Below are 70,543 nucleotides of genomic sequence, written 5' to 3'. Positions count from 1 at the left end.
CAGAAAGTGCTCATAAGGATGTAGTTTAGTGGCAACACAGTTTTGAAGGAGCAATATGATTTATGCAAACTCATCCAAATGAACCAGTTAGTGATGACCTTGGTGATTTTCAATGAGTGCCAAATGGGAATGTATTTTCTTTTGCTTCTTTCAATTTGTGCCCTTCTCTGAGTTAAAGATGCTGACAGAACTGCAGACCATGCTAAGCTGCAATCAGGGATAGGAACTCTGTGGAGAAGGGCTGTGGTTTGATGATGATGCAGAACATGGTCCTACCCCAGTTCACGACCAACAGCAGAGCAGTTTTTGTCTAAGCACTGGCACAAGGAGGCCCAGCCAAGCATTGTGAGGGAGTTTCCTTGGTTCCCATGGTATTTGCTGGCTGTGTTTGAAACACCCATACGTGCTCCTGATAAGCCACTTTCGTAACCCAGTGAAGTAAATATGTGCCTGGACTATACCTTGCGCTTGATGTTTTCCAGTAAATGTGCCTTCCCTTGCTTGAAGAAAGGGTGCTGGAACTCAATGACTGAACTTTTCTCTGCTGTGATGATACCATTCTCCAGAGCAATCACCTTCCTGAAACCATCTGTGGAGAGGAATCAACAAAGGAATTTCTTCCAGTTGAGAGCTGCTTCTGAATAAATACAATTAAAGAAAAGTCCAATGCTACCAAAACGCCCACTGCACTACAGTTACTGGGAGCAGAAACTATGAAAAACAGCCAAAGTAGCCTTTCTTGGTGCTCAACGATTTCACTTCTCTGATCTTCACAGCTAGAGAATATGTCCAGAGTACCACTGCCTGCAGGCTGCACATGCAGCTGCACAGCAGAGGCCACTGTGCGTCCATGGGCAAGACAGCCATGGCCAAACCATCCCAGCCACGTACAAACCTTCACAACAGTTAGTTAGAAATGAGATTTACTAAGACATCTTGAATAGAATCATGTCCCAGTGGATGCAGAGGAATGCTAAAGTTTCCCTTTTACCCCTGACAACTACACATCAAAACAAATGCTGTCATGTACTACCATGGTCTACAGAATAAAGCAAGGCAGAGAAGTTAGCTCCCTGCTTGCCTATGCAAACACTTGAAGCAGAGCACCTTCTTCATACTAGTCTGCACAAAGTAAGATATTGCCAGTTCTATTTCCATCACTGCTCAAAGGCCACAGGGTGGATGCATGATTCAGCTGACAGGCCAATCCACCTCTCCTCAGTCAAGGTTTTAACACAATTAATGCACTCCAACTATTATTAGAAAGCCAGAATAGGTCCAGCAGTAAAAGGAGGCTGCCACTACATTGTACACCTTCATAGGAATATTCATATTTTTTCCATTTATCCTGGCTACAAGGGAAGAGACAATTGTTTCTTTGGATTATCCTCTGTCACTCAAGTGATGGGTCTCATAAACACAAGCACATGACACAAACAGCAGCACCTACCCTCTGTCTAGGGACTAAACAGATGTGCTTTCTCTCATGTCTACATAAATCCTATACAGGCATCAGCTACAGAGATCAGGCAAACCTACTGGGCAAGGACAGAAAGCTCCTCCCAGTCAGTCTGAATGAAATTCTAATTAAGGCAGCACCTCCTGTGCTGTTGATCCCTCCACTGGTCCCAGAAGCTTCAGCAGTTATTCCTGCTGGTTGCTGCACCGCTGCATGCAGCACTGTGCCCCTGAGCCACCCTCACTGCACCCCTCTGCCTGGCCACGCTGTACACATGCTACGCAATGCTGCCTACATGATGCTCACAAGTTGAGCAGAGAAAACATAATGAGAAACATAGTCCAGCTCGGCCCATCAGTGGGATTGATCTAGTTCCAACACAGCAAAACAGGCAAGAGCAGTGGCAGCCCCAAAATCCAGGCAATTTTTTTTCAGATTCTAGGTGTATGGGTATACACACAGCCTCTACTCCCCTGGGTACACATATGTTTGCTGCAAGAGCAACACTGGAGCTCAGGCAACCTTACACTACCTTTAGGCACCAGCACATATTCTTACAGCTGTTACTCAAAAGGACTTGGAGCTAAAACACAAAAACCACACACTAAACCAAGTTCTTCCATCAGTCTTTTCTTTTGCAAAGCAAACTCAAGGGCAGAGCTCAGGTTTTCAGGGATGAAAGACTTGCCAAGTCCATTTGCTTGTTTAAAGAAATCCAAACTGAAGCCAAGTAGCTATGAACTTGGCAGACAGAATGTGTAGGAACCACTGATGCTTACACATGTTGAGCTGCCGTATGAAGCTGGAGATATTGTTGTGTTTGAAGTACTTGGGGAGCAGCTCCTTGGCAAACCTCTGCTCATCCAGAATGCAGAAATTCTCGCCATTCTAGGAAATAAGCAGGAGTAACAGTTAGTTAATAAGCACAGCTTTTCTAAGATGTTGCTCTTAAGTGAAGACCATAAATCAGCAGAGACTGTTCTGATAGCAGAAAAGGGCGAAAGACATTGCCAAGTCAACTGTCTGTGGGGACACTTCTGAGTACTTGGGACTGGTCTAAAAAGTTTGAATTCAAAGACACAATTACATGGAACACTTCCATTGAACAGGGAATTTTCTTAAAGCCCTGACACATTTATCTTAACCCAAAGCAAAATTGTTCTAAAAAACCTGCTCTCTTTGCTCCCAGGAAACATAAGCATTGCACAAGCCCAGTGGAATTCATGCCACTAAAGAGATTTCATCTCCCTTCATCAGTCTGCCCAGCTCCTGACAAGATTCTTCCATTGTATGTGCTATGTCATCACTAAAAATAACCACATAACGTTGCTGAGTTACCGAAAGTTCAGACAACACAACCCAGCGGTGACCAGGGGGAAGTGTGACACCAGCAGTGCCAGATTTATTACATGTTCAAGATCAAACTTCCTGGAAACCAGCGAGCTTTCTGCATCACTTTTATGTTGTTCATGAGCAGAACAAAAATACTTTCTTTTCGTCTTTACCTTTGTAAAGGGCAAACGGCTGGGAAAAGGTGGAGAAAAATCCTACGGTTTTAAAAATGACAGGGAACAAAAATAAACACAGTGCGTGTCTGGGGTGTCTGGTAGTTGTGTCCGTGCCCTGTGCCCGCGGGGTACATCTGTCTCCGCTCCGAAAGGTAAATGGACAGTTAATGGTTCCTGACAGCGTCCTTTCATCACCCGGAGCTGCTGACCGGGAACTCGCGACTGCCCCCCGGGGATGCCCCGCTGCACCAGCCCCGCCGCACGCGGGGGGTTGCGGGGGCAAAGCAGAAGCCCGGGCGCGGTCCCGCGCACGCCGGTCCGCGCCGCGGGGCTGTCCCGCCAGTACCACCGCAAGCGAGGCGGGGAGGCAGGGTCGGGGCGCCCCGGGCAGCCGGGGACCCTCCGCCGCCCCCTGCCCGCAGGGCTTCGCAGCCCCGGCCCAGCGCCCCCACCACCCTCCAGCCGTCCGCGCGGGCCTCCCCGGGCCAGGCCCGGGCGGCTACCTCACCCTGCTCCAGCAGATGACGTCGTCGCTGTCCGGGTCCTCCAGCAAGGCCCAGAGCTTGGCGAGGAAGCCGGGGACGGGCACGGGGCCGGGGGCGGGTGCGGCGGGTGCGGCGGGGCCGCGGGGCAGAGCGGGCGCCTCCCGCATCCTCGGACCGCGACGGGCCGCGCGAGCGGGGACGGGCCGCGCGGGGCCGCGCGACGCAGCGAGGGGCGGGGCCGGCGCGCGGAGCAGCCGCTGATTGGCAGGAACCGCCAAGCCCCGCCCCTCGCCCCGGCGGCCGCGAGCGTGACTCTTGTTGTGCTCCCGGGGGAGCGAGCGGCCGCGTGACGTCACCGAACGCATTTAAAGGGGCCGCAGCCGCCGCCGCAGGTCCCCGGGGAGTGCGCGCCCGGTGCCGTCGTCGGTCCCGCCCAGCAGGTGGGTGCCGCTGGCCACGTGCCGCAGCCCTGCGTGCGCCCCCTCCCGCCTTCCCGGGGCTCCCCGCACCGGGGGCTGAGCCCTGGGTGGGGCGGGCAGGTGCACGCCGCGGATTGGGCTCCGCGTGCGCGGCCGGGGCGCGGCCCGGATGAGGCGCGGCTGGGCCGGGGCGCTCCCGCAGGTGCGGGGCGGAGCAGCCCGGCCCACCCTGTGGGCGGGAGCGGGCGCGGTCGGCGCTGCGGGGCCGGACCGGGCTGGGCTCGGGCTTGGTTAGCCCTCGAAGGCAGCGCCCCTTTGTCCCAGCCGGGCTGGTTCCCGCCGGCGCTTCCCCGTCCCGCTCTGCAGCCCCGCCGCGCCGCCTCCCGCTCCGCACGTAAGGGATGAGCCGTCCGTTCTCCTGCCTTCCTTCGGTGCTTTCCTCTCGCTCTTGGGCTGCGGTTTCTCTGCAGTCGGGTGTCGGGGAACATCCCTGCATCGTCCGCTTGGATCAAATGGGAGTTGGATCCCACCAACCTGCCTGAAAACTGCTTTCCGTTCATTCGTGATTCCTGTGCTGTCGGGGACCCGGTAAAGGGCAGTCCTGGGGGAGGATTCTGCTGTAAAGTGCAAGGTTCAGGGATGGATGTAATATAAAATTCGGTTTGGTTTTGGTTTTCTTCCTTGTTTTGTCTTTTTTTTTTTTTTCCTTAATCAAGGCAATCGTTAATATCAAAGAAAAACTGAAAAAGCCCCAACTTTTGAAACGAATTTAAGTACCTTCACCTTGCACTAGTCGAGTAACTAAATGGTGATTAGTTACTGTGAAGGGAATGTGAGCACCGACTTTGTGTCATCTGCTACATCTGCATTCAGGGATATTTTTTTGCTGTTTCCTACAATTACCCCAGAGATGTGTGCGATGTTGTGGTCAAACTCAAGGCAGAGTCCAGGTGGGACTCTTGTAAAGCTTTAGTAAGGCTGTCCCAAAGGCTTGTCCTTGACTCTTCAATGGCAGAGCGAACCGCTGAGCAAACCACAGAGCGCTTGGAATGCCACGACTCGTGGCTGTGTGTCCCTCCCCTGAGGGGTGCGGGGACGCTGCCGTGCGGAGGTTCTGGGCGCTGAGCAGGGACCCTCACGCAGGCATAGTGGGCTGGCATGGGGGGGCTTGTCTCCACGGGCAGTTTTCAGAACCAGCTTTGAGAACTGCTGTTCTCCCGTGGTGTGGTACTGCTTGCACAAGCCATCGAGATATGAGAGCACACAAAGACCAGCCTGCTCTGGCTGCCGGGGCTCGGCGGCTCCCGGGCCTTGAGGAGGCCACCCTGTGCGCCGGAAGCTCCCGCGTACTTTGCCCTGAGTTGACACGAAGGCCATAGCTTGGGCTGAGTCAGGAGCATCCCGCTGCCCTTCCCTCGAGGTGTGTTGTTGGCAGGGTGGCAGGTTCAGGCTGAGGACTGGTACTTCTGTTTCTTTCTACATTGCTGTCACCACTGTCTTTTGCTGCTCTGCTGTGTGAAACAGCACAGGTGCGGCTTTCCAAACTCTTTCCTTTGAGTCCTTTTTGGCACAGAGTGAGTCAAAAGAGGTATTTTAGCTCCCTGTGGACAGGAGCAGGTCCTGGAGCAGCAGCATCAGGGAATAAGGTCGGTGACGGAGTGGTGTGTAGAGGTGGGCACGAGCCAGCGTGCTGCTGTTGTTCCCTCACTGCTGAAGCTGCAGGGAAGGGGCTGTTCTGTATCTCAGTTTCATCAGGTGTATGACCAGGAGCTTCTGAAGGGGACTGGCTGGTGGAGCCAGTGGGGCAGATCTATGCTGTGTCGATGGATCCAAAACATCTCAGTTTTAGAGATCCCTACAGCTCCCTTCTGAGAAAGGAGGGGAAGAAGGTGTCTCCAAGCTTTGTCCAATTTAATGACTACTTGGAAACAGCAATACTTGATTATCATTCGCTTCTGAGAATAGCACAGTGTGTTTGGAAATCAAGAAGTGAAGCTTTGGAAGGTGCCTAGTCCATTGCCATGTACCGGGGTTGAATCATGTCTGTTGGATATCAGACGCTATTAGAGGTTTCAAAGTAGCTCTGTGTGACACTGTGCTGATAGAAAGCTTACAGAATATCCAGCTTTGCTGCAGACAAACCTTATCCATTCATGTTGCTGTTATAAAGACAGTAAAAATAAATAATGACAGTCTCTTTATGGAAAACCTTTTCCATGGTGTTGTGTCACCACCCCTTTCTGTATGAAAAGGAAGACTGATTCTTTTGAGTTTTCTTGCTAGGTCGTGTTTCTCATTCTCTTGCTTTCTGTTTCTCTCTGCTATTCTGAGTTGCTGTTATATGTCTCAAGAGCTATATCTCAACATCTGGTTTAGGTGCAGTTTGTTTGTTGGCTACATTCAGCTTTGTTAAGGGTATCATTGGGTGAGACCTTTCGCAGTCATTTTCACGTGATTTTTCAATTCAGTTTAATCCTTCCTTATCTTTTGGTGTAATTCTACTGCCCCACATTGCATCAGCTTCTCCTTCATACAAGTGGTTCTTCGAGCCTGTGTTTACAGAACTGTATTTGATGATTTCGGACGGTTTTCCTAACTTTTTCCCAACTCTCTTTAGAGTATTTCTGATGCTTATTCCCAACAAGCTTGGTGTCAATTGGAAGTTTTATAAGTAAGCTACTTAGTGATCAAAATTATGGGGAAAATAATGGAACAGAAAGGAAAAACTTTGTGCAGCTCATTTGAGATGTACCCCTGGGTTACAGATAGCTGCTCCCTAAGAGCCATCTTTAAAGAAGTTACAATTTAGTATTTTTTAATGGTGACTAAATTGTACTTCCTCAGGTAACTTAGAATAGAGAGATCTTGGTGACAGTTTAAAATATACAGATCATTGCTCAGGACTACTTCCTTGAGCTTTGTATGTGGACCTGTAAGATGATTTGGAATTTGAGCGGTAGCAAAAAAATGGTTAATTAAACTATTATGAGAGCACCACATTTGGTGTTGGGGACTCATTACCAAGGCATGATCCCCATCCACCTTGTGTGTTAATTTTGTTACAGAGTGATTTCCTTCTTGAATATTTGAATAATGATCCCAATAGGACTTACACCTGATTTCTTCATACTTTCTCAAAATGTCCAGCACCTTCAAACCAAATGGTCATATTCTGTTTCATTGTTTTTGTTTTTCCCAAATAGGTGTAGCCTCCAAAAACACCTTGCCTTCAGGCTGCAATGGGATCAGTCTGGTGCTTGCTACTCTGCATCCCCATGCTGTCACCCACGTTTGCTGGGGGTGTCACCCGAGTCTATTACCTGGGGATCCATGAGGTGAACTGGAACTATGCTCCAATGGGGAGGAATGTGCTCGCTAACCAGAGTATTGCACATAACCGGTACGTTTGCTTCTAACAGAATTTAGTCTGGGAAGGGCTTTAAGCTGTCATTTGATGAGTAATTTCATGCAGGTATTTTGGGGCATCTGAGCAAGCAAGAGACACAGTCCCATAGATTCTGATCTTTATGAGCTTAATGTTTAACTTGTTTTATGCTCCTGTGATAAAACCTGTGTCAGTGGTAAAAGGGATGGTTAGTCTGGAGTGTCCAGAGCCCGTACACTGGAGAGAAGTGCATGGAAAACAAACATGGAACAGAAAATACAGCAGATACAGAACAGATTGTTCTAATATTGTCCAGATTTTGCAATGCTCTACCCCGGAGTTTCGTTTTGCTTAGTTCCAGCTGGTGATCAGCTTGTTTATCTTGAAGCATGATGACTTTTCATCTTTGTATAAATGGCCTCACAGAGCCAGCCTGTTTTTGTTTCAGTGGAATTTCAAGCCTTAGACTTAATGGGACCTTCCTGCATGGGATTTTAGGGGCTGTTTGAAAAACATTTTTGTTTTTCTTGCTAAAGTAAATCTGGAAACAGCAATAATTGGTTCGAGTCACTACACAAACAGTGTTTTGGGTTTAGCTTTCAAAACATCAAACCTTTTTTTTTTGGTCGGTGTTTTTTTCTGTGTGTGGTTTGTTTTGTTTTTCAGTAGCTTTCCATAGCATTTTAAAGGCATTTGTGCTTTTTGTCCCTGCCCTCATTTCCTGTGGCAAATAGCTGGTATTTCTTGACCTGCTCTCAGTCCTTTATCCCTCTGTAATAACTAACACTCAGGTTCAGACACCTCTTTCAGAAACAGCACAGTGGGAACAGGCAGGGTGTGCAGAAACATCAAGGTCTGCCATTTTAGCATGGAAAAGTCTCTGTTCTCCGGAGATGCTGTATAGATGTGAATTAGTTCACAGGAAACCCCCCAAAATTCAGTGGAATTTGTTTGGTTTCTCTCATAATATGTGAAGAGAAGGAAATGAAATTTAGGGCCATTGAACTTAAAAGCAATTTAAAAACTGTTGTCATGGCAAACAATTAGCTAATGGGACCTATTTGTACAATGATTGTAGAAATTAAATTGCTGGCAATTAGAAAGGGATGTGATGTTGGTTGATTGATAGTACCTCTATCAAAATATCTCAAGGAGTTTTTTTTGTTGGGAAGAAGTAGACTGTGTGGGGAAAAAGAGGCACATCTGTAAAACAAAGTGTGAATTGTCCTTAACACTTTGGTGATAATGGCTGCGGGGCTGACTTGGCAAAGGGCTGAACTCTGGATTGTATAACCAGAGCCAAACCCTGCCTGTTTTTGAATGATGAGGTCAATGCTTAATATGTGGGTCTCAACTGTTCATTCTCTGAGATGGGCATTAGAGTTTACCTCCCTTCCAGGGCTGCTCTATTGCTGCAGGTGTTTGATCCGAAGGGGGAAGTGAGGGGAGTGACCTTGGCTCTCGTTTAGGCTGGTTCCACTAATACCTGGACTGTGATTCATCTCTTATCTATTAAGGATTACCCATAAAGAGCAAATACGCTTGAGAGTTAAACTTTAGTACCTGTATGAGGTTTTAACTCTGGAAGCTGGTTACCTGCTAGGCATGTACCTGCCTGACCCATCTGCCACTCTGGAAGGAATTTGGAAACTCAAGTAGAAAATCATCTTTCAGACTTCAAATTTTGGCCAGAGAGCTTAAGAGACTTCCTCATCCCACTCCACCTGCCTTGTGACTTAGCTGGAAATGGCACAAAGGAATTGAAGTGAGTTTTGAAGAGCCCAGTGAAGGCTGAAGGAGGCATGAGACGTGTCCTTCCTGTGACACCCACATGGGATTGTCTGGGAAGTACTGTCCTTCCCATTTCTTGTTTGCAGGGCACAGTTCAGGGGTGAATTTTTTGTCTGCTGGTGAAGAGCTGGGGTTGAGGTCGTGCCCATGCATGGGTGACTTAGAACATCCCAGGGTTCTCTAATGCAAAGGCTTTTGGCTGTACCCGGGAGAGTGGAGTGCCACCATCACTCTGCTGCAGTATTGACCAGCTGCTGTATGTAATGATGACTCATAGTGCCTTTCCCTTTGAATTCAACAGCCAGGCCTCAGCATTCCTGCAGTCTGGGAAAGATAGGGTGGGAAGCATGTACAAGAAATCTGTCTATAAGCAATACACGGACTCCACGTACACCACTGAGATCCCCAAACCTGTCTGGCTGGGATTCCTTGGACCTCTCATCCGAGCAGAAGTGGGGGATACCATTAAAGTACACCTAAAAAATTTTGCTACTCGACCGTATACAATCCATCCTCACGGTGTTTTCTACGAAAAGGACTCTGAAGGTAAATGAGCTACTGCCATCATGGAGACAGATTTTTCTCACTGGGAACTTAGAAGTATGCATGGAGGAGAACTGTCCATAAAGCCCCAGCTGAAAAGCAACTGCATTTGGGTGTTGAGTTAGTAGGGTCATGGGGCTGGAGTCCTGACCTTGGCCCAGGTTTCTTGATTTTAGAACCTCCAAAACACTGATCAGCTAGAGGTTGTAGAGAGACTGTGGGGGCACAGTGCAGAATTGAAAGCAAAGCAGCACTAGGCAGAATGGAAATAATCCTGCTGACTCTGCGCTGACCTGTTTACTGGGCAAATTGCCTCAGTGCATCTTTGAGGAAGTGATGATTCAACACTATTTCAACGTTGGGATGGAGAGTCTCAGCTCAGTATAAGGTTACATGTGTGGGCATCTTGGCTCTTCTTGAATGGATGTTGTGATTGCTCAATTGTTCTAGGATCCCTGTATCCTGATATGTCCCCCCAGGATCAGAAGAAGGATGATGCTGTTTTCCCAGGAAGGAATTACACTTATACTTGGACTGTCCCTGAAGATCACAGTCCAACTGCTGATGACCCAAACTGCTTGACCTGGATCTACCACTCTCATATTGATGCACCAAGGGATATTGCATCGGGATTAATTGGGCCATTACTTACATGTAAAAAAGGTAAAAACACCAAGAGAAAGCAGCTGAGGACTGCAGTTCCATAATGTAAAGGTTTTGTGGTGACATGAATAAGGATAGGATGTGAAGATACTCTGGTGTGCAGCTCCCAGCTTCAGGGGGAAATGCAGCTTGGTTAGAGGGGACAGAGAGGACCTGGGTTCTAGCTGGATTCTGGTCACTGCATTGTCTTTATTCCTTAGTGGTTGGGCAGGTGTGCTTGCTGGCCTCTTGATCCGAGAGAGCTGCTTGAATCCATGTCAAAAGCAAGACTCTTGTCAAAGATCTAGTTTGTGTATGCAAAACATGGTGACTGGTTGGTTTCAGCTGGAGTGAGAAGACTGAAGGTGTTGCGATTGAGCCATGCAGTGGCAGAGCTGCTTGGGAGAGAACTGTATTGGCAGGGATATATTGGAAAAGGGTGAGCTTGCCCTCTGGAGTGAGCTGTGAGGATGGTGGGAAAGCATCTGTTTTCTCCAGCTCATGTGACAAGACTTACTCTGCTACTGCTGTTTTAATCTCTTGCCTGATTTATGATTTTCTGCATGAGTGATTTTCTTCATTCATTCCTTTCTCCTTTCACCTCAGGAATACTGACTGGCAGCTCTCAAAGACGCCAGGATGTGGATGTTGATTTCTTTCTGATGTTCAGTGTGGTGGATGAGAACCTAAGCTGGTACCTGGATGAGAACATAGCATCATTCTGCACAGATCCTGGCTCTGTAGACAAAGAAGATGAGGAATTTCAGGAGAGCAACAAAATGCATGGTCAGTGTCACCTCTGTGAGGCCACTGTCTCTCTGCTGAGATCTGAGATCACATGCTGAGCAAATGATATCTCAGGGACAGGGCAATGGGTCCAGGAAACAGAAGTATTGCTTTGATTTTATCTTTGCTTTGAATGAGCTTTTATACCCTTTGTTTCAGGAATGAGCTGTGGTACTGGGCTCTCCAAAGCAGAAGAGGAGGAGGAGGAGTTCTGGTTAGGTCCATCCTCCTATCGTGGCTGTGCTGTCACCTGCTGGCAGGAGCTCTGAAGGCCCCTTTTCTGCTCTCTAATTTTGCCTTGCTTGGTTTTGCAGCTATTAACGGTTATGTGTTTGGCAACCTCCCTGGACTGACGATGTGTGCTGGGGATGATGTTTCATGGCACCTCTTTGGGATGGGCAATGAAATTGATGTTCACACGGCCTACTTCCATGGAGAGGCACTCAATATCCGAGGCCACAGGACAGATGTGGCCAGCCTCTTCCCAGCCACTTTTGTTACAGCAGATATGATCCCCAGTAACCCTGGGAGATGGCTGCTGAGCTGCCAGGTCAATGATCACCTACAAGGTAAGGCAGAGGGTGGAATATATCCTGGACTCTATGTCCTCTGTTTTTGATGTACATGATGCCTTGGGCATGAAAAATGTCCCCAGATGAGTGGGTGATTCCTTTACTTGTAAAAATTGAAGTGGGCCGGTTACTAATGTGCAGGGCAGCTTTGGTGGGGGTGACTTGTACCACGGTGTGATGTTCCATGTTTGGTACAGCTGAAAGCTGAGATGAGGCAGTGCCTTAGGAGTTCTGGTCCCTGTAAGAGGCACTTGCATGATAGATCTGAAGACAGCAGAAGGCTCAAGTCACTCTCTATACTTCTGTAGCATCCAATATCTAAGGTTGAAAGTTCTGCTCCCTGACAAAAAACTCCTTGCTGTGGAATTACTCGCCTTCTCCCATCCATGTGCCTTTTGGGACAGCAGAGGGAAGGTGGGACTGCCCGTTAGGCTGGCTGGAGGGGCTAACGCGAGTGTCCGCCTTCATGTCTTGGACAGCTGGGATGGGGGCACTCTATGAAGTCCGGCCGTGTTCTCGGCAAGCTCCTGCACCCACCCTGAAAGGGAGAGTTCGGAAATACTACATAGCTGCTAAGGAAGTGCAGTGGGACTATGGACCCTCGGGGCTTGACCAGATCAGCGGGGAGCAGCTCAGCGATGCAGGCAGGTAAGTGAGAGGCTGGTGGGCTTGGGCAGTGTTTGGGGAGTCTGGCCTGGATCAGGAAGGCTGCTCAGGAAAATGTGGAATTTCTTGTCAAAATACATGCTTGCTACTCACATGGAGTCCATTTTCTGGGAAGGCTGACCACCCCATCTAGAAAGGGAGGCTGCTGTAGCTAGACTGCACTGAGAGCAGTATAGGTACCGTGGGGCCCTCCTGTGAGAGTGCTGTGTGGCACAGCTGTACCCACAGGCAGCAGGAGTCCCAGCAGATGTACAGCGTGAGCTGCTGTGTTTGTCTCTGGTCTTCATTTCTGCTTGCTGTGCCTGACCTAGGAACAGACTGATCTATTTGAGAAATGATTCAAAAAGCCCCTGGTGCAGCAGACACAGGGTGGCACAGCTGGCCTGCAGATGGGCCTCAGGCTGGTGTTGCTGCAGGAAGCAATTTCGAGGAAATCAGATGCGAGGACTTGGATGGCAGCCCTCCATCCCATGGTTAGATGACTGTGGTAGCAGTTGAGAGGCTTCCCATTCAGGCTTTGGCTAACTGAAAGAGAGATTATTCTCCTTCCACAGAGGTTACTTCCCTTCCCTAGTAATCTGTTGGAGAGGATATACCTTATTCAGATGGAGAAGAGGAAATGCAAAGTGGTTAATTATTTACCCAATGCCATGCAGCAAGTCTTGTAGACCTTAGACCTGTGAGCTGGCCTTGTAACTGCACTGTCTCTCCTGCAAGGCTTGTTACTTATATTTGGTGAGGGTGGTAGTGAAGGAAATAAATACTTTTACAGCTGTTTAGTTTAGTTGTGATTGTGGCTGTCCCCTGGGCTGTCCCCAGCTTCTGAAGAGGTTGGAGTTTTAGCTCTGTCTTCCCACTGACTGCACTGCAGTTTTGTTCAGTCCTTCGCACATCTTGTATAGTGATGCTGATCACAGCCTGGGAAAGGACTGTGTGCCACAGGTGCTCCCTGAACACCTGGGTAGATGAGTCTGTAAGGGCAAAAAAGCTTTGCAGAGTCCAAGTTGTACTTGTTCCAAACTAGAGGTGCTGTCCTTGTCTGAAATACTGCTTGATTTGGAGATGCTGATGGCCTTGCCAGAGGAAGCAGGGGAACAGGACTGATTTTTCTATGAAATGACTTGACATATGCTTTTTGCATTTAGTCCTGCTGAGCAGTATTTCAAGCGTAGCCTCTACCGAATTGGGGGTGTCTATTGGAAGGCAAAGTATGTGGAATATACTGATGAGAGCTTCCGTGAGGAAAAGCAGCAATCAGAAGAAGAGAAACACCTTGGAATACTTGGTGAGAATCATCCAGGAACACAAATCCTCTGTCAGTGTCTGTGAGAAGGATGCTGGGAGTGCCAGGTGGCTGTACCTGCCGGCTCATTTTGAGGGGCAGGGAGGGGCACAAGAGGTGCTTCACAACAGTCACATGTGAGAGCAAAGGGAACAGGCCGAGGTGCGGGGTGGTAGAATGGACAGAATGACTTCAGGAGTCATTCTGAAGGTGTTCTAGAAGTAAAGGCTGAGGTATAGTATATGTGACTAGAGCTAAAAAGGGCACAACGATAGCTTCTGGTTATGTGTTTTTGACTGAGTCCCTTCAAGGCATGCTGCAAACCCCATGTTCTCACAGAGAGCTTTCTCTCCTGAATGGGTGCTTGGGGACAGGCATGGTAAAGGCTCATAGGTCCTCTCTGGCTGGCTGGGTCATGGCCTTATAGACTCTGGTGGGCTTGGAACATTTCACACCTCTGAGGTACATGTTTTGGGAGGCTGAGGGGGCCTTGTGTTAAGTGGAGGAGAGACATGGGCCTTTCCTGAGGGCACTCCAGCACATCTGGCTGTTCTGTTACTTCCCCTTGTGAGGGCGTGATGCCTCTCTGAGTTCTCCTGTAGACCCAAGCTGCTTTCAGACAATCGTTGTCAGCCCCTGCTCCCACTGAGCTCCCTTCAGCAGCAACAAGGCCAGGCCACCTGCTGCCTCTCATCTTTGGCCCCGCAGCTTGGGGGAAGGTGCCCTGTCTGCCTTGGTTTGCCTGATGGCCTGCAGAGATGCTCTGTTGCTGATGTGCTCTCTCTGCTATATTCTAGGTCCAGTGATCAAAGCTGAAGTTGGAGACACCATCCTGGTGACATTTTTTAACAAAGCCTCCTGGCCCTTCAGCATCCAGCCACATGGAGTGTTCTATGGGAAGGCGTCAGAAGGGACGTGGTACCATGATGGTTGGTAGATCTCTTTTCTTGAGTACACCCCCATCACCCTTCAGAGGTGTAGCCGAGTTTGTGCAGGGACTCAGGAATAACCCTGTAATCCCTGTTTTAAAGGCCTGTCCCAGAGTGGGGTTTCTGTGGCGCCGCTGCACAACTTCACGTACCGCTGGACTGTGCCAAGGCATGTGGGGCCCACATCCAGCGACCCTCCCTGCCTCACCTGGATGTACAGCTCGGCTGTGAATCCTATCAAAGACTCCAGCTCGGGCTTAGTGGGGCCTCTGCTCATCTGCAAGTCAGGCACTTTGGATGACAACAACAAGCAGGTAAAGGGGTTTTCCTGCCCCGTTCCTACCAGATTTTTGCTTTCATGTAGAGAGAGGAAGCATCAGCAAAACATTAATGAGCATAATGAAAACAAATGTGCAGTAGTGTAAGTCCAGGAGAGTTAAATCAAAGCCTTGTTGTTGGGCAAGTTAATGCTGGGACAGCTGGTGCCCAGGTCTTGCCTGAGAAAGGCCAGTAGTATTCTGGGCTCTCAAGAGTTGCCCTCAAAACAGTTCCTGAGCTCTGCTTTTAATTCCTAGAGAAACTTAGCTGGACAACTGTACCTTGGAATAGGTGTATATATAGGAATATAGGTAACTCTTTTCCTGAGGCTTGTGTAGCAGGCTGCTTTCAGAGAGGCACGTGGAATAGTCATTGCAGTCCCAGAAACAGTGAAAAGACATTTTTGCTTACAGGTGTTCTGCTTGGCTGATACAATGCTTTGAGGTTTGGGTGAGCCTCATTTATTCTGCAAGAGAAGTTAATTTTCAAGCAGAGCTGACTACAAAAAACCATGTGAAAATCCATGTCAGTCTTACGCTTTTGCTGAAGAGATGAAACCTGAAGGGCAGCCAGAATTTACTCTTGGAATTTCACTCAGGGGTAGTCTATTCCTGGCAGTAAGTCTAGGGAAGACAGTATATTGATATCCCTGGGGAGGTACCAGACAGAGGAGCAGAGCCTTGCTGTGAAAGACAGCAGATGGCAAATCAAACCCCTGCTTCCATCCTGCAGCATGGCTTGTGGAGCAGTGACAGATCTGGGGACTGCTGTCCCCAGAGCCTTCTGGGGGGAGTTCACATTCTGTGGGGGCACCATGTGACTGAATTAGGAGTGCAGAAGAAATCAGCATGCTACCCAGGGTAGAAATGTGGATCTGCTCAGCAAAGAGGATTGGGAATACACACAGCCCTCAAGGTGAAGGAGCTGTGATAATGATAAACATGGGCAGGTATTGGAAGGGTGTAAGCAAAAGAGACAGACCTTTGTAAGTGTAGGATGGGGAAAAATCACCTGAGGTGGCAATTCTGGCTCCACAATCTTAGGCAAACCTTTAATGAATGCTTAACTGTGGAAGGTGCATGGCCACTCTCCTGTACCCCTGTGCTGCCGCCTGGAAATTGCTCTCCTGCTCAGCAGGCTGGCTGCTTGTGTGCTGCTGGGGACAATGACACCAGTGGGAGAGTCTGGTCACCATCACAGTGTTCTTTTAGCGGGGAAACACCATGCTTTGGAGTGCATTTCTTAGGAGAATTATCACTCTCGAGGATTTAGGGTAATTAAAAAATCCCCTATCTAGGCCTGTGATAGTGTCGTCATCAGCCTGCCTTATGTCTGGGCTCTGGTCTTGGGTCTGGTTTGGACAGACACCTACATGCAGGTGTGGGGGAGGAAGGGGGCACTGACTTCATGGCCTTGGCTGAGTTTTGTTCACTTTATTCACATGAAATACCATGGAAAATGCACAAGTGGTGCTTTTTATGAAATAAAAGAGGAATGTTCAACATGAGTAAAGGGACAGAGCCCTGTCCCTTGATGAGCCATGTTTTAAAATAAAGGGAAATATGAGAGCCAAGCAAAACAGTTCTAACTCTAAGGATAGTTAGTTGGTGCATTTTAGAAGTTAACAGCCATCATTGTAATTACAGAAAGGGATCGACAAAGAATTTTATCTTCTCTTCAACGTGTTTGACGAGAACCTCAGCTGGTATTTAAATGCTAACATAAAGTACTACTTGAGGATGGAAGAGACATCTGTGAAAAAGGATGATGCCTTTGAAGAATCCAACAGGATGCATGGTATGGTCGGATGCTGCTCTATGACAGCAGGGATGAACCTGCAAAGCACGGGCTGAAGTTCACCTAAAGGCTGAGCTGGGGGCTGGACAAAGGGCTGTGTGGTGTTGGCCTGGAATCAAGCCAGGCTGGAGGCACCGCGTGAGACATGGACAAGCAGCACAGCTGTCTGGAGAAGTGTGCTCTGAGTGTATTCGGGGGTCAATTACAAACAAGTTACCCTTCTTCTGACTGGCAGGCCTGTCCTATGAGGTGTACGCTCAAAATGAATCTCCTGGCTGACACCTGCTGCAGAGAGTTAACTCCTTTCTTCTTTCCAGCCATCAATGGACTTATGTTTGGTAACTTGCCTGGGCTGAACGTGTGTGAAGGAGACAAGGTGTCCTGGCACCTCCTGGGCTTGGGCAGTGAAGCAGACGTGCATGGAGCTATGTTTCAGGGCAACACCATGCAGATGAACGGGATGCGGAGAGATTCAGCCAATCTGTTCCCCCACACCTTTGCCACTGCTTTCATGCAGCCTGATAACAGTGGTGAGTGCCTGCACAGCTGACTGGGTAGGTGGAAGAGTCTCCCATTGTGGTATTTGCTCCTGTGGCAGATTCTCTAGCATGGTATGAACTCTTACAGGGTGTGCTGCGCTTCAGGTGCTTATTGTGTAAGAAAGCTTCCTGAGATGATCTGTGTATAGAACTTTGTTGTGCCATTCCTACTTGGTTTCTCCAATCACTCCTTTTAACTTTTGCCTGTGGCAGCCAAGCTCCCTAAACACCACAGAGATACACCCAGCACATACTGACACCAGCCAGGGAAGCAGCTGTTTCCTGGAATTTTCAAAAGCAACTGATTTCCTTGTTCATCCTGCCTCCCTCAGGGACTTTTGAGATCTACTGCCAGACGAGCAATCACTACCAGTCTGGGATGAGGGAACAGTACATCGTTTCCAAGTGTGGCAAGGCGGGCGCTGCCTCTGCCCATCGGTACACGGGAGTGCGGACGTTCTACATTGCGGCGGAGGAGGTGGTGTGGGACTACGCGCCTGACCGCACCTGGGAGAGGGAACGGCACAACCACTCTGCACAGAGGTAGAGCCCATCTTCTGGGGAAGCCCGTGGCAGTGTCCTAGCAGACCCTGGTGGAGCCTGTTGGGTGTCTTGGCCACCCCGTGACCTGGTGCACATGCTGGTGGTGCTGCTGGTGGGAGCACAGCCCTCCACGTCATTATGCTCTCCTTTGCAGCCCATGCTAGCTCTGGGAAGCCCCTTCAGCTTGTGAACCCCCTGACACAAGTTAATTGTTTGTTCCCCATGAGGTTTTGGTTATCTCAGCACTCGTTCTGCATTTCTCAGCTATGCTGACGTGTTTCTGAACAACGAGAATGGACTGCTCGGCTCCAGGTACAAGAAAGCAGTTTACAGGGAGTACACGGATGGCACTTTCCAAACCCCCAAGGCCAGGATAAATGGTGATGAACACCTGGGGATACTGGGTAAGGATGTGTGCAGAGGGTTCACCTTCCTCTCACACAGCAATGGGACTGGGGCTCTAAAGCTGCAGTGGCTCACAGCTGTAATCTAAAGGCTCGCTGGATATTTAGGCAACTGCTGTGTGTCTGAGTGCAGAGAAATTGGGACTGTCTCCAACTCACATCTGCCAGCTTTGGAGACAGAAGTTAGAAGGGTCCTGTGCCCAGCTTGCAGGAAAGCCTGGGCTTTCCCACTTGCCTTTGCACCAGTGTTCTGTCGTAGCTTGGGCAAAGCATGTTTCACAGCTGCATTTCTCTGACTACGGGGCAGAAACAAGCACTGACTTCTGGAGAGGGGTCTGAGAAATGGAAGGGAAAATCTGTAGCTGTGAGAAATGCTTCTGGAGTGAAAGCAAGCAGCCTTGGGAAGTGGAGGAGCATTTTGCAGTGACTAGTGGAGATCTGTGGAGACAAAACTCTCTGTTACGAACCCAAGGCTGTAAGTGGTGTCAGGGCAGCCAGGCTGAGGCAGAATCTGCCACTCAGAATAGGCTGCAGCTCTGATTTGTGACACTGTCAGGCTCAATTGAATATTACCACATGTTTTAAAATCAATAGCAAGGGGTGATCAACATGTGACATTTAGCATAGCAGTATTCAGAAATCAAGCTTTAGCTGTGCTGGGCCCAGCTGAAATGTGTAATCACCTTCACTGTCCTCATTGTGAAAATCAGTCCAGTTTTCTAAGACTTGGATTGGGACTGACATTGAATTCTCTTTTTGGGAGGTAGAGAAGAGGAACATCATAAATACTATAAGGTAATATTTCTGGGGAGAAGATGTTGAGAGAGGGGTGGGAATATCCCAGAAGATGAGCTGATGGATTTTGCTGATCTCAGAGTACATTCTTCCTGTCTCAAGGCCCTTTTCTGTGGGCGGAAGTGGGCGATATTCTCAATGTTGTGTTCAAGAACAACGCCTCACGGCCCTACTCCATCCATGCACACGGCGTGCTGGAGCAGCAGACTGGACATCCCCAAGCAGCAAACCCTGGTAGGTTCCTGTCTCTAGCTGCATTCCCGCGTGGGCTTGCACAGCTGATTTTAGCCCAGAGCCAGACTGGTTTCCTTAAGCAGCCTCAGATGTCCTGGTTTTGTTACAGTAGAGTGGTGGAACTGAACAGTGGCTCGTCTTTCAGGTCCAGCATGGTTTTAGTGATACCATTTGTGTGGGGATGGCAGCCATCTGGGACATGTGTAGGACATTCTTTTGTGTGCAGCCTTATCCCCCACATTGAGTGTGGTCGCTGTGTGAGAAGGGGGAGGTGATGGCAAGTCACAGCTCAGCCAGTCCTGGGATGGGGAAGCCTCTTCTTTGGGATGCATGAGCACAATAGTATGAAAATAGTATGAAATAGGAGAAATACACAATTGCTTGCTGGGATCTGGCTGAAATGGCCCCTTTGTCTCATGATCCAGATGCCAATGTATTTAATTTTTAGTCCCCTCCAGCTCGCCCAGACTGTCCAAGCCACAGTCAGGCTGTCAGCCAGATCCTGTCTTTGTGGAATGGCTGCTAATATGAAAAAGGGTGATTTTAAAACCCAGTTTGAATCAGCATCATAAATTCACTTCAAAGAGAAGAAAGAATCATCTGAATGAGCTTCCATGGTCGTTCCATGATCATCTCCATGGTCAGGCCCAGTCTTGAAAGCGGCAGATAAAGCTACATTGTGCTGGTACCAGACAGTGTGTTCATCCTGTGACCCCTCTGTCTTGCTCTGAGAGGGGAGCTGCTTTGTGTTTGGGGAAGGCAGATGCAGTATCTGACAAATAGAGAATTGAATTCGGGCTTTGGAGACAGGATTTTCTTTTTCCATTTGGTTTTGCTGCTGCTTAGTGAGTGGCTGTATCACCTGATGTATGGTGCTGCTTGGTCCCTCAGGTGACATTGTGACATACCGGTGGGAAATTCCCGAGAGATCTGGTCCAGGACCAAATGATTCAGCCTGTGTTCCTTGGATCTACTATTCCACGGTGGACCCAGTAAAGGTAAAACAGAAGTTATAACCAGGAAAGCCTAATTAGACCAGTTTTTTACCCCGTTTAGAAAACAATGTGAGTTGGGTACAATTTAGAGATTGGCCCAGCCGAGAGGTGGAACAATCACCTGGTAACATATCCAGTCTTCTCCTTGGAGAGAAAGTCTTCTGAATTTTTCCTGTTGTTTGTCCTTATTTTATCCTAACAAACCTTTGTAAAACAATTCCGTCTTTCCTTGCTAGTAACCTTGCTCCAGTTATTTGTAGGATATTAGAATATCTCCCAGTTGGTCATGGTTTCTACTGGTGAGAGCCATAGGGCTAATCTAGAAAGGCAGAAATTGTCCAAAATAAACCTCATGAATAAAGCAGGAAGATTTGACCATTGCTAGAATTGTCATAGCACCGATTTCACAGGGCAACGACCTGGAGCATCCTGCAATAAACCATCACATTCAACCCAGAGATAATGGCCTTTTTATCTCAAGTTGCAGATGTTTTTGCAGTCACAGAGTGGAGAATATTTTGATACCATCCATATTTATGACTTTTGGATTTGCATTTAGAACAGCACGTATAATTCCTGTTCCTGTGCTTCAGTGGCTGGTGCTCTCCAGCAAGAATACTTGTGTGGCAGAACTGGTTGTTTTAAGTGGGGTGATATGGGAATAGAAAATGATGGCTGAAAGGCAAAAAACTGTGAGTAAAGGAGGGTGAGAAGGTCCTTGCCTCAGAGCTCTCCTTCCTTCTGATTAGGATATGTACAGTGGGCTGATTGGGCCCCTGAAGGTCTGCCGGAGAGGGACCCTGCGATCCGGTGGGACCAGGAAGGATATAAAGAGGGAATTTGCTCTGCTCTTCCTGGTTTTTGATGAAAATCAGTCCTGGTACTTGGAGGAGAATGTGGAACGTTTCAGTAAGGGAAATCACGAGATCAACCTGCTGGATGAGAAATTTGTGGAAAGCAACAAAATGCACGGTAATGTTGGTGTTGATTCTGCCACCTCTCTAAGTAAGGAGCCTGACTTGTGGTGAATATCCTTATCCTTTTCCATTATCAGTGGCACAAGCAGAATTAAACTGTCTGTTCTCAATATTGCAGCACACCTACAGCCCAAATCTTTGATCTGCAGTGAAGGCTGATCATTGTGGCTGTCCCTGTAAAGGAGGAATAGCAATATCCAGGCCAGAGAGGTTAATCTCTGATGTGTCTGAGTGACTCAGAAAAGGAAATAAAATCAGACATGAAATTAACTTGTCAGACAGCCTTAATTCTGTTTGTCTCGGGGACCATCAGAGTATGTTAGCCTTTAAATTAATTTTCTTAGCTATGTGGCTGCAAGATGTGGCTCCGTTGTTTTAGCTCATTATCAAAAAGCTATTTCTATCATAGAAGGATGAGCACATTTGTTTGAATTAGTGTGTTATTTATGTTAGTTTCTGTTCGTATTATATCTGGATCTGTCTAAAATACCCTCAGCAAAACAGGTCCCTTGACAGTTGTGGAGATAAGAATAGTGAGGAGTTGCATTTTGTGTACTGTCATTACTATTGGTTTTGTATGGGTGAGATAAAGACTCTCCAAATACACGTCCATGAAGGTGTAATTGTTAACCCAGTATTACAGCTAGCAGAACCAGCATGGTGAAGTTGGATACTTGTTTTTGGCTACACAAACTGCCCAGGGCAGATTTGGGAGTAAAACCCTGATGCTCTGCCCTCAGACCCAGCCTCTTTCCATCTTACTCCCTCTGTTGTCATCTGAGCATGAAAGTCTCTGTTGTGTGTGCCATGGCAGTCAGCTCACCCCCTGTTTCAATCCCTTTCCTGCATGTGCAGTCACAGCAGGATTCCTTCCAGCTGTGCTACTTGAGAGATAAAGTCCTGCCATGCAGCGATTTTACAAGTGGCTGGAATGTGATGTGTGTGGCCAGCCTGAGGCACAGGACCACAGGGCTGCCCACTGGCAGGATTTACCCCTTTTCAATGTTTATCAAGGAAATTGCTCAGACATTTATGTGTATGTAGGTATATACATATTTCTCCATCATTGGGTTGAAAAGCCATTTTTATGCATTTTGACTTCTAGAAGCAACCACTTCTGCTGGCTGACTGCAGGTTTTCAGCAAAGGTAGTTTTTGAGATTTATTTGAGCTGAGTTACAGCATGGCCTTGAGTGCAAGTCACTTTTCCTGGCTGTGAGCATAGTGGATAGTAGCTGAGCTGGGGGGACTGTCCTATGGGGGACACTAACTGCTGATACACTGGCTGCTGTATGAGCTTTATAACCTCTAATCTGCCACCTTCCTCTGAGGAGGTGCAGCACCCATACAATTTCACTAACAGCCTTTTCCCTTCCGTGTTATTCCCTGCACAGCAATCAATGGCAGGCTCTATGCCAACTTGCCTGGGCTGATCATGTACCAGGGAGAGTGGGTGAGCTGGTACCTGCTGGGAATGGGTCACGAGATTGATGTGCACACAGTCCATTTTCATGCTGAGACCTTCATATACAAGGTAAAAATATCTGCTGATGGTAAAGCAGGTACTGCCTACTGATACCAACACTTTTAACTTGACTTTGTATTTGAATGTTTTTTAATGACTCCACAGCAGCTTCACCCAGCTAGGAAAAGGATGTGGTTTTACACATCCCAATCTGACTCCCTGAGCCTCTGTGTTGTGCTGAGATTCCAGCTTAATCCTTGTTAGGGTTAGGCCTTACCAGATTGTTTGCTTTCCAAGCTGCAGCCCTGGAGCTGCTTTTTGAAAGGTTTTTTTTTTTGAGCTTTAAAAAGCTGAAGTGGTCCCCAGCTACACTGGCAGAATTTTCTTCCTGAGAAAATGCAGTGAGCACTGCAGCTAATGGCCTCCCTCCTCTGACAGAACGGCAAAAGCTACAGAGCAGATGTTGTGGATCTGTTCCCTGGGACCTTTGAAATGGTGGAGATGCTGGTTGGGAACCCTGGGACATGGCTGCTTCACTGTCATGTGTCTGACCATATCCATGCTGGGATGGAGATCCTCTTCACTGTCCTGCCTAGAACAGGTAGGGAGCTGCCACCATAAAACATCCAGCAGCACTTCCTGCTACTGCTGTGAAATTCTGAGTGTTTGTAGCTCACCTCTCTCACAGACTATAAAAAGCCAGTTAATGGAACAGATAATTACTGAAGTGTTATTAAATTATGATGTTCCCTTTAAATACGGTAATACCTGGAGCTGAAGTCAATAACAAATTGTTTTCTGGAGTTTACATTACCTGTGTTGTCATTCTGAGTTTGGTTTCTAGCTTGTGTCTGAATTGCGATGTTCAGCTCTCAGCCAGTAATTGCTCTTACTAAGAACTGGAAGGTGCTCAGAGCCGAGTGACGATCAGTACTGGGTTTGGCTGCAATGGAGCTGATGTGGTTTTAGATTTATTACCAAAACAGCGAATGTCCCAGTGGTTCAGCTGTGGGTGACCAGTGTCTGCCCAGTGTCAGGGCCATCTCTGTTTCTCCCTCAGCACTTTTCTTTTGAAGGCTGGAAAGGATTGTGCACTGGGACTGGGGCTGGCTCTGAAGCAGGTGATACAAAAATTCTCTTGTCTTACGTAGAGAGGGAAAACATTGACAGGACAAAGGACAGCCTCCTAGTCCTGGAAAAGCATGCTGCCTCTGGATCTGATCCTTGCCCTGTTCTGGGCTTTGCCTGCTCAGCCCAACACCTTCTTACTTTCCTTTTGTTTCCTTTCAGAGTCAGAGCTGGAAGTCGTGAGTGTCACCCCAGGTATGGTGTGTACGGCACTGCCAAACCCTGTCTGTGGGAAGGGGAGGGGGCAGATCCCTGAGCAACACAGAGGTTTGGATCTGTGCAAGGGGAGGGAAAGGCAGCACCCGCAGCCTCTACTCTGCCAGCCTGGCAGTGCCTCAGTGTGAGGCCTTGCTTCAGTAGATAACAGGGAGGGCACCAGTCTGTCCTCTGGTGATAGAAATAAGGAAGTTGGGCTGGTTAGGCTTCTTTGCCTGTGTTAAGTGGAAAAGGTTAGTGACCTCGCACCCTGTTGTGCCTGCTATGAATGGATTCAGATTTGGAGTGTGAGCATAGGCAGAGGACAGTGTCTGGAATGGATTGTCCTCTCTCTCTGGACTGTCAGTGACTCTGTGGTTTAGGGAGGTTTCACAATCATCTCTACAAGCTGAAGGGATGGAGTCAGCATGCAAACATGCACATCTGCCTTCTGCTCTCATGTTTCCCTGAGAAAAGAGCCCAAGCGTGTGCCCGGAGTTTTTTGGGCGTTGTAAAGAACAGATGTGAGAAGACATTTGGTTGAGCAGCACAGGGAGAAGGGGAGTAGTAGATATGATCCCTTTGAAATTTTCTGTGGTAGAAGTCTGAGTAACGTACATTGGTGGTTTGTTTTCCTGATTTCTCATCTTTTTTCACAACTCCCATTTTCTAGCTGCTGTGAAGAAATTCAGCTAAGCTGATTTGAGAGCCAGTTCAGGCCAGCTGCAAATGCAGCCACCTAACTACAGCTCAGCAGGCTTTCTCCACTGTTATTTCAGTCATTTTCACCCCAACATTTTCCTCACTCAACATGTCCATACCAGAAGAGGAGTAGGAAATGTGGGAGAGCAGTAGTGGCAATATTAAATAATTTGGTTTTATACCATATGGAGGTATCAGTTTGTGTATGCTCACCAGGCAGAAACCTTGGCCAATAGTTGTTGCCTGAGCAAACAGCCCCTTTTCTCAGGAGGTGGCTGCTGCCTCTGTGTGGAGGCACCAGCAAGCTCAGGATCTTGGTGACTCACCATGGGCATGGCTGAGCGCTCAGTGGTGTGTAGGACAGCAGCCACCATAACAGGGAGTGTGGACTGGGGGAACTTGCAGCAGTCCCAGCCTGGACACTTGTTCTCATCTCTGGGCTGGGGACAGAAGTAGCTGGCTGTCAGGTTCTGGGGTGGAGCAGGTTAGGGTAGGAACCATCCATCTCAAATCTCTGTGTGGGCTCAGGGATGAGGGTCTGACAGATGGATGGCACTGGGGCCTCCTTTGAGTCATTGAATCACTGAGGTTGGAAAAGACCTCTAAGATCATTGAGTCCAACCAATAACTCATCACTGTCATGTCTACCACTGAAACATGTCTCTAAGCTCCATATCTACACATCTTTTGAACACTTCCACTTTGATTGCATCAGGTTTTTCTTTTGCTCCTTTGTTGTATTTCTTGTAATGTTTCAGTTGTGGTATTGCTGGCTCTTGTTGAAAATACCTTTCTGGTTGTCTCTCAGGGTTGTTGCATGACGATGAGTCCCAGAAGATGATGCTTTTTGGATCTAAGGTGACCCAAGAGCAGATAGAGGCCACAGTCATCTCTCTGGCTGTTGTAGGAGTCCTGCTGCTCCTGGCTGCTGGTGTCCTCCTGGGAGCAGTCATCCATCTTGAGAAGCAAAAGAGGTTACGACGCAATCGGAGATCCATCCTGGATGATGGATTCAAACTCATGTCCCAAAAGAATTCTGGTCTCTGAAAGCCATGTACAAACATTGGGCTGTGTACTTGGAGCAGGGGCTGGATCCTTGTCCACAGCAAAGATTTTGGGGCATCATTTCAAATGTGCACTGTACTTCTAGAAGCTGAGGAGGGAAAGCTGGAGCCCTGACCTCTTCATATATTCTCCTCAGCCCTCTGTAAAGAAAATATCTATCCAGGAGAGATCCAAGGACCCTTTGAACTGACTGAAGACAAGTAATGATTAAAAAAGGTCCTTCTGAAATACTCTCCTTCCCCAAGGAAGAGAGGAGACATTTTATTCGCTCCAGAACAGCTCCAGTTGGTCTTTTCTAGCAGAATAGCTTAGGCCAGATTCCAGTCTTGCTCCATTGCCAGAGCTGAGTTGGGAATTGTCTCCTAAGAAACTGTGAGCCATTAATGTAATTAATGTGAAGGAGAGGAAGATAATATTTTCAGTTTTGTGAATCAATGAAGAATACAGAAAAAAATTTGTTAATTTAGAATTGGATTGCAGTTTTTTGATGATTAAGTGGGCAGACACAAATTCAGGGCACTGCATGTCACTGAGAACTCCATCAAGGACCATGATGAGCTGTGCCTCACTGTCAGCCTTGCTGTGACGCATCCTTTTGCTCTTTGCTGGGAGCCAAACTGGGATTGGGTGGTGGGACCAGAGTTCTGTAGCCCACCTGTGGGCTGTGGTGGCCGTCTTCCAGGGTCAGCTGTGCTCACACATATCACTGTAACATCACCCTTTGTGTGCCCACACATCCCACAGTCCCATCACCCTGTCGGTCAAGTACTGAGCCTTTCCCTATGAAATACTTGTCCAGCTCCCTCCCCTGAATCCCCATTACTCAAATGGATGCAGGTTAGTGCTTGTGTATTTCTGTGCCTGGTTTTAAAATGGAAAGAGCATAAAAGTGATCTGTTCTGGGTGGCTTTCAGAGGCAATTAAAGCAGCTAAATGGCTCTAATGACAAGGGACTGCTGGGGGCTCCTTAGGTATAACAGTACCATTTTCTTCAGAACAGTGGTTATCACATACTTAATCATGTTCAATTCATATCAAGCCCCTACACATTTCCAGCTGCCTTTTCCTTTGGCAGCGAGGACAAAGCTCATTATTTTTCTTTCATTTCACTTCATTAGGCCTGGTGAGGGGCTGGAGGGCTGTTGAATACTCTGAATATGGATGATCTTTGCTCAGATTTAAGCCTGGTTCAGCTGCTAATGCAAACCACAGGTTTCCAAACCCATCATTTGCAGGGAATTTTAGAAGCTATGTTATGAGAAATAAGAATGAAGAAGGAAGTCTTTATTTTATTTTTTCCCCCTTGGCTTGTTAAAAACCAGATAAAAAATGTTTTGGGTCTGCACTGAGATGAAGGAGTGAGTATAAATGTATTCCCTTGCTTCAGGGCAGCAGAACAGGGAAATCGCCCTTTCTGCAGCTCTGCGGCCTGGGCCCAGCCTGCACTTTGGTTGCTGGCCCCAAGCAGGGCAGCAGAGAGCTGGGAGCTGGATTTCACACATTCCATAAACAGCAGGCTGCCAAAATTCCTCAAATGTAATGTTTTTTGGGCCAAGTGGGGCATCAGTGGCAGAGGTCTCTCTAGCAGGGGTTGTGAGGAACTCTGGGGGCAGGCTCTGGAGAAGCCTGTGGTGTGAGGGCTGTGTCCTGTGAGAACCTCCCCAAACTGAGAAAACTCAAGGGAAAGCTTTGGATAAAACAGAAACAGATCATTTTGCTAGAACCTTCTGTTGCAGCAAACTGACAAAGCAGTTTATCAGCAAGTTCACAACTGCTTCTAAGCGGGAGTTGGCTCTCCCAGTCACTGTGCATGTGAGGAAGAGAAGGAGAGATCACAGAATCATAGAATATTCTGAGTTGGAAGGGACCCACAAGGATCATAGAGTCCAGCTCTTAGGTGAATGGCCCACACAGGGATTGAACCCTCAACCCTGCATTACTAGCACCATGCTCTAACCAGCTGAGCTAGTCCAATAACCCTCTGCCGTAAACCCAGCCCGCTTTACCCCGCACTGCCAGTATGAGTTCAGAACATCATGGAAGAGCTGGTCTTGCTCGTTTTGTATGGGATAAATGTAAGAAGCAGCTAATACTGCTGGTTGTAGTCACTTTAGCTAGTACTTTCTACCTGCAGTTTTAACATGGCTCTTCCTAGACCCCCATTAGCTGTGGTGACATTTTAAAAAGTTGACCCAGATGATCACCCACCTGTTTGAAGCCTTCTAGGCTATCTCAGGTGAGTGCAAAGCAGAGTTACTCGTTACATGGCAGCAGCTGGCTGTTTGCAGCAGGTCTGGGATGGGGTCCCTGTAGTGTGACCGCACTCAGTGATGGGCAGGCAGTTGTGCCCTCAGCCATTGCCACGCTGGCGTGTGGCTCATGCTCCTGCCGACTCCCACTCCAACTGTGCATGGGAGACATGTGAGTCAAAAGCTGTTTGGTTGTGCACAGGGAAATATAAAGTGCTATCTTTACATTTTTTTCTCAAAACACAAAAGTTAATGTGGAATTAACCCGTGGCACTCCATAAAACAACTGACACAGTAATTGTCAGTGAAAGGGTTTGCTGGGCTCTCAGCTGTAGTGCAGCCTCTAATTCTGAACTGAATTGCTTGGTGATCCAGACTGTCCATGCAGCCTGTTTGCAATTTTGTTGGCATAGCAAATTACAGGAGCGATGGCAAGTCTGGAGTGATGTGCTCATAGACTGCCTGGGGAGAGAAATTCTTGCACAACAGCTGCTAAAACAAGGGGATCTGCAAGGTGAAATCAGAGAATGGATCTGAGCAGAGGGAAAGCTGCCTCTGGCTTATTCACATATGGAGTCTGGGATATGGGATGTACAAATAAGGCAATGTGCACACACGAGGTACCAGACCTACTGCAGCACTCGTCTTGGAAACAATCAATGAATTCAGTCACGGACTGTTCTGGGATGTGAGAAGAGCAGGACTGGGCATGTGATTGATCAAACAGCTATTGCTGAAATTAGCATTTATGGTGTTAAAAATCAAAGACAGCCTGTCTTGGAAATCTGTTTGTTTGTTAATTTGCTCTTATTTTGGGGAAAGTAAATCGGTTGCTCACCAGGTGCTTTATAAACCTAATGTCCGTTGGTGTTCTTGAGAGACAGGCTTCATTCTGCATTCTTTAACTGTGGGAAGGATGGGCAAGTTGAAACAGTCACCTATCTCTGAAGAGACATAGGGAAACAGTAAAGGAGGAGTTCAGTCTGTTGGAAAAGGTGTGGGCCAAGGACTTGCTGTGTAAGAGACAGTTCAATGCGGGCTGTGCATGTCTAATAGGCACAGGAAAGAGAAATACTCTCTTATTCAGTGTCATCAAACGTAGCAAAGAAATTACGTCTTTCTTTGTGTATGTTGATATGGGAAGCTTTGCAGTTTGTAAGGAGCTGACAGAAAACCCTGCCTATAGGACCTTCCTACTGGATCCTAATTTTTCATATTTAGGGATTATTTTCTTCAAAGGAAGGCTTTCCCTTTTAGAGGCAAGTGAAGAGCAGTCATCTTCTTTGGGTCAGGCTGACTTGCTTTGTGAGAAGCAAACAAGCACAAAGCAAAGCTGAGGATGGTAGTGCGCACAGCGTGTCCCTGCCTGGCCATGGGCTCCTGCCGCTGGAGGCTGTGCTGGGATGGCCGTGGCTGTGAGGGACGGGGTCAGGTTGGCAGCGAGACGCTTCTATTCCCCATGTCACTGCCAAATGCAGGAAGGTCCTAAGCCAAACGTAACATGTGGAAGAGGCCACTGGTGTGGGTGCTCTGGTAGCTTCAGTTTCTCCAGGTTTGGTGTTTCTCTCCAGTCCTTTTGAAAACCTCCAGGTCATTGTGCTTTGGAGTCAGTGGGGCGAGGGACATACGGCCGGATTTGGACGGGCTTATCAAAACTGATCCTCTTGTACAAGGCTGAGCATGAGGATTGTGATTAGTCCAATTTGCACACTCTTGGTTTGTTAAACATCAAAAAACCCCAAAGAGTGAGAGCAGTGTGGGTGTGAGGAGGTGGCTGGTCAGCTGGTGAGCACTGCAGTGCTCCGGCAGGGCTGGAAGAACTTGTTAGTGCTGCACTGAGCTAAAACAATCTTCAACCTCCTTTTATCAATACTCTGTGAATATACAGTACAACTCAGAAGGTTACAGCTGGCATGTGACCCCAGAAGATGTCCTTTCTGCTTCATTTTCTCAATGCAAAAGAAATAATTTTTCTTGGGAAGAGCTGCTGTTTGATTTATCTGCTCTATGGCCCAAATGTTCGAGATTGTGCTGCTATAAACCTGTGTGCAGATATTCATGGATACATGCACGTATTTGTACCAGCCCAGTGTACAATACCTTATTCCAAGGGCTTTACAACCACATGGGAGGGGCCTCATAGGTTGTAAACTGTGCAGGAGGGGCCTTGTTGCCTGCTGCCAGCCCTGGAGCTGGTGGCTGGCTCCTGTCCTGCCCCAAGGTCTGGCCACACTCTTACACATGTAGCTCGTGTAAAGCTGAGCAGTTAAAACTATTTCCTGCTGCTCAAGGCATGTCGTGCCTTTAAGTTGTAATCTCTTGTTTCACAAAAAAAGTAAATGCACGTTTCCTGACTGAAAGATTTTTCTTCAATAAAGCTGAAACAGGCATTCCAGCTTTACTTTCTGAATATCTGAGGGGATTTATGTCAAAACTACCCTCTTTCTTTCAAAAGGTCTTCACAATGGAAAATAGAAATTATCCTTTCAGTTCACAAAGCTGTTTTGACCAGAATGATTAATTTGATTTTTACAAGGTGTGACTGAAACTATTAAAAAAAAAAAAAAATCAACCTTTTAGGCTGGGACTAGAGCCTACAGTAATTGAAGTTTGAGTTTGTCCCTTTCTCCAGTCATTGGCACAGACCCAAGGCAGCTGCCTGGGAAGTGCCAAAGAATGTCCTTAAGTGAAGCTGCTGCCCAAGTGCACGCTGCCCTCTCCATGTGAGCTCCTCCGTCCACCTCTGTTGGAACCCAGAGTTCCAACACACCTCCCTGCCCGTCCTCACTCCCTCTGAAGATCTGTGTCAAAACAGATTGTGGCTCATGGTTTTCTCTCTACAGCCTTTAGATATATAGATATATAGTCTGGAAAAACTGGCCAGGATCCCTTGGCTTTGCTAATTGCCAGTCTGAGAAGCCCAGTGGGTGAGGAACCACCTCTGGGTGGTATTGTCATGACTTTTATGCCTTTTTTAGTATTCCAGATGCACAGTTCAGAAATGGATCCTCATGGGTCCTGTTCTGGTCCTCAGTGAGTGGAACCTGTAGACTTATGGCAGAACTGCAGATTTTAGGTGTAAAAATACCAGGTTTCACAGTTGCTTTATGAGGAACCTTCTGGGAAATCGATTGCTGGTGCTGTGGCTGAGTTATATGATTTCCCTTGGGTGAAGCTCTACAAAGATTTGATAAAACTGATTGCAGTGTCTCATTAGCCAGCAAATTCCCCAAAGGCTGATCATCCAGCAGAGCATCAAATTACTGTCTGCACTGATACGGGGTGGGAGACTAGGCCACAGCTTTTCATGCTTTGGGAAACTCAGATAAATCACTGTCAGGGTAAGTCATCATCTTCAGTCATGCTGAGAGCCTGAAGACTGTTGCAAGTGGAGAGGCTGCAGGGAAGGGTCTGGAATCATCAAGGTGAGCCACAGTAACACAGCACTTTAAATGCCCAGGGGCACCACTTAACATAATGGTTGATGCCTGCATGCTGTGACCTCAGGGGCTGTAAGAAAGCAGCTGGCAACTCAGAAAGTTATACAAGGCTTTGGGAATAAATTGCTGCTGCTTCTTTATTTTCTAGGAATTTAAATAGCAATAGGTGACAGTGACATTTTACCCCACATTTCAGACAGCATTTTCATTCTTACCTGGGGGACATCAGTATTCCTGAAACACAAACTATCCTAATTTGGGGGATTTTGAATAGCCAAATGAAATGGAAACAAGATTTTAATTTCTTCTCATTCCAGTTTCCCCAATATTACCCAGTCAAACCAAACACCTCCTCAGACTTTGCCCATATTCAATCAGTAATCATCAAATTCTTGTGTCCTGAGCCTCATGGCTCCTGCACTTGATCTGTGACCTCTGACAGCTCTTTAGCTACACAGTCACGCTCTGTTAGGGCTTTCCTGTGAATCCTTTTCCTTAGGCTGCTTTGTGCTGCTTTGTTTTTCTGCCCTTCTATAACCTCACTGCCTCGGTAGTGCTTCATGACAGCGGCTGCTTTATGGGTTCCATCCCTGCCTATCCACCAGGATTTATCCCACTGACCACCTCTCCCAGCTGGTGCTGCTCTACACCCACCATTGAACAGTTTTTTGAGTCACCTGCAACATCCAGCTTTACTGCTGCTTCTCTCTAAATGGTGAATCTCAGAAAAACAGCAAAATTCGTTTTATAAGTGTGTTGCCATGGCAATGCCACATCTGGGTCTTGTGCCTGTTTGTACCCGGACACCTTCCTGTAACCAAGAGTCTGGAATCAGAGAGCAGATGATGATTTTGATGGAACAGGGCAGTAAGTCATAAAGCACTTTCTGAACATGTCCAACACTTTTCTGGGTCTGCCAGCTGACAGTCATGACCCAGCTTTCTGTAGGCTAAAGATACATAAATTACTAAACTGAATGGAGGAGGGTCAGTGGTTCCCTGGATATCTTATCTCAAGGTGATGGCAAATAAATGTCACACTGTGGACTGAAAGGGCAACAAACCTTGACTGGATTCATACCTAGCACAACAAATTCCTGACTGCAGGGCATGATCCCACACGACAGAGCTCAGCTGGGCCTCTCTGAGGTTCTGGTTTGCTTTGTGTGATAAAAAAGAATCTTTCAGCAGGTCGTCTACCTGTTCCATTTGACATTTTGATGCCAAACCTCTGTGAAGACAGAAGTAATTTGTTCTGTTCCTGCTGAGCGAGCCCCTTGCTGGCTCCTGGGTGTGTGTCACAGTGATATTGGCTGTGGCAAACGTGATCAGCTGAAGCTGTGGAGCACAGCGGAGAGACAGAATGTGAGAATTGATTGAGGGAAAGTCTGCAGGGCTTTGGAAGGAAGGAGGGTCGCGAAAGAGCCTCAGTCAGAAATGTGAATTGCAGTTTATGTGCGTGGCTGCTGCCCCGGCAGCATCAACCTCCTCTGTTTATCTGGTGTTTGTGGCTGGTTGCCCCAGCCCAGTGCTGTGGGTTCCAGGCTGGGTCACCACTCCCAGCCCTTACCAATGCACTCTGAAAACACCTATGTTTGTGCTGATGCTCCTCACCAACACCTGAGATGTTTTCATTGCTGTCAGAGCATTTAGCACAGATATTAGCACACCTTCCACATTCTCTGTGTAAGCTCTGGGAATTTGGCTGCACAGAAAACAGGAAAAAAATCATATTGGACAAGATGCTGACTAGTAACAGATGGAGCAAGGTGGTGGCCAGAGATTCAGGGCTGCTTTTGCCTCTACTTGGCTCGCTTTTCTGTGGCAAAAAGACAGAAGTAGTTTCCTTGACTTTTGTTTCACACACATGGGGACCTTTTCAGTGTTCTTGCAAATTTGGCTGGCTGCTTATGCTTACAACTGTTTCGCCCTCCAGCAGCTCCAGCTGCTCAGCACTGGCTCCAGAAGTCCCTGCCCAGCATGGGTCAAAGCAGCACTATGGATCAGGGGACAGAATGGCATCCTTTGTGTGCAGGGCTGGTTGTTTTGCTTCAGGCTGACTCACACAAATGTTCCAGTGATTCAGAAAGAGGCAATATTTGGTTATGGAGACATTCTGTGCTAGGTCTGAGGTTCAGCAATTCAGGTACTGTTGTTGATAATTGAACCTTTGCAACTAATAGCCACTTCCACTCAGAGTTCTCAAGGTTTTTGAATATTATCCTGTTAAGTTGGCAGCAGAAGAGGTTTGTAAAACTGCCAGGCACAAAACCCTCTGCCCAGCTTGGGAGAAGTTTGGATGTAATCCAGGGCCACTTTGCTTCGGATGGACTATAATTAGAATTTCATAATACCTTCTGGAGGTGAGATTTATGTGCAAATCAGGTACACAGGCACATAAAGCCTTTTTGGCCAGTGTTAGAGGTGCTGTTGTTTTGAGTGTATGAAAGGAGACAGCCTGTTCCCAAATAGATTATTTTTGATCTTTCATGGGGCTATGTTCTGGGAAATTTAAGGAAAACACAAACAATACCATTTATTTCAAAGGGATCAGGATTGGAGCTAAAGACAGGACTAGCAGTGTCAACTTCTAAGCTACTTTTATAAAATTAGGTGCATTTCTCTGTGTTTTGGGTCAGTCCTCAGCACCTTTGGAGCTGCTGGGATGTTGGGGGTTTTTTTTCTCCCTTGTTTCTTTTTTTTTTCCTCCTGTATTTCTCCCTTGTTACCCAGTGTACCCATTCCAGAGTGAAGTGTAATGACCCAAACCAAATCACTAAGAAGTGATTGGAAAGAAACATGTCTAAAATAGATTATTTGACTCCTAAATTGCATCTTCCTTCTCTTCCCCCACAACTGATTTCAGGACAGATGCAATTGCAGCCGTGATCTATTGATGACCAGAAGAGAAGATGTAAGCCCTCAGGGAAGCTGCCTGCATTTGATTAATGCCTGAGTCTGTCCAGCCTAAGGAGAAGGTCCTTAATTTAAGTAACCAGCAGCAGAAAATAAAAAAAATGTAGGAATTTGTAGTCTGTGTTGAAAACCTCTCACATAGGAAACCTCTCACTGACTTTTGTATTTCTTTTCAAATTCTGACTGTTAGAAAAGAGGTAATACAGTTTTAAACTTTATTTCTTTCTCTTTTTCAGTTATATCCTTTCAGACATTTCTTCCAAGCTGAGAGCCCAGATACAATGGCAGTCTTTGGAGGGAAACAGTTGTGATGATGACTGCAGCCCTGGTGGCATCGCTCCTCCTTGAGATTCACCTGTATTAAAAGAAATGAATGACATTACCCTAAAAAATGTGTTCTGGAAGCAGGTGAGGTCTCATCAGGCTGCTTCATCAAGCAAAGCCTTTAGGGTAGTTTGTCTCAGGCACTTTTTTCTTTCCCTAACACATACTTCCCTGCACTAAGGAACTCCCATTCTCAGTGATTCAGTCCTTTGGAATGGCTTTATCTTTCAGAACATTATTTTCTTTTTTTTTACTTCCAGGACAGTGAATGGTTCAGCACTTGCCAGTGGGTCTGGCTGAGCTGTGTTCCTTCTGCTTAACAGGGAACACATGAAGATGTTCTTGTCTCTTGCTTATTTTAGCTGGGTGAGGTTGACCTTTTTTTTTTTTTTTAACTCACTCTTGTTGCTTATGTTGCAGAGAAATAAAGAAGAACAAAGGCTGTCTCATTACACTTTCACTGCCAAGGAACTCTTCTGGAGTGTGTTTGTGTTTCTGCAATGTGGAATGTTGTGTGCTGGGGAGAAAACAAGACCAAATAATTTCTGGTCTGCTGATCACTGGCAATTTACAGTATGGACAAGAACTTTAAAATACCAGTCACTTGGAGTTCAAAAAGTTTCAGGAAAAGTTTTAAAGGAGAAAGCAATTTACTGGGAAAAGTTTGAGATTGATGGGGTGATGGGGTTGGGACTGCAGAGGTGCCTGGTGTCATCACTGATCCGAGGGTCAGCAGCCACTGGCAGAGCAGTGCTGGGCTTGATGCTGGGGATAGCAGCAGGGAGGACAGGTGCTGGCCATGTGACAGCAGCAGGGAGGACAGGTGCTGGCCATGTGCTCAGGCTGGGCTGCAGGAGGGGTCAGTGCACCCCATTCCATGGAAGTATCCTGGTGGCCACGGCTCCCAGAGGCCCAGGTGGTGAGGGGGGAGTTCAGGCTGTGGTGTCCCAAGCTGCCCTGGCTGCCCTGAGCATGTGGTGGGCAGAGACCAGGGTTTGACCTGGCTGTTCAGTGTTCTGTCTTGAAAATACTTCTATACAGTAATTTTTATAAACCCCCCCTGTAATCATACCTTTGTCAAGTCACCTCATCAAATTACTGGTGGTACTATGAAAAAACTGCAGTCCCCCCATTTCAGCTAGCAGGGGCCTGCCCCAGGGCAGGGTGTAGTGCCACAGTCCTGTATCCTGGTGCCAGCATCAGTCCTCTACAGCAGGAGACACACCGAGACCAGAAACCTGAGACTGAACAGGAAAAAGGACACTTCCAAAGGATTTTGTGTTTTTTCTAACATCTCTTGATCTTTAGGACCAGCTCAAACAAACATCTGTTTCTGGACACACATTCTGCTTCTTTTCTTCCCAGCTTTCTTTCAAATCCAAGTGTCTCATGGAGTCCCTCAAGACCAAGCTGCTGCCACCTGCACTGTGCTGGAGCAGCAGCTCCAGGGCAGCCCATGCAGTTTGGGATGGAGCTGCCTGGTGGGAGCTGTGGGAACACCTGGTGCCGCAGAGGGAGTGTGGGGAGTGGTTTCTGGCACCTGTCCCCAGCCTCTGCTCTCAGCTGGGAAGAATTGCTCTGAGTCCACCTCCTGCTAACTCTAACTCTAACCCTAACCCAAAGCCAAGCCCAAGGAGCAGCCGTTTGGGCTCTGATTTTTGCTCCTCCCAAGGCTCTCTGTTTCCCTGAACTGACTGCTGATACCACCCACCTGGCTTCCCCCAAGTGCCAGGAAAGAGGCAAAGAGAAGAAAGGCTGGGATGTTATGGACAGAGGGTAGCAGCTGTGTAATTTTACATAACAGCACAATTTTGGGAGGTTTCAGCTGATTGTACCCTCGTAACAGCTGGTTTTGTGCACCTGATGGAGCCTGATGTAGTTGGTCTGTGCTCAGAAATGGGTAGTAGGGTTTAGCTGGGAAATGGTCAAAAACCCTTTAAAACCAGCTGTGCCCCTGCTGCAGGGCGGGCAGTGCAGCAGTTGGCAGACATCCTGCCAAGTTTTTCTCCAGCTACAGCCCTTATTTGGAACTCCTGAGCACTGACATCACTCTTGCAGCTTGCCAAGAAGCCTTTTGGAGCCCACAGAGTCAGGAGGGCTCTCAGGAGGAGCACCAATGTGTCGGTGTGCCAGAGAGAGGTTTTCCTTTGGGGTGTGTGGTGCCTCTGTACCTGAAATTTTGGATGTTGAAAAAAGATGTGGGGATTCGTAGATCATCTGAAAATGTGGCATCTGGCATCTAAAGGAAATAGTGCAAGTAATTTTTTTTTTCTCTTGCAATCCAGGAATTGTAGTGAGTGCGGCTGGGCTGTAAGGAGAGAAAACAAAGCAGTGGCTAATTCTGATTTTCCTGGAGCAGTCAGATAAAGGACAGTTGAAAAGAGAGAAGGGAATGAATGCATGAAATGTTTTCTCATACTATGAATGCAAACTAATCCAAGCTGGAATAGTCATCAGTGTTTCCAAAACTTAGCCCCTGAAATATTTGAAGAAATGAAAAAGAAAAAACAAAATCCAAGAATGATAAGAGGCACTGAAAAAGGCTTTGAGTGCTTTAAGGGCAAAAGAATCCCACTGGGAGATGCCCAGGTTGGCAAGGATGTGAAGGGCGCTGTGCAGTAGATGAGTGCTGGCAGGTGGAGGTGAGGAGTGATCTCTTGGCTGAGCTGCTTCCAGAGCAGACCTCCCCACACCTGAGACAAGGCCATTTCTGCTTCTCACTGTCAATCTACCACCACTCTCCTCCCTGCGGGACCCCTGCCCAGGGCCACCTGCCCTGGAAGCATTTACCTCCTCGGGCTCTGTACCAAGACCCCAAACTCAGCAACTGAAGTCTGGGTTGAGAGACTGAAGTTGGAAATTTTGTTATTTTAGAGCAGCACTTGCTTCTGAAGGAGAAAGGTATTTTTAATTTTTTTTTTAATTGAATGGGTTAAAATGGATTGTCCATAGCTAAAACTTCAGATTGTTGCTGATGACATTTATGTCCTGGCTTTCATTCAGACTTTCGGTGAGAAAACAGCATTTTCAGAATACAACCTGCAGAACACCACCTATCCTCCAGTTACTCTCTGCAAAAGAAAGCTGCTGCTGTTCATGGGTGAGTTTTGGGACTGTGTGTTCAGGGCTTGTGGCATCCCTGTCTTCAGAAGTGTTTCCTTTCAAATCATATTTTATCTTCTGCATCACTTATTCAAGGACCATGGCTCTTGATTCCTGTTTGAACATTTGTAGCTGCTAGCAAAGTCAGACTGGTTTTTTTTGGTTTTTTTATTTTTCAGAAACTTCAAAGTAGTTTTTAGTCTACTCCATCCTTCCAGAGGAGTTTTCTTCAAACTAAGGAAAAAAGGCTTCACAGAGGCTTCCACAGCAACTCCCCAGCCTTTGCCAGCATCAGCTGGCTCTAGAGCAGCCCATCTGGCTTTTTCTCCTGGTATTGAATCCTCTAGAAAGTGAAAAATCCCCAACATTGCCTGAACTAGGCAGTGCTTGCTTCCATCTCCTGATGGACCATGAGTGACAGTTGCCACGTCATCTCCCGTGTACATCCTGTCTCCTTGGTATCTGCTGAGCCTTCTTTGCCAAGAAACAATCTTTGGATTAGTGCATGTCAAATTCCATGTCCTGAGCCAATAGAGACTCCCTTGGCTTTACATTACAGTCATTTGATAGTCATAGGGAATAACTTGAAATTTTAGAACATAACTTTGTGCTTTCAGCTGAGAACAACATGCCGCTACCCTCCTCGAGCGCTTTGTTGTGTGTGCTACAGCTGGTCCTCGCTGTGTATCTGGCACATGGAATTAGAAATAATTGCAGGTGCAATAGAGAAGTCATGGTAAACCTCTCAGATACATTGTATTTGGCTTCATAAAGGCAATGGCCTGGAGTTGACTCTTCCTCTGGCTCTGGGGAGTTCTTCCTCCCCAGGTGAGGGACACTCAGCTAACCCAGACTGCTCTCTAGGACAGGACATGGTCCATTACAGTACAGCAGTTTGGATCCAAGGTCATGCAGCTCCTCCCCTACGTTCCAGTTCACTGTAATTTATATGTCAGGCTTCACTGCAGAAAGGCTGGTCTAGCGTATTCGAAGAAGTAATTTCCAGCTCCTAAGTCAAGCCTCAGGACCCTGGTCTCCCACACACGTCCTCCATTGTTCCTTCCGTCTGTCTGCAGCATGAGAATCCAATTACACTGCCTCTGAGAAAGCTCTGAGAATAAAAGCTAAAATACTCTTTCAAGGGGACATAATTGAGTATCCGGTAGAGACGGTCTGTACTCAGCACCTTCCTTCCACATTTTTCCCCACAAAGAAGGCTTTGTCTCAGGGAAAAAACAAAAGGCATTGAGACTGGTAAATTTACCACATTGAGAGTGGTAAATTTTATGTTTTTGCCTAAAAGTCTGCCCTCAGTAAGTGAAAATATTTTGTAAAAGCTGGATTATAGCTGCAATGGCTCTCATGTATCAAGAAGGAGCACGCAGTGAATGATGTGAGTGGGATGGCGGAACACATAGGTGACCCTCGTGTTGCTGTGGGCTGAGCGAATCTTTCCCTCCCCAGGAGCCAAACCTTGGCTCACCTGCACAGAAAGGCATCGTGTATAGCATGGTTTTGAATGGTTAGCACCTGTCTGAATTACAGAACTGCTTTATTTAATGTATTACTGTATTTACTTAATGTATTACTGCACTCTGTAATCACCGTTTATTTATTAAGTCTTATTACCAAGTCCCTGAAATGTCCTGGAAAATGCCTGTGCCTGTTAGTCCCACATTTTCTGAGTCACAAAAGCAGGACTAGTCATTGCAAATGAAGAGGAGTACGGTGTCCTAAGTGCTCTCAAGCAAATATGAAAAAAGAAAGAGTTGCAGATTCATGGTTTATGAGGATTGTCCAGACTCTTATTTCTAACACACCTTTTGAGTGAAATAAAAATGCAGGGATTGGTCTATAGCTCTTGTTGTTTCTGTTATTTATCAAACTTGTATTTTAAGTAGAAAAGGGTAAACTATGAACCTTTCTAGGGAAGAGAAATCTTGCAAGAAGCTGCATGGTGCAACAGACACATCGAATTAAATTTTCCTTGTTTGGACTTGACAATTTCAGCTGTTGAATTTGCTCCCTTTGGACAAGGCTCAGGCATTGAAACTTCCTGTCTGCTTCCAGCTGCTTTCAGCTCTGAATGGCAGAGCAGAGACACTTTCTTTTTCAAGGCAGAAATCTCATGTTTGCACCAGCAGACCTTGGTTTAGGCTTTGCCAGGATCTGTGTGCTCCCTGCTTCCTGTGGCACAGCTCCCAGCTGGTAGGACAGGGGATTCTCTTGCAGGCTGGATGCTTTCTTGGTGGGTGTTCTGGGCATCAACTCTCTGTGTGTCCTGACTGCAGACCTGGAGTAGCACTTTAAGTCCAGCAGCTCTCACCTCCTTTCCTGATGATGTGGGAAGCCTGCACTCAGCACCAGGAGTGGAGCTCGGGGAAGAATGGGTGGAGACAAAGACAAGAAGCTAGAAAATGCACATTTGGAGCATGATGGGAACATCTGCATTAGGAAAAGTTTTAGCGCAGTGGTCTTGGATTCCCAGGATTTCTCATCTGCCCTCTTGTGAGGTCTTTACGTACCTCATAAATATGAAATATAATTATCTGCAGAGACCTGTGGGGACAATTTTATTCGCTTTTTGAGCTCAATAATCCAGTCATAAAAGCATTTTCTGTACATCTTTGTGGGAGCAGACAGGGACAAGCATTTGAATGTGTGTACTCAGTGAGCCCATGGTAATAGCCTGGGGAGAAAATCTCCATTGCTATTATGATCTGCTTCATCATTAAAATCAGTCCAGTAATGGAGATGAATCATGTCTTTAGAAATAATTTCCTTAAAATTAGCTTAAATTCAGGTGCAAGTGCAAGTAGCCTTGACCCTGGATGATTTTACATGCTGTACAATGAGCATGACAGTTGAATTATCTCACCTGCCTCTGTCAGGCAGGAAAAAGTCCCTGCAGAGAAGTACAGGGAAGATTCCATGAACCCAGCGAATTCAGGGACTTGTTCCCAACAGCCCCCTTGGCCTCCATGAGCAAAGGTAATAAACCATGGTAATGACGTGTGAAAATGCCTGAAATCTGCTGTTTTAATGTTCCCAAGGATCTGAATTTTTATAGTATAGCTCCGATTTCTCATCAACACTGATCTGTTTATGAGATTACATTAGATCACATTAGATCTGTTCGGAAGATGGATATGCATCTCAACTGACATTTCAGCAATCTGGCATTTCTTTTCAAAAGAGCACTAAAAAGGAAAATGCTAAATAATCTCACAAAACTGAAAGTTCCAAAAATTTGTGTCTCAAGTAGTGTCAAATGTGAAAGCCAAAAATCTTCTTTAGAAACAACGGGTGGCACAATTCACCTGGATGAGTTGGCAAAAGTACATTTCTCCCTCACTTTCTCTGACTGGGTGGAGCTAGCACCAATGCATGATGAACCCCAAAGCCTGCTTGAAGCAGCTCAGAATGTTTGCAAGTGAATAATAACTGCAGCAAATCAGCATGTGATTGCTAAAGTGTTTGCACTTGCGACAGAATAAATCTGTTCTGCAGGAATACGTGATGAGAGTCGCCCACCTCTGGCACTCGGGACATCTCACCACTTTGGGTCTGTGCATGTGCAGCCGGTGCTGCTCTGCCCCCTCATCCTCCTGCCGCACAGCAAGGAAACGGCAGGGACTATGGCAAAGGCACCTATCGGGGCCATACGGCAAAGGAGCCCAGGGATGGAGCCCTGTGTGTTCCTGCAGCCTCTGCCAGGCTGCTGCAGAGATGCCAGCAGGTGCCTGAACACCCTGGGGCTCAGTGCAGGCCCCAGCCCAGCCAGGATGCAGAGTGCAGCCGACCATCCTGGGTGACCCCCATGCATGCTGGGCTGCTGCTCTTATTGTCTGATTGTGTTTCACTTTTCACTCTATCCTCTGCACCACATGAGAGCATGAAGGGACTGGGGCCAAGCACAAAGCCCTCAGATATTCTCTGCTAAAACTCTGGGATAAAGAGAGATGCCACAAAGTAGTGAAGATGCTTCACCCCCATGTAGCTGTTGTGCTGGGTGTCCAGAGAAGAGCAGAGAGCAGACAGAGGAGATCACAGCACATCCAGCCTCCATCTGTGTTTTGCTGCTCTCTAGATCTGCACATGTCAAGCTGTGCCGTTGCCCACGTGTGGGTTGTGATACACCTCAGGAAAAACGGGGAAGAGATCTGCCATTGGCTCCTTCCTGTGCAGTGTGTCATCTGGCAGCTTTGTATATCACAGGGAACACAGGGACCAGTCTGCTGCTGAGCAAAGCTGCTTCACTGAGTAGTCAGAGATACTTGGAGGGGGAAAAACAAAGTGAAAGGCAGCCGTTGCTTTTTTGTTTCTGCCAAGCTCTGAAAACTCTTGGGAAACAGAAACCTGATGGATTAAGGACTGTGCGGAGAAGCAGTAAAGTGGATTTCCAAGGATAAGTTGCAGATTGAAGAACAGTGCCCGACAGGAAATATTTACTAAGATTTCTTTCTTGGTGCGGAGAGAGTGGGGATCTCTGATATTTCAGCCTCTAAATTAGCTTCTCTGTGGGGCACATATGGGACTTAAGAAGGAAAGCTGATGGGGAGCCCCTGAAGCAAAGGTGACATGTGCCCAGCACAGGCAGAAGGACCCATTTATCAACTCTTTTCTCTAGTTTGTATCCGTGCGGCAGATTTTTAAAATGCAACTGTGTGTGTTCCCTCCTGCAACCACTGGCTCTCGCAGCTGAGCTGGCAGAAGGCACTGGCTAGTGTGCGGCTGGACCAGGGCTCTGCTGCCCCAGCCATGAGACAGCACACCTGGTTCCCCTTGCCGTACATGCCCAAGCCCTTCTGGAGAGCGGAGAACCACAACACAACCAACTTCTTCTCTGCACTGTATGGCTTCCCTAACCAGTCCTTCTTCCACAGTGACTTGAACCTGGAGGACCTGGGGGACTTTGGTAGCGGAGCCAAGTATGAGGGTGAGTCCCAGAGCCGGACAGTGAAGGCGCTGCTGATTGTCGCCTACTCCGTGATCATCTGCATCTCACTGTTCGGCAACATCCTGGTGTGCCACGTGGTCATCAAGAACAAGAGGATGCACTCTGCCACCAACCTCTTCATTGTCAACCTGGCTGTTGCTGACGTGATGATCACCACCCTGAACACCCCCTTCACACTGGTGAGCCCCGTCTGGCCGTGCCTGTTGGTATCTGTGTGTGCCTGTCAGCTGTGTGCACTAGGATTGAACAGGCTGGGACCAGACTGGTACCCAGACTTTCTTTTGCCCCCCTTCCCCTTTTACCTTTTAGTGAGGGTGCAAGTCATGGCCCCCATCCCCAACACCCCCTGAGCAAGTGGAGCTGAGGGCCAATGCCCCCACCTTGCAGTTCATTGCAGGGGTCACTCTGCTGCAGCCTTCCCCCTCTGCCCAGGCAAGGCACAGATCTGGGAGCCCCTTTTGCCTGTTGATGGGGAAGGAAGTGGGGACAAGTTTGACACAAGAAAATCCAATTAATGGCTGGTTTCCTGTTGAAACAACGTGAACCAGGTCAGTCCCTGTGCAACATCTCAGGGAAGTACTTAGGCTGCCACTGAACAGTGTCAATGGCATGTCCCTCCCTCAGCCACTACAGACGGTGCTTCCTGGGGCTAATTGTCCTTTTTTATTTTCAGTGACTACATAATATATGATATAAAATAACATTAAATGAATGAGGTGGGAAGAATTAAACATTCATTTCTTGCCCTGCTGTCATAGACTGTAAATGCCATGTAAACAGGACTTTGTACCTATATTTGACCCAGCACTCCTGTTCAAAATCCTCCTGCTTCATCCCTGCCCAGAGTGTTCTGCCTTCCAAAAGCAGGTCTTGAATTAGCTATTTGAATTCACCCTTTCTTAAACTGGTGCTGTTTCTTTGGTGGGATTTCCCTGCCTTGCTCTGATGGGATTTGCGTCCTGTAATTTGTTCAGGGAGAGCTTGGTGCCCTGTTGTGTGTTTGCACACCAACAGACACACAGTAGGCATGTGTAATTAAAATTTCTGCCAGCTCTCTCAGGAACGAGCTTTACACCAGCTCCAGAGATCCAGCACACTGCTCCAGTTCAGTCAGTACTGCAAGAGTCGCCCCTACAGGGAAATTAATTAGATTAATTGAAAACAAATTAGCTAGTCTTGACTAATTTTCTGTGTGGACAGATGCTTTGTAGTAAATGCACTTTACTTCAAATTAGCTTAATCTGCAGCAAAATGAGTTATATTCATTTGTAATTAATATTGCACAGTCAGGAATAATGAGGGAATGAGGCAGTTTGGCACACTCTCCTCTGCAGAGAAGCCACCATCAGTAAAGCCTCTCTGGGAACAGGTGAGAAATTTTTCCATGGATTTCTCTCACTAAGTTTGGAGACCATGCAGCTTTCAGCATCCAAATGTTCAAAGGTATATAACGTTTTCTGGGAGGCACCTAGTGTGCTCTGCAGAGACTCGTTGAGGAGTGGAGCTAAGGTTTCTTTATGTGTTCCAGAACGGCCATGGTAAATGTATAAATGTACACATGTACACAACATACACAGAGCACTGCTCAAGCAGTGTTTGCACAGTGCTGTAAATCTCACCTCAGTTTGAGAAGGTCTTGGGCAATCACAGTTTCCCCAGGAAAAACTGAGGATAAAGCACCTCCAAAGCCTCAGAAAGCTGTATTAATGCATTTCTTCCATATTGTGCACCTGGGAAGACAATTTGCTTCTCTTCAGGTACTGCTCCTGTTAATCCAATGCTGTCTGTTCTTCAGGTGCGGTTTGTGAGCAGCACCTGGGTTTTTGGAAAGCTGATGTGTCACATCAGCCGGTTTGTTCAGTACTGCTCTGTCCACGTGTCTGTGCTGACCCTTGCTGCCATTGCACTGGACCGGCACCAGGTATGTCAAAGACACCACCCCATGATTGCTAGAAAATAGTTGTTTCCTCCTCAAATCCCAGTACCTGGAAACCTGCACTGTCTTGAGACTCAGGGAACAGAGGAGAGAACTCCAGCTTTCATGGCAGAGGACAAAATACCTGTGATTTTTACAGTGAGGGTGATGAAATACTGCAACAGGCTGCACAGAGAGGTTGTGGAGTCTCTGTCCTTGGAGATACTGAAAACCTCAGGAGTTCAGTGCCAGGCAGCCTGCTCCAGCCCTGCGCTGCCTGGGCCATTGGGCTCGTAGGCTCCTTGCCCTCATCAGCTCTGCCTCGAAGCACAGTCCCACCAGAAGGGTGGGGCTAAGTGCTGAATTCAAGCACCAGCCAGCCCACACGTTCTCTCCACACAGATTTATGGGAGTCTGTCAATTCTGAAGCTTGCCCCATTCCTTTGGGATGCCTAAGGCTGGAAACAGTAAGAACTATGTTAACTCATCCAGTTCAAGGTGAGAAATTCTCTCCTTCTCCTCTAGCCCCTATACTTACCAGCCATGAAAACCTTTCAGGTCAAGTAATGCATACAGACTGAAGGGTTTCCTTAAGTGAAACAGAGTTTCTAATTTGTGCTTTAGCTGATGAGTGACGAGTGCTGGGAGGCCAGATCCATCAGAGTGAGCTCTCAGGTAGAATGGGTTTCTCACAGTGCTGGAGCCACTGAAACGGTTGCTACCAAAAAGCAACTTCACATGATAAATGCTGTGGCTGGATGAAGTTCAAAACAAGAGTAGGCTCCACCTGCTGTCAGAGAATCACAGGGACTGCCGGAGCATAGATGAGCCACTTCTGTCTTTTTTATCACAAAGATAGAAGTGAGATGTCCCTGACAAAAGGGAAACCAACACTTGCCTCTAAAAATATTGCTAGTCCTGAGAAGCGCCATGGCAGACAGATACTCCAGGGGAGTTGTACAACTTGATTAAGTAGATATTTATAATGGGACTACAAACGACATGCATAAAATACCAAAGACTTCATCAGCCAAGAAATCATCTGGATGACATGATAGGTCTATTTTTAATTATTGTTTCATTGCCTAAGATAATCCTCCATAGTCCATATAGCTCAACAGAGATCTCACCACCGTGGTCTCTGCAGTCATGCTGATGGGTCACACGGAATGTATTTCTCTGCTCAGGCTCTGAGCCAGCAGCAACACTCAATACGTGCACAACTCCATGCATTTCCCGACCCTTGTACTCCCTGAAGTCCTGTAAAGTGACTGTCTCTGCCTTTTAACACTGAAGAGATGTGGAGCTGCTGCTGACATGCAAAATGGGGCTCAAAGAGTGACAAAGATGCTGTAAATCCTCAGGAGTCATTGTTCTCTGCAGGTAATCATGCACCCTCTCAAGCCACGCATGTCCATGGTGACAGGAGGGATTTGCATCATTGTCATCTGGGTTATGGCCAGCTGCTTCTCGCTGCCTCACGCCATTTATCAGACTCTGACAAGGTTTTATATTGGGTAAGACATTTACATATTTTTTGTTGTATGACGTTTACAAAGCCCCACAGAAACCAAGGGCACACCTTTCCATCCATGTTATTAGAGCAGAAAGGGTGGTGAAACAGAAGTTTCCTTCCCTTTGCACAGGTTCTGTGTCTGTCACAAAGGGACAATGACAATCGATGGAATTGCTTCCAGGCTGGTTCATTAGTTGTTTTGGGCTCAGAGATTCAGCCATGTAGTTTGGGGCAGGCACAGGGGAGAGGGCCTCCTCATCAGCAGAGGACACAGACATCAATATGAATGATCTCTTTCTTTTCCTGGGGATGTGTTTAAGATGCCTTCATTGGAGCCAAAGGTCAAACCTAGAGTAAAATTCTCCATTGGAAGTGGCACCTGCCCATGATACTGAATGAGTTCTGCTACCTGTACCTGTACTGAAACCCGTCTGAATGTCTGAGGTGCTTGTCCTCAGATGTGTGCAGCTGGTAGGGGAATTGAGAGCTCTTTCTCTTTAATCTTCAGAAACAGCACCATCCGAATGGTCTGCCTCCCCAGCTTCCCTCCTCCTGCTGATCTTTTCTGGAAGTATTTGGACCTGACTACGTTTGTTCTCTTGTATGTTCTGCCCTTGCTTGTGATCTCCATCACTTACACCATGGTGGCCAAGAAGCTCTGGCTGAGGAATGCCATCGGGGACCTCACCATGGAGCAATACTATGCCCATCAGCGGAAGAAGAAGATGACACTGAAGATGCTGATGGTGGTGGTGGTTGTGTTTGCCGTGTGCTGGTTTCCCCTGAACTGCTACGTGGTGCTGATCTCCTGCAGGGCCATCCACAGCAGCAATGCTCTGTACTTCGCTTTTCACTGGTTTGCCATGAGCAGCACCTGCTACAACCCCTTCATCTACTGCTGGCTGAATGGGAGCTTCCGCGCGGAGCTCCGGTCCCTGCTCTGCGTGTGCCGGCCCAGGAGCATGGCCCAGGGCCATGCTCTGCAGCCCATCTCCCCACCGTTCCAGGATGCCAAGGCTGAGAACTGCTGGCACAAAAGAAGCAGCACATGCCAGAAGGCACAGACACCCTCCCAGAGGAACTCTGCAAAGACAGACATATCCAGCGTGCATCCAATTGTGGCAGAAAGCTAAACCCTTCATCTGACAGCTGGGCAGCATCACATTGGGATTGCAAAATCATGGGGAAAATGGGTTTGGAAAGGCCTCTGGAGTTTGTCAAGTCAACCTTCTGCCCAGAGCACGTGAGCTTCAATCTTTGGGTCATTCAGGACCTTGTTCTCTCAGGTGTCAGAATTCTCTAGGGATGAACTGCCACCTGTGGGCTTCAGAATGAAGTGTGTTGAGTGAATTATTCACTGGAATAGTCAGCAAAAACGAAGAGAATTATTTAACAGCACACGAAGCCTTTCATGGTCTAAGGAAACACAGGGAAGCTACATTGGTTATACACACACCAGCTGTGCCCACTGTGGCTTGATGTAAAGCTGTTTGGGCTCTAACTTTGTGAATTGACATTTCTTTAGCATAAAATCTAAATTATTTTCACTTTCAAGAATATTTTTTTTTTACCTGTCCTCAAGAACTGTGTCCTTTGTGGCTTCCCTGCCAGCCTGGCAGCCCTTCCCCATTGGGTCAGCCTGTCTCTGTCCTGTAGTTATCCTGTGGGCAGCAGCAGCAGCAGCAGCAATGACTCAGCAGCTGTGGAACTGGGAGTTCTGGCTTTTTCTGAGATGGAACCAGCATTGTGTTGGTTCCATCACAATGGAACAAACCAGACCTGCAGGTTTTCAACCCAAAATCAGGAAATAGAAGAAGTTTGACCTATGAGATGTAAACCTTTATATGTGAACCTTCATGTATTCCCTGCTCAGTTAAACTGAGCATCTGACAATGTGCCACAGCATTCGCCTCAAGCACTGATCCTTGTGTTCCAGCTACATCACTGGTGGCAGGGTGCACCAGGAGTGCTGGTCCTGGTCCAAATGGTGCCTCTGGAATGCAAGAGATAGCTGGTATTCCTGGGGATGTGGGTGCCTGACAGCCGGCGCCAGCAGCTGCTGCTCCGGGGGCTCACGGCAGAGCCAGCCACCGTGTTTCAGAGCTGGGTTTGGGTCACTAGTGAGAGATACCCAGTGGGAGCACATGGCCAACTTCAGCCTATGGCTATGAAAATCCACCAAAGTTGTGTTTTCCTCTTTCTCAGAAAGAATAACCAGTTTCTTTGTGTCCATTCTGCACTGGCTCAGTCTTTGTGATGGTAAAGTGTTGAGCTTCAAAAGACAGTGAAAAGGAAATGAGCTTCAGTCTCCCCATGCAAAATACTCTAAACTACTCTTCTACAGCTGAGCATTTCCACCTGTACCGGCAGTGTGTCACAGCTGTAGACCTGGGTGAAAGGCTGCTTAAATCTGGAAATCAAGATGCTTTGATGGGAATGTATTTGTATTTCAAAATGAAACTGTGAAGGGGAGGAAAGAGTAAGAGCAACACAAATCTTGCTTTTTCCTAAACTTATTGTGGGAAGGAGGAGGACAAGAGCAGCTGGGACAGGGACAGGGACCTGGCATGGCTTGGGACACTGCAAATTCCAGTGACACTGACAGTACAAAGGCTTCAGGTCAGTGCTCCTGTCTGAGGCAGTGATCTCTTTTCCTTCACATCTGCAGGAATTACTCTGCAGAGGATATGCTATGGGGAGGAAATGGAATTAGAGAAATCTCTTCAGAGAGCAAATATCCAAGGCTCAGGTATTGGCTCTGACCATATGAGCCTTCGATTTGGTTCCACTGGAGTGGAGTCCTGCCTGAAACTGGCACCACAGAAGCAGTACTGGAACCTTTAATTTTGTCTTACAAGTAAATTACAGCACAAGCCAGACATTACTACTAAGTTGGGTGTTTTACTGTCTGGAAAACTGGGAGTCTATGACACTGCAAATGGCATTTTCCTAATATTACTGTCTGGAGGTTTCAATAAACAAGATGTTTCTTCTTAAAAAGTCAAACCAATTACAAATGCAAATAAACATTGTTACAGTAACTTAAAAACTTACTCTCATTCAAATGCTCTTCTCTTTACACTGGAAAAAGTCAGTGAGATTAAATAATGCAGTTTGCATGTGTATCCCAACCCACTCTCAGAGAACTGCCAAACTCCTTACTCTGGGCTAAATAAATCCAACAGAGTCTGTTCTTGCCCCTCATCCTTCAGCAGGAGAGTATGCTGGATAAGCATCCCTCAGCCTTGTGTGGACCAACGGATGGTGTAAGCCAAGGTCAAACCCACAGGTTGCTTGTCTGACCATGGCAGTAGGCAGATGTCCCTCACCTGGCAACAGTTCTCCAAGGGACAGTTTGCTCCCAGTTGAAAAGCTGACGTTGTTTCCTCATAGCACATCCTATGCTGATCATTACACAGCAGTGCTTTCCTCAGTAGGAGTCTGCAGTCTGGCAATGTTGAGCTGCCTTAGAAAACATTGTTTCTTTGAGGTGATTGTTTTTGTAAAAGTCTGGCAAACTTCCCCCTGATTACGCACAACCTCCTGGATGCTCTTGTTTTGACACATGCTCTGTTAAAATATCTGTGTGGTTGTAATACAGTAAGATTTGATCCACCAATATTTTCGGGGGGCTAACAGTCAAATAAAACACTGGTTCAGCACCCTCTCTCTCCTCTGGGTTTTGTGTAACTTTTGAGTTATGAAAAGGAGATGATATTCCCTCTTACAAGAGGGTTAGCAAGAAAGCATAGACTGCTGCTCCTGGCAGACACAAATCCATGACCAAAACTTTTGTCTCCGTGTGTTTTGACTTCTTTCAGCATGTAAAGCCCTTTGCACAAAGAAGTGCTGTGGTTACCCAGGTGGGGAGTCAGCTGTGGATGTGTCCCAACTGCAAATGCTGCTTCATTGCCATGCAGTTTGTGCAATTAATGGGTGGTCCCAGCAGCACTTTTCACCTGGCGCCTCAGTCCAGGCAGGAGTATGGGATATTTTGAGGTTTCCTTGAATTTAATTGTTATTCTCCAATAAACACTTCCATGAACAGAAGCACAGCCTGATGGATTCCTTGTGCGTTTCTCCCCAGTGCTCCTGCTGGGATCCTCAGCCATCCCCCGGCTCCCTTCCCCTTGCTGGGGAACTCATGCTCTCCCTCACCTGACCGCGAGCAGACAGGGCAGGAACCATGCACAGCAAGCACTGCAGCTACATTAAAATAACCCTTTAGCATTTAAAGTGTTAAAACTAGGTGACTACACCAAAAGAAAATACTTTATTGTTCTCTCTGAAGAGCTATTTCTTACCTCTCCTTTTGAACAAACTTTCCAAGCAGAATAATGAAGCTGCTGCTGCGAATCCTTTAACCAGACCATATGAACTTTGTGCAGCTCCACAGAGGGCTCACAGGCTTTTTGGGTCACTTCTGAGTGATTGAAAGGGAAGCTGTTAACTGGGTTCACTTTAACATCGCCCAAAGCGCTGTGGCACCCTCCAAATCCAGACCAAATGGCTTTTGTTTGAAAGATGGGGAGATGTAAGAAGAGGAATGTGTAAGTTAGAGGGATGGAAAAGATGACACGTTTCCCTCCATGGAGGGTTCCTCTTGTTTTGGCTTTAACTGTGGTAAGATGACACCTGAGGTTTGCTCATAGGGTGTTCTGCCCCTCAACACATGGCATTGAGCACGCCAGAGGGGTCACCTGAACTGATACTCAGTTTGGGATTTTTGTTATTGTCAAAGAGTCCAGTGCTCGTTGTGCAGGAGATAAGCTTGCCGGTGAAGTAATTATTAGTTAATTGAGTAACTATTAAGCTTGTAAAATCAAATTACTTGGTTTGGCACTTTACTGCTACTGTGGACTTTGGCCATTTAAAAAAATTTTGATCCCTGACTCAGGTACAGGAATTGCTTCTTCTTGATGATTTTTCCATACAAGAGAAGTGTTAACTCACACAGTACTATTGTTTGCACAGAGACTGATCCCTCAGGTGAGAAAGAATGGGCCTTCTCACCTACACACCAAAACAAGGAGCCACTCTTTTTTTTCATAGGAGGACAAAATTCAGCTTTCTCAGGTGGAAAGTCCTCATCACTGGCATTTGCACTGACCCTTAAACGATCCTGAATTCATTTTCATTTTTAGTATTCCTCTGTCACTATGTGGATAAGAGTAAATGGGGTTTTTATTGACATTCACCTCACAGAGACCTGGTGTAAAGTGTCCCCCCAGGATGTGCATGGGCAAGGGGCTGGGTGTGGGTGGCTGCCTCAAAGAGATGGGAGAGAGGCTTCAAGCACAGGGACACTGCAGGAGCAGAATGGAGCCCGGAGGGGACCGGGCTGCTGGCGGCTTTTGGGAAGGCTGAGGACCCGGTGGGTGGCACATGACACAGGCTGCGTCCCGTCCCATCTCTCACCCGCTGTAAATGTAGCAGTCTGTTTTTCAGCTGGAATGTGTCACACTGAGGTCCTGTCATTGCTGAAGGTCTTGTGATTCTTTATAAGATCCGCATTGCCATCAGGGCTTTTTACAGGTACTTTACATGCCTGCACTGCCTCAGCTGTTTCACATCTGCCTGTCTGTGAAATTCAGGGATTGATGTCTCCAGTGGTTCATTTATTCCTGGTGGTTTGCTTTGCTATGTTACAGAATGTGAGGTGTGGAACCGACTTCTCACAAGAGAAAGCGCCCCCACCTCTGCCCACTCAAACACGCCTGACCCCCCGCCGTAATTGCGGTGCATCCTGTGGGTTTTGCCCTGCAGATCCCGGCTCACTCGGCTGCTCCTGTGCCAAAAGAAGTTTTGAGTTCAATAAGCAGGAAAATACGCAAGCGGTCCCGGGGTGTCCAGAGCCGAGGTGCCGATATCTAATGAGCAGTGCCAGCCCAGAGCCACTGGGAAACGCCACAACAGCGTCGTTAAATGGAGAAAGTGACCCGGGAGAGGGCACGGGGGGAGCGGGAAGGGCACCGGGAGCCGGGAGAGGGCACGGGGGGAGCGGGAAGGGCACCGGGAGCCGGGAGAGGGCACGGGGGGAGCGGGAAGGGCACCGGGAGCCGGGAGAGGGCACGGGGGGAGCGGGAAGGGCACCGGGAGCCGGGAGAGGGCACGGGGTGAGCGGGAAGGGCACCGGGAGCCGGGAGAGGGCACGGGGGGAGCGGGAAGGGCACCGGGAGCCGGGAGAGGGCACGGGGGGAGCGGGAAGGGCACCGGGAGCCGGGAGAGGGCACGGGGTGAGCGGGAAGGGCACCGGGAGCCGGGAGAGGGCACGGGGGGAGCGGGAAGGGCACCGGGTGCCACCAGGGGGCGCTGTGGCACCGTCCGGCTGTCAGGGCGGTCACACGGCCCCGCAGCGCCTCCTGCTGGCCCGGGGCTCCCGCCCTGCCCGGACGCGGCGCCCCGAGGGCCCCCCGGGGGAAAAGGCCCCGAGGGCCCCCCGGGGGAAAAGGCCCCGAGGGCCCCCCGGGGGAAAAGGCCCCGAGGGCTGCCGAGGCGGGGAGGGCTCGAGATGGGTTCCCGTGACCCGGGGTGGGCCACCGGGTTTGTCCCCAGCCGCTCACCCCGACAGTGGCGGTGGGTGTGGCTGTCGTACCCAGCCCTCACTGACTGCCGAGTTCGGAGTGCTGGCCTGCTCCGAGTGAACAGGGGTTTCTCAGAGAATTTGAAAAATCGTATCAAAATGTAATTCAAGGTTTGAGAAACACTGTACAGACGTGGGCACCGATCTGAGCTTCTGAGTCATCTGCAACAGGAGAAAAGAATGTGACATGTCGTAAGAAGTGTACGCATGTGCCCGCCTGTCCCTGGAGGTCCACCTGCAATTCCAGAGGCCCCAGGTGCCGATAAACCAGGCACCCTGCTCGCTCGGGATGTGGCACAGTGACACCGCAGCCTCCACGCTCGGGATGTGGCACAGTGACACTGCTCGTCCCGATGCCGGTGCTGGAGGTCTGGAGCTGTGCTGGTGCCTTGTCAGGGACCCCTTGAGCCTCGGACACAGCAACGGCCGAGGAGTTTGGTGTCTCAGCCGACAGAACACAGTCAGACAAACGAGACAAGGCAGCCTGAGCTCAAGCTCCAGTCACTGCCCCGAGCCCTGGGCTCCCGAGAGTGGCAGCACAGGCCGGCCAAGGAAGAGCAGCAGTTGCGTCCCCAACACCTCCCTGACCGACCCGAGCTGCCAGCCTGGCAGGGGGCTGGGGGGGCTACAGGGAGACCGTGCCAGGGCTGTGGCACTCACAGTCACACAAACATCAGTAGAAGGTGGAACAGCCCGGACCCTGGCTGAACCCCAAGTAAGCACAGACCCCCCCAGCTGGAACCACTTCCACGGGGAGGCCGTGGGCAGGGGAGATGTGACTCACAGCGCACACTGGGATGGAGAGCTCTGAGCAAATGAACGAATCAAGCACTTGTGAGCTAGGCCCTGTGAGTGCCACTGCCACATTCCTGTTGAGGCTCAGGACATTTCAGGATCCAATCCAAAATCCTTCATTATTCATGTGTCTAAAAATAGGTCTTGATGGATTGCAGTGGTCAGCCAGAGCAGAGTAGCCACATACCTCTGATACGCAGAACTTAAATCTTCAGACTTCCAAAAAGGACCAGGGAGGTGACAGGTTTCCGGTGAAGCTGAACGAAATGCTGGGGGTGTCAGTTTTCATCCTCTGACATAATGTCTCTCCTTTCCAGCTGATAATTTGTGAGTAATAATATTGCATCTAATATACGTGAAAGCCCACAGCTGAAAAACGCTTGCCCTGGGAAAGTTAAATGAAGCAGATGAATCCCACAGATACTTCTCCCAGTCATTAATGTCTCCTAGAATCATCACTGCTCTGAAGGCTGGTTTGAACAACGTCATCTTTTTTTTCCCATTTCTGCTCATGAGTCAGCATCCTGTCTTTTGTCCACTCTTCTCCTGAGTCTTCTGAGGTAGCAGAATCAGACCATCAATAAAGCACTATCAATCATTAGTTGTTTCCATGGCTTTCAGGGAAGCACTAAAACCTTTCCTTGGCTGTGTAACTGACTTCACAGTGATGTCTTGAGAGGCTACCTAGAAACAGAGACTAGACAGCAGTAAAGGAATAAGGTAGGTATGTATTTGAAAGGCCTGCAAAGGTGCACCCTGGGAGCCAGAGGCCACTGCCAAGATGGGCCCCAAGATGGACGACAGGTCATGAGTTCTTCACACTTTTATAGGTTTTGTTCATTTACATAGCAGGGTTAATTCTCCAATTAAAGCTTCAGGTTAATGATGTAATTCCCCTCAGCTTTCCCTCCTCTCAGAGGCTTTTGGTTTACACATTTTGGGCCTAGGATGGTCTGGGTGTCCTTGAAAAGCAGGCCCAGAGAGGCTTTGTTATGTCTACCTAGCACAAGAGAGCAGAAGTTAACAGGCTACAAGAAACTTCAGAGTTACACACTAAGCAGTACAGGATATGAAAAATATAAAAGTTAAAACCTAAGGCATCAATAGATCCGGTGGTACTGCAGCCAAGCACAGATTTTCTCTCCAGAGCCCCACACAGCAGGTCAGCCTGGTGGGATCAGGCACATGAGGATGCAGACAGACCAGCAGGTATCACTCAGTCTGAGGCAGTTTTAACCTAATCCATGCACTGAATACCCATGGCCATGAACTAAAGCTTATTTATTGGCTGTGTTCTGCCTACAGCCTGCTACCCAGACACTCTGAAGTGTGAATCCAAGGTACAATTGGCTAAGTGAAATTCAAGGACCATTTGCCTTTCCCCATGTACTCAAGAACTGCTTGGCCATGTTCTGGGGGCCTCTTCCTGGGATTAGGGATGTGCTTTGGTGTTTTGCTCCCAGCCGAGGAGAGCTGGCTGCCATCCCAGGGCTCGTTGCTGGGGCTGGAAGGTAACCTGATAATTTTGCTTCAGTTGTCAAATTGTCATTCTTCTTTTGAGCGGAATCCCCCTTCAGTCTTGACCCAGAAAGTTTGTTACCTGCGAGTTATTTTCAGCCTGTTTTAGCCTTTGCTCTTTGAGTCCTAGCTGTGCCCACAGTCACCCTTATACTGAAACACGATTTTTCTTTACTGGATCTGTTGGGCACCAGTGCCCAGGGCCAGGTACCCAGGACATGCAGTTTGTGATATCTTCAGCCTAGGGAACTCCTCTGATGTCCTCATGTCTCCGGTAATTAGTGTATGTGTGTATAAATGTCAGCTCAATTTTCTTGGTGATCTGGGTGTTTCAGATGAACTAAATTACCTCATTCTTTCCTCTGATAACAAATGTCTATCTGTCTCTTAAAACATTTTTTGCTCTCATTCCCTTGGTAATTTTCACCCTGAACTGCTGGACACTTCAAAAGCCTGGCATTCAAAATGCAAGGAGCTCTGGTTTTTGTTCCCTGTATGACTGTCTTGATTTCACCCCAAGTCACCCCAAGACAATGACAATTTTTTTTTAATGAAGTTGAAAAGAAAGAAAAGCTAGAACTTGGCAGGTGTGTTTAAAGAAAGCAGAAATCACTCAAATCTGAAATGAAGACTTTCCTCTCTTTTTCTGAAAACAGGCAGTTTTCTTCAGTGTTTATTCTTGCTATTTCTAGAAATATTAAGTGAAAAACATAAACTTCTGCCTCTGGATAGATTCTAACTATAAATCTTTGTGAATTCTTTACCTGCCTGAAACCCAAGCAAACACGCAACAGAGAAGAGCCCCCAGACGCACTGGTTGAAAAGGAGAACCTGTTTCTTTCAGCAGGCTGTTATTTCAGCATTGTCTGCTGGAGATGATCATGATCTATAACCACCGCATGGGGTGAAGGAAGGGATTCCAGGGGTTCTACTGCTCCTCTGCTGGGAGCTTTTAACTGGTTTCCCAAAATCCCTGAGATAGTTCAGAAGCAAGGAAGGAGATCACAGGGATAAAAGAAGAGACTCTGTGATGCCAGTATGACATCTGTCAGTCACACAAGACTTCCAAAGTGTTTTATAGAAAAAGCCAGTTTCACAGGTGATCCAGCCAGCAAGAGGATTTGCCAATTGCCATAGGAAAATCAAAATGTTTTAGTTTAAAATACAAGCTAGCGCTATCAATTGGTTGAAAAATGCTTTCCAGTAGTAAATTAAGAAATGTATCTTTTACAATATTCTCCTTCTGCAGACAACTTTCTGTTTTCAATATTTTTGTATGGGAATCTCCTGCTGTTGCTGGCACAGGGCTGGCTGGTGCATTTCTGTCACTGGGACATGGACAGCAAAGCAGGTGAACAAAAATGAGCCATTATTTTCTGTCTTGTTTCCTTTCCAGCTGTGCTCAGGCTGCTGCCCAGGGCTCTGTGGTTTGGACACACCTGTAGGCTCACATCACCAACCTCACTGACCTTGGTTTAAAGGTTTCCTCATTAACTTGGTGAGTCCCTGAAGAAAGACCCTTTCCTGTGCCTGGTTCTGACCAGATTGTGTTCCTGCTTGGCAGAGTTGTCCCCTGGGAAGCTGCTTATCCTGGGGCTGCCTGAGCACCCTGGCTGGTGCTTGCCCCATCCTCCTCCCATAGCCTGGACAGTGTTAAAGGTGTTGGATACACCACAATGGGGCTTTAGTAGTTTTAAGACATTCAAGCTTGGTTTTAATGCCTTCGCCAATGAACCTGACAACCTGTAACAGTGTGATTGAGTCTCCTCTTAATTCCTCAGGGAGCACTTGGTAATACAGTGCAAGCCACAGAAAGATCTGGAATGTGAAATATAGATACAATGGGAAGAAAGAATTGTAAAACTAATGGTGGGGTTTTGCTAGGTCTGGAAGTTCAATGGGAGGATCCTCATGGCCTTTTACTACTTGATTATATGTTCTATGATTTTAAAGTCTATTGTAACAAATTGCAGTCAGCTCTGGGCTGATTAGGGCTTGCAGGTACCACCCTTTCATGGGGCCTTGTGAATTAGAGTAAATATTCGCTGAATTGAGACTTCTGGGCATTTTTTCCTGCTCAGTCATACCCAGAGGCTCTTTTCTGGTATCACTAACTTTATGTTAGGGATAATCACAGATTCTCTCAGTTTCTAGAAACTGAGACGTGAAGTCCAAGCCATATGCAAGGAACTTGTTCCTCAGCAGCTTTACCTACTGTCATGATCTATTTAACTGGTGTTCCTTCTGGGTAAATCACAGCTGGTGGAGAACAGCAGAGGCACTGAACTGAGGCACTTGCTGCAGCAGTGCAGGGGTTAGGTACTGGTGAGACGGCAGTGGTCATAGCAATAAGCACAGCTCATTGGTAATTGGGAGGGTGTGTGGCAGACAGGGAGATCTGTCAGATGAGGCAATGGGAGCATGCTCGGCCCAGGCTCTGAACTGCTCATGTCTTGGCACAGGACCTTTCCCACTCTTTTTTTTTTTGCCTGAGGCAGGCAAAGGTTTAGTTGTTTTCTAATACTTTTAGGTCTGGGAGTCTGGTGAGCACTTGTGTGGTTCTTCCCATCTATCTCATCACTTGAAGTGACTTTCCCATAGTGGCACCTACTTGCCCACATCTTTGGTGGGACCATATCTTCTCCAGCTCCTTCTCCCTCTTTCTTCTTTCCTGAATGATGCTGAACTAGTCATCTCGGGCATAAAGCCATTGGGGGAGGAGGTCACAATGTTCCTGTGCAGTGATTAATGGCAAGTGTTCTTGGAGCAAAGAAGTGAGATGACTCTTTAAAATAACATTCATCAAAGGAAAGAGCTTGCTGGTTGCTAATTTTTGAGGGAGAGTCAGTATCCTCCCTCTGTGGGCTGATAATCTGGAATTGACTCACTGACTAAAATTGTCTAAACCATCATATTTCTAAAGTGTTGCATTTCAGACCAGGGCTTAAAGGGCCAGGAGCAGGGCTGGCTGACACCCTTAGGTATGTGTCACCATCCAGTTTGAGGGAACATTACAACCACAGGAGCAATCTCTAAAAGCTCCAGCCATCAAAGCTGCCTCTCCAATTGCTCCAAATAACCCCCTCTGTTTTCCCATAAAAGCCATGTGCTTTGGAAAGAGGCAGTGTGCTTGGGAAACCAGTAATTGGGTAGAACACAGAAAAGAGATTCTTCCACCAGTGTGTTTGAGGGACTTGGTCAGGCAGACTCTCACAGGGGATGCCAGACACAGAACTGGAGTGATCCTCACAGTTGTGCATGTCTTGAAACCATGCAATTAAATCATTGCCCAGCAAGTAAAAGGCTTCCTCCTTGGTGGGAAAAGTTCTTCCTGAGCTGGGGGACTTTGACCAGTGTACGTCCCTCCTCGAAGAATAGCCTTGCCTCCAGCAGTCATCCACATGGAAAGACTGAAGCACAGGCTTTCCTCTGGAAGCCATTCTACTTCAATGGTGTGTGGAAGTTAAAAATCATCTAAAACAATAATTGGTTCCTCTGCAGTTCAGTAGGGAACTGCTCAGCTCTCTTCACCACCATCACCAAAGTAGAGGGAGATGCATCAGTTGCAAGTGGGGCTGAGCAGGCACTCACAACCCCACAAACACCCTCACAGGAGGCACCAAGGGACACAGGAAGCACTGAGAAATGCTGTCTTTCACAGGAATGTACATGATACCACATGTCTGGGACCTTGGCAAGGATCAAAACTTACTTTTCTAAGCCCAGCTCCAGAGTTCCTCTCCTACTTGTCCCAGCTTCATAGGTACCTATCGAGAGAGAGGGACATCTTGCAGGTTTGGAAGTGATAAATATTTGTGTTTGGTAAAATGGGAGCCTGGACTGTGCCCTGCATCCAGTGTTCAGCCTTTGCTGTCTCCAGGCAGAGCCACCTGCAGGGAAGACAGGTGGAAGAACAGGGTTCCCATGGAGGGCGAAGCTCTTCAGCTCCTGCTAGCACCCTGTCCGGTGTCCCTGCACTGTGCTCTGGCCAGGTGTCCCCAGGATCACCAACAGCCTGATTGCTGCTGTGTGCTGTTCTTCAGACATGGAAAAGTCATAAAGCAATCAAAGAACGATCAGGAAAGACTGTCTTTCTTGGAGTCTTACCCAGTTTTCTCCAAATTGCTTGACACAAATTAAAGTGATTTAAAATGACCCCAAAACTGCTATTAATTATATGTTTGGGTTTCTTGGTAGCCTGGGAATGGAAGGCTGCTGCAACCCCATTCTGCTATTATTAATGCTATTTTAACTTTCACCTCTTGGGTGGAAAAAGCATTTTATGTCTTGAATATTTTCTCTTGCCCTGGTCATGCAGGAGTCCTGAATTTTGGCAGTCTCATTAATTGTGGTTAGCCTTCAGCAATCACTCAGGCAACTGACATGGGCTTTTGGCAGAGGAGTTTCTGGTGATAAAGTCATACTTTGGGCTATGGACAAAATAATGCTTTTAATGGACACATTTACTGGAAAATTCAACACATATCCAAAAGACCAGGAAAATTGCAGTAGAGAAATACTCTCCTCCAAAATAAAAATCTCCGACCATCAAAGGTGTCTCTATGATGACTTCTGATAATGCCAATTTCCTGTTCTTCCATAAAACCCACATGCATTTTGGTGGGGAGAGAAAGAGAAAGGAAAAATTCAGTGTTAGTCAGATAACTGTCCCTTCTCTCAAGTCTCAATAGATATTGGGGGCATGAGTATCAGGAAAGTGTGTCCCCTGGATGTGTGCTCTGCTTTATATCTTGGTTCTGTTTGGGGAGTGCAGGATCCTGTGTGCACAGGAAAATTTATCTTCTACACAAAGAGCTTTTTGTAGTAGTTGCACTTCACTGACTGAGCTTGTCCAGAACTTCAGAAATATCTTTCCTAACACCTCCCCATGCTGAGATGGAGTGTTGGGCAGTCTAGGTTTCTGCTAGCTGAGATAGAAGTTCCCAGTACGTGTACCATTAAAAAGGGGGAAGGCTGTTTTGTACCAGTGTCAAGTGCTGTTGGCACGCTCTCTGCTGCTCAGCCCTGCAACAGCTGGGACTAGGTCACCCCTCTGCAGGTCAGACGTGTCACTTGGTAAAAATAAAACCAGCTGAGAAAGCCCTGCCTTCAGGGAAGAGCAAGGTCTGTTCTCCTGTCACAGCCAGGATGCTGCCAGGGGCAGTGTTAGCATTTCACCCTGGTGTGATGTGCAGGGTTTGTGTTCCCACAGATGTGGCAGAGCCCCTGTGATGCGCGTGGAGTGTGCAGCAGTGCCCATGGCACACAGCAGTGGTGTCCATGGTGCTTGTGGCAGTGCCATTGGTGTCTGCAGTAAATGTGTTGGTGCCCACGCTGTCAAGTCTGCCCCAGCTGCCCCTGCAGTTGCAGCCAATGCAACGACAAAGCCCAGTGACTGGCCCCAGATGAGGGCCAGGGGATGTTCTCCCTGTGCAGGGTCTTGGTGTTTTCTTCAGGCTGAGGAAAAGGGGCACTGAGTGCAGGGACTCTGAAGGGATGCTGCTGCAGGGCAGGCAATGGAGGAAAGGCAGGGTGGCTTCCCTTGTTCTTCTAGTGCCTGAGCAACCCCAGTGTTTATTGAACAGATTGTGTGGAATGGAACAGAAGAGCAGATGTGAGCGAAGTGCCATGTATGTCTCTGTGGGCCACCCAAAAAAGGGTGCCTGGCATTGCTCTGCTGAGGAGAGGGATGGCTCAGAGATAGGGCCTTTGAGCTCTCAGTCCCACATGAATACCAATTCTCCCTATTTGCGCTCAGCAAATAATTTCTCCTCTCTTTCCTTTCCAAGAAGTAAGGTTAATAATACCAATTTCTCTGCTTCACAGGAGAGCTGAGTATGAATTAATATTTGTCAAATAATATGAGACATTTTAAACAATATTTATGTGGAATAAAATTTCTGCAGAGGAAATGCAGTTTTTAAATTTTTGGGATCTCAGGAGTGAAATACCTGGACAGGATGAGTCTACACTGGGAACACAAATTAAAGTCAGAAAGATTTGGGAATTCACGTGATCTGGAATGCCTGTGGCTGGAGAGAGCGCAAGGTTTGGGGAGCAGGGTACTAGTTTTCTGCAAAGCACAGAAAAGAGTTCTGTCACTGGAAGATGAGAGGAGACCCCAGGGGAACAACAGGAATCCTAATGATGGACTTTGTCTCCCTTTTTGCACCAGCATGTTAATATTACACGTCAGGATTCTAACATAAACATTCCCAGCAGCCAACGAGCGTCTCCCTTGCAAAGCCTGGTCCAGCATTTGTCTCTGTGCCAGCACTGGAGTGGAAAAGATAAATGAAGAATTCATATTGTTGGACTAGACTCTGTTCGTCAATAATTCCAAGTAGTTCCTGAATTAGGCTATTACTAATTATCTATTTTCACCATAATTGGGAGGACAAGGGGTTCTGGCAGGCGGCGTATGAGACATACAGGAGAAAATGATTAAAGCAGAGCCAAAAATATCACCATACTGGAGTCATGAGTCAGATCCTGACCTTTCAAATAGCACTGCAGAGAGCCTGAGCTCATTTGGATGGGATCCTAGGGATCCAGGTGAGAGTGACAGGATGGGTCAGCATGGCTAGCTTTGGATAGACAGAAGAAACTGGGGATGTCCTGGAGGGGGGACAGAAAACTAAAGGGCATGGGGAGCTTCAGATGAATGTTTCTCCTTCTCTGGCTCTAGTCTTCCTGAAGAAAAGGGTAATCCCACACCCTTGATCTTAGCTGTTTTACCTGTCAGCACTCCTGATCACTCCCTGCAAAGAATGTGCATCCTCTGATTAATGTGGTTATTGACAGTAATTAATTCCAGCTTCTGGTAATGAATTACAGCTTCTTCTTGATGAGTGTTTTAAAAGCCCTTTAAGCTTTGTGTCAAGTCATGTTTGCTCAGGAAAATGGAGTTACCAATCGCTCCTATGGAACTCACAATTCCTTGTGAACTGCTGCAACCGCAAGAGACTCAGTTTCAGAGATAAAGTGCCCATTGTGAGACTGGCCACAGAACTCCAAACCTGGCTCTGCAGGGACGGACTCATCAGGACTGGGGATGCTCCATGACAGGGGCTTTATAACACTGAGCGGCTCTGCAGAGACCAAGAGGAAAAGCTTTGTCCTGAGCAGGGATCCGTGGGATCCTCCATCATGCTCTGTCCAAGGCTCTTGCTGGATCTGACACCAGGAGGGCACCCAGCCTCTCAAAGGAGTGTCCCCTTGGGGCTCCACCAAGGCAGCTCCACCAACCTCCAGCTGGCACAGGGAGCAAAAGAGTGTCTGTGCCTTGTATCGGGGGTGAAGCTGTGACTCTGCTGAGGTCTGTCCATCCCCCTGCCCTCCCACTCCCTGGGATGTGATGCCTGCCAAGCCACACAGACGGCTGCCAGCAGCGGAGGAATATTTGTCTGCGTGCATTCCTTGTTAGTACAAATAAGTCTTTTTTAAGGTCATGGGCAGAGGAGTTGTCATGTCACATCCTGTTCTGTGTCTCCACGGCAACTCTAGACTTCCCAAACACACGGAGCAGAGCAGTGATGGTCTGTCTGCAGTCCATGAACTCTTGGGCTGTCCTGGCTGTGTCACCCACCGGCCCCCTTCCCAGAGTGGGAGCATGCAGAATAGCGTGTGTGGCAAACTGGCATGGTGCTGGCCCAGTGATGCTCCCTGCTTCACTGCCCTGGGACCAGGAAGCTGCTGCCTGTGTACCGCAGCAGAGCCCACAGGGTCCCATCAATGGCAGATGAAAAAATAAAATTGGCTTTCAATATTTGGCTCCCAAGTCTGGAGTCACTCACTTTCCCTTGGATACGTGGGTGTTTGACTATGGGTGTTTCACAGGATCATGGGCACTATTTTCTCTCTCCTAAGAAAAAATTACTCTGCCAGATAAAACAAGCAAAAAATGCTGTTTGTGCTGATTCATAAGGAAACAATTTCCCTTCTAATTTAGCACTGTACAGCAGGAAATTGCAGAGTGATTTGCTGGAAGAGCAAGAAAACAGGATAGTACAGATCATACAGCATTTTCTAGGTAATGAATAATTCCTTCACAGCCTTAAAATCTGTGAGCAGGTTTTTGCTGCATGATATGGTGTAGACTAGAGATTCATCCACATTTTCAGTAAGCTCCAGCTTCAGGAAGAACATAAATGAAGAAGCCTGGAGCTCAGTGGTCTTATTTATACCACTGGAAAATGATATCTGAGGGGCATCGAATCCCTGTGTGCTCCTGGCTTCATTGGCTGTGCTGGGGTTTGTGCATGAGCTGTTGGGTATTTAATAAACCTGGGGAACTGCCCTTGGAGTGGTGGTTTTGGCACTCAGGCCCAGGAGGTTTGGGAAGGTCCCACCTCTGCCAGTGGAGGGCCCTGGTGGGTCTGCATCGAGAACTAATTCCTCTGGGCTGCGGGGAGCTGGGGGGCACAGCGGGGTCTTGTTGTGTCTGCTCTGTGTTTCTGGCCTTCTCCAGCTTAGTACCCACACTGGACAGGGGCTCTGCTCCTCTCAGGGATGTAGCTGAATTTCCAGTTCCTAGATCTTGAAGCACTTAGGGGTTTCAGGAGAAATTTAGGTTTCACTTTGCACCTAAAAGCCTGATTTGCTGCCATAGCAGTATAATTGCTTATTCTTGTCTGCTTTTAGAGTTGTGAAGTGGTTTTCTCCTCCAGTGAATCCTTCTATACCTCTCTCTCCTCTGCTGCTGGTCAGGCTGTTCCACAGCTCTCACTTCCCTGAGTGTGACCACGGTCCTGTGAGGATTCAGTGGCACCAGGTTATTCTGCCCTTTTTGCCTCTCAGAATCCCAATAAATGATCTGCAATGCAGGAAAGATGTTATTTTGTGATGCTTGAAAATGCCAGTTCAGAACTCCTGAAAATTCAGAACCTCAGGGTTTGCCCCCCAATCCTTTTGTGCTTCAAACAGCATCTTGGTGAAGGATTAGCTCAGCTGCAGTTACCTTCACTTTTTGTTTCTGAGATCATGGTCATCCCTGGCTGTGTGCAGTTTTTCATGCTAAGGGAGTATTAATCCAAGAATGTCCTCAGATACGCAAAAACAAACCCATGGAGGCCGGGGGGTGTTAAAGATCACAAAGAGAATGAGGTTGAGCTGGGCCGAGGGGATGGAAGGAGGAGCACAGCCATCCCCAGAGAGGTGCCTCCTCCCTCCCTGTGTCCCTCTGCTCAGGAGGTCGGCACCAGGAGCTGTCCCCTCCGGCCATCCTTGCAAACTTCTGCATCTTTATAAATTTCTCAAGAAACGTTTTCTCTGTCTTTCCTGGTTGGGGAAGAAACCCAGTGCAAAAGGGCGTAGGAGTGGGAATCCTGTTTTTCTGGCATCTTAATGAAGCAAATCCTACAAGCTATCTGAAGAGGTTATAGGAAATCTCTGTCCTAAGCCAGGGATAAGCTGCCTGAGTATCCAGGAAGAGTTTTCTTGCAGCAACTCCAAAGGCACATTCCCACCCTGTGAAGGGCTGCCCCTTGTCTTCTGGTTCCTCTCATGTTGTTATTGCTAGAGATTAGTATTAATTGCTAAACCCCGTGGAAAGGGAGGGCTTGGATGGTTTGGAGTGCCTGCAAAAGGAGTGTCACATATTTCAAAGTGTTTGATAAACAGGGGAGCAAAGGCAGATAACAGCATCAAAGCCCACATTGTGCGCTCCTGGTGTAACGGGCAGCTTTTGAGAGAGGGAGCAGATTGCTGAAGGCCATTGTTTTACTGGAGAACATGAACCCACTTGACTGGTGACTCCCAGCAGCACCAGCAGGTGATAGACTGTACAGAAGGAGGCACTAGGAGGACAATTACACTTCACATCTTTTCCTTTAATGCACTGACTCCTAGAAAGGAGGTGTGAGCTAAAGCATGGAAGAAACCATTGTTTAATCTAGATTTGAAGTCCTGAATATTCATTGTTTATCTCCAGACCACTCCAGTGTTTCAAGTATGAGAGCTACAGGTTGATTCAAAGCTTTTATTAGAGAATTAGATTCATTTGAATCAAAATGCCTATGTAAGAAATTTGAATATCATCCAGCAGAAAGTGTCTGTCATGCCCTGGCAGCTCATCTTCAGAATGTAGCTGCATATTGATGAAGTGCTCATTGAATAAGAATTATCCAGTTCTGGAGAAGAAATAGAAGTCCTGATGGAGAAATAGTACTGACTGTGTAAAAGCAGACTGTCATCAAACAGACATGTTTGATGGATTCATGTTGTTCAAGAGATTTTCTCTCTGGGCATATGGATTATTGCTGCTCTGGCTCTGAGCCTTAGTGAGGGCTCTGCCGAGGCACCTGCCCATGGCTGCAATTGCAGATGAGTCTGGAACAGTCCTGAGCTGGGAGAGGATGCTCTGAACCTGTGGTACCTGTCTGCTGTGCTGCAGGAGCCTAAGCTGCCCCTGCTCCTGGCAACAGTGACAGCTGGATCCCCCCAGACCTGGGGCATGGTTTATGTTACAGGGTACTATTATTTTGCTGTTCCTATTTCCCCACACATGCACACAACAAACTCATCTGTTTTTAAGCCTTTTGTTAAGCTGTTGGTGTATTTGAGCCCAATTACATACTAAGGAGGGAAGAGAGAAGATTGCTCACTGAGCAGCCTGGCAAAGAACCTCACTGCTGAAGGTCCCTCTTTGCCACAGCAACAAAGTCACTCAGGCCTTCCAGTGCTCCATTGCAGTGCTGATTGACTGGAGTACAAAACATGGGCTGGTGATCAGGAGATGTGGGGGTGTAGCTGCTTCCAAAGCCACACTGAGTTTTAGCACATCAATGAGCTTCTGGTACCTGGGGAATCTGTCATTTTATTATCACCTGAGCTGCAAGAAAAGCAGAACCATATCAGCTCATCTTTTTTCACAGCTATCACACAACTGAAACACTGAGTTCGGTACCTTCCCTCTTCCCAGGGAATACAGGATTTTCTCCTGAATCAGAATGGGAGGGCTTAGACTGCCAAAACAAGGAGTCAGCCCAAGACCTGTGGTGTACCTCTGCTCTCAAATGAAGTCTTCATTGCTGACAACAGGCTGTTTTCTTCACAGGAGTGTTTTAGGGTTCAGGTCTACAAATCAGTTTAGGCTGGTCTAAGCCAGCCATCCCTCCATCCCAACAAGCCGTATCAGGGCCACTGACCTGCACTCACTTGTTTCATTTAGATTATACCCTTGCTGATTAGCATAAATGAGATGAATAGAAAGTGGAAAATTGGTCTTTGAGCCCAGCACTTGGCACTGAATTATTATACAAAAAGGAAATGCCTGTCTCTTCAGTTTCTTTTCAGTTTTTTGTTCACAAATTCTTAAGTGAACAAAGAGAGACTCCTGGTGCTCCTTCTTTGCAGCCATTCATGTGCCTCTGGGAAAGGTTTGGCTTCTATGCTTGCCAGGCTAATCAAGGAAACAGAAAATACAGAACATTAGTGCATTGAAATCCCAGGCACTCTAAAGTCTCAAGAAAATAGAAAAATGTTAGGCAGATACACCTGATGCCCACAGCCTTGAGAGCCTCGGCTGGGAAAGAGTAACAGGAGGGGCTTCTTTGAGGTGAAGTTTCCTGACTGAGATACCAGCTAGGGCAGGAAAAAACCAGAAGAAAAAAGGATAGGACCTGAGTCCCAGATTGGATAAGCCCCAAATACAGAAATTAATCCATCACCCAGGGTGATTAAGCATTGTGGATAGGAGAAACGGGTTTCCAGGGAGGATCCGGGCGGGCTTGCCAGAGGTCCCAGCATCAAGGGGGATGTCATTGAGCTGACCAAAGGCTCTGTGTTTTCTTCTGGGAAAAGCCTCAGCAGCCCAAACAGCAGCAGCATTTCCCTTGGTCTCTGCATTTTCCCCAGCAGGAGCCCCCTGCCACATGTGGGTCTCTCTGGGCTACCAAAGGTTTTGCAGCCTCATGGTCAGGGTTTCAGGGTTTTGGGGATGTGCTGGGGACTGTGCAGGTGCTGGGGAGGGCAGACAGGAAGCATGGGCAGCCCCTGCTGGCATTCTCTCCCCATCCCTGCTCCTTCCAGCCCTGGCCCAGTGGTCCCTGCCCCAGCAGTCCCTGCCCCAGCAGCAGCTCAGAAGGTTTTATGCCTCCTATCTTTTCTGAACATCTCAAAAGCAAGAAGAGGATTCATAAATTTTCCTCTTACATCTGGAAAGGGAGGAACCCCACAAGACTGTGATTTAGATCAGTCCCTGGAGCAAGAAAGCTGAGCAGAAGCAACAAATAAGCATTCCTGAAACCTCTCCTGGTACCTGAGGTACCTTAGCTCTGGAGGAGAGGAACGTTCTGACAAGTACTGAACCCTGAGCAGAGCTCCCTGCATCCAGGAGAAACCCAGGAATTTCAAAATATAGCCAAGCTTCATTTTGGTAAGGAGAATATTTTGCACCATGGCTGGGGAGGGGCCCAGCCCCTGCAGAACCTCACAACCCAAATGGCAGTAACTGGGCTGCAGCAAGCGGCTCCTGCCGAGCACCAGCTGGGGGGCTGAGGTGTGACCTTGCTGTCGGTGAGACAGCCTGGGAGGCTTTATTAGCTGAGCTCTCTAGTAGTAGGTTGGTTGTTTTTGTGTTTGTTTGTTTGGGGATGGTTTTTGTGAAAACTTAATCTCCTGGTTTAATAAAATGGCATGTTTTTCCCTTGAGCTGGGCTGGCTCCCTGCAGATGCCCACCCATCACTGCTTGCCTGGTCTCTGCTGGAGGAGAGGTTCCAGTAGCCAAGGGCCAAGTGATGCTGGTGGCTGGAGACCGTGGAAACTGACAAGAGGAAGACACACACCTTCAGGTATGTCCTTTCTGGTTTTGCTGATTCCTGAACTTGTTCCACAATCACAGTTCCAGAGGATTTAAGTACAAAAGTTTTTGATAGAAATATTGTATCACTATTGTGAAGAGGAAAAAACTTGCCCCACCTTTATCCAGCAGGGAAATGCACATTGATGGGCCTTGACTTCACCCTGTGGGCCTGTTTCCATTTAAGTAGTTCAAAATTCTACAGATAAAGCAGCCAAAGCTGGCACAGGTAACGTGTTTTGTCGGATAATTGCAGCTGGGAGTGGAGGATGCTGGCTGGCAGTGTTCTGCAGCCATATGCTGGCTGGGTGGTTTGTGTGTTGATTTCTTGCCTGGGTTGTTTAGAATTCTGCACCAGTAAGTAAAGAAATGGAAAATTTCTGCCTTGTCCGCAGTTGTTACAGAAATCTAAGGCTTCAAGTGGCCCTGGAAATCTTTGTGCTGCTTGATCCTAGGGCCAGAACTCACTCCTCAGTGCTCTTGTTTAGCTCCTCACACTGAGCTTTTGAAGCTCCAATTTTCTCCACCGCTAGATTTTGGTGAGTTACCCCAGGGCTGCCTGGCTGCTCCAGGGGCAGAGGGGCAGCGTGGGGCTGCACAGGGACGTGCCTGAGCAGTCCCAGCGCTCTCCAGTTTTGCGCAGCAGTGACAAATGCCCCTTTCATTATAAACCTGTCCAGCCATTCCTCTTTGTTCCAGTTCCCTGAAGTCATCCTGTGGCCATCTGTTTGTCCCGCTCAGGCAGAGTGGCAGCCAGTCACCCTCTGCCAGGTCTGCCTGTCCCCAAGGCTGCCCCATGCCCACCATCCCACCCAGATCAGTCTCTTCAAGAGCCTTTGCCGGGAAAACCAGTGGAAATCCTCCTAGGGATTGAAAGGGGTTGTGTGGAGAGGTCCTCTTTATCCATGGTGCCTCCTTCCAGCAAGGAGGTAATTTCTCTAAGATGCATGTGTCTGCATGCTCCAGCAAATCACATTTCTCCAGTGTGTATTAATCCTTTTTTTCAGGCTGCTTGGAAGGGAATCTGGATGTAAAATAACCAAGATTGCCCCTGAAGCCCCTTTCAGAAAGGACACCCTACTGGCTGTTTTCTGTTCCCTTGGTGGTAAGGTAGTTTAGCTTATAATTTAAAAGCACAATAATCAGTACTTTTGTGTTTGAGCTCTTTAGACCTCCTGGGAAAGTGCCATTTGGATTATGCTCTCCAGATTTTATTGCTGTAATTTCATAACCTCTATTGACTGAATGAGTTGAAAATTAAGTTTTAAATGCTTCAGCACAAGCGACTGTCAGAACTGCCCCTCCTTTCTTTTCCTGGTTGATTGTGCTTCTGCTTCTATGCATTTGCAAACCCAGAGATGGATTTTTGGGACCCTGCTGGGACCCTGCAGCACCTGCTGCAGCTCAGCTTTGCTGAGGCTCCTGCCCCCAATGCCCCTCGCGAGCAGCCGCTGGCGCCTGTGGCTGTCCTGCTAATCAGGAATCTGGCAGAGCCTCAGCACCCTCTGTCCTCTGGCCGAGCTGCTCCACAGTCCTGGCTGCCCTGGGCTGTGTGGCAGAGCTGCACCCCTGGCTGGGGCACCCATGGCCAGGGGTCGCTGCCGGGGGTAACGCAGGAACCTACCTGTCACCAATGCTGGTGGTGGCTGAACCATTCCTCCCAAATGCAGAAACTGGGTAAACATGTAGATCCTGGGGGATCCTTCCCAAGATCCTTGAGGGACCCTTCCAGCTGAGTGAGTGAGCTTTCACCAGAGCTCCACAGCTCAGAGGCTTTCTGAGCTGACACATCCCTACAGCTACACACAGACATTTCCCACACAGTGAGGTCCCTGAATCAGGGCTGTGGTGGGTGACTTGTCCCCAGATAGAACTCAGCAGGATGCTGCAGCTGCCATCAGCCTCTGCACAACTGTTCCTTGCTGCCTTTGTCACATCTCTTCCTTTGGTCAGAGCGGCACAACCGACAGAGTTTTGAAGTAAATGTATATTGTACCACTACTTTTCAAGTCATATCTTCATTCTTCCCTTCCTTTGGCGTGTGAGTCATCCCAGCAAACCTGTCATGCCTTAAATTAATTGGGCCTTGGAAGGGGACAGAGATAACGAGCCATTCCTGGATGGCATTTCTTAAAAGCCAGGGAATGTACAGCACAAGGTAAGGTGCTGCCTGAGTCTTCCTCACCTTGTCAAATGAATCCACATCTCTCCTGAGCTTGTGATGGGGTCTGTGTGGTGTCCATTGGCTGCTGGCCTCCAGTCCAGACACCTCTGAAGAGAAGCTGCACTTAAAAGGCCTGCTTCCAGAGCTCCAGTTTTCTGGCCTCAAACCAGCGATGTGCTCACAGAAGGGCTGAGTCTGGACACTGTGAGAGGTGGACAAGCTTTGAACTGTTCATCAAAGGCGAGAGGGCTCCTTGTGAGCTCAGTGCAGTGGGGGTGTGAGTGTGGGTTGTGCGTGGTCCCACCTGGACGTGGGGGTGTCCCTGCTCACTAGCCTGTACCTGTGCAGGAGGACTCAAAGAAGCTCTGGCTGGTGCCCCCGAAGAGTGAGCTGCAAGCAGGGATGAGGGAATGAATGTCCCCCATCCCTGAGGGACATGAGTGTCCATGCATACCACACACAGAAAGTGACTTGCCCCTTCCGCTCTTTGCCAAGTCCCTTTCATTAGCACAGAGTTTTCTGGTAAGAAAAACAGGATTTTTTTTTGTTTGTTTGTTTGTTTGTTTGTTTGTTTTTCTGTCTTGATTACCATGTAGAGGGGGAGAAGAACCAAAGAAGAACCTCCAAAAAGAAAATACA

At 47.7% G+C, this 70,543-nt stretch overlaps 3 protein-coding genes across 4 annotated transcripts in view; 2 read left to right on the top strand and 1 right to left on the bottom strand.

The window, feature by feature from the left end:
- LOC309577303 (heat shock factor protein 3-like) overlaps positions 1-3,651 on the bottom strand; it is a 14,191-nt gene extending 10,540 nt beyond the window's left edge. For both annotated transcript variants that reach the window (XM_082289221.1, XM_082289222.1), the window contains exons 1-3: positions 3,476-3,651; positions 2,239-2,347; positions 462-589 (exon numbers count right to left, since the gene is read on the bottom strand). In XM_082289221.1, coding sequence (XP_082145347.1) covers positions 462-589; positions 2,239-2,347; positions 3,476-3,619 — 381 coding nt within the window. In that variant the 5' untranslated portion in view covers positions 3,620-3,651. The remainder of the gene's footprint in view (positions 1-461; positions 590-2,238; positions 2,348-3,475) is intronic.
- A 3,459-nt stretch (positions 3,652-7,110) lies between these two features.
- HEPH (hephaestin) lies at positions 7,111-25,947 on the top strand (the record flags this gene model as incomplete). Its single annotated transcript, XM_082289735.1, has 20 exons — positions 7,111-7,271; positions 9,349-9,593; positions 10,041-10,253; positions 10,839-11,018; positions 11,333-11,587; positions 12,070-12,238; positions 13,402-13,541; positions 14,336-14,467; positions 14,570-14,781; positions 16,432-16,582; positions 16,900-17,112; positions 17,454-17,664; positions 17,929-18,068; positions 18,966-19,097; positions 19,989-20,095; positions 20,842-21,064; positions 22,463-22,602; positions 22,972-23,134; positions 23,824-23,856; positions 25,367-25,947. 20 exons carry the CDS (start codon positions 7,111-7,113, stop codon positions 25,603-25,605), a joined length of 3,459 nt encoding a protein of 1,152 aa, XP_082145861.1. The 3' UTR covers positions 25,606-25,947.
- A 16,467-nt stretch (positions 25,948-42,414) lies between these two features.
- LOC309577530 (G-protein coupled receptor 83-like) lies at positions 42,415-47,177 on the top strand (the record flags this gene model as incomplete). The annotated part of the gene is made up of 4 exons (XM_082289635.1): positions 42,415-42,792; positions 44,409-44,534; positions 45,912-46,045; positions 46,553-47,177. 4 exons carry the CDS (start codon positions 42,415-42,417, stop codon positions 47,175-47,177), a joined length of 1,263 nt encoding a protein of 420 aa, XP_082145761.1.
- Positions 47,178-70,543: the final 23,366 nt, after the last annotated feature.

Source organism: Coloeus monedula (genome assembly GCF_965178545.1).
Source record: "Coloeus monedula genome assembly, chromosome: 12".
Lineage (NCBI taxonomy): Eukaryota > Metazoa > Chordata > Aves > Passeriformes > Corvidae > Coloeus > Coloeus monedula.
This window is presented reverse-complemented; position numbering and strand designations above follow the sequence as displayed.